The following is a 72089-nucleotide window of genomic DNA, read 5'->3' on the forward strand; positions in this document are numbered from 1 at the left end:
TCAGTCTTTGTAAATTTATCCATTCTCCTGGTAAGCTAGCCATATGCCTCTCAGTATTTGATTTGGATTGATTTTCCTTGGTTGTATTTGAATTTTCTGAGATCACTAGCATTTTAATTATATTTTTATTTACTGGGATTACAGGCATACACCTCTTTGCCAGGCAGAGTATGTCTTTTTTGTCTCTAGTAATACTCTAGTATTGTGATAATATCTGTAGTATCCTGGTATCCTTTGAAATGTTGAAAAATTTAAAAATGAAACAAATATAACATGGCTAGCACGTAGAATTCATTTAATAAGCAAAGTGTCTTTATAACACTCCTTCCTTCCCACTTGCCCAATGCTTGGCTTTGAAGGAATAGATGGGAAAGGAGCCAACAAGATGAGGCAAGCTAAGGCTTTACATCAGATGGCATCAAATAAGAATGCCAAAGGTTTAATTTAAGGATCTGAATGTTTAAGAGTCAGTTCCCATGCACAGCCTATGATTTCTCCTACCTCCCCATTTCATTACCGCTTTTAGTGACATTAGGGTCGTGAAGAAAAAGTCGTTCATTATTGATGAGAAAAAAAAGTACAAATGTTTTGGTGGGAAGTAATTATTAAAATTTAATCATGTCTACCTTTAACATAGCAATTCTGCTCCTAGTAATTTACTGTAGATACATACAAGGTGCACAAGGCTACAAGTAGAAGGGACAGATTCACACAGGTTCATAAACGTACATGTAGAAGGGTGTCCCATGAACTGACTTCATATTAGCAAGAAACTGAACTACTCAAATATCTGCTAATAAAGGAATAGATAAGTAAGCTTGTGTACTTTAACATTTATTTTATTTTTGCATCTCACTTAAACATCTATGCTTTTCCTAATAACATTATTTTTATAATTAAAATAAATATATGAATAAAAACAAGAATACTGAAGACCATCACTTTGAAATCCTACCATAGTGATACAAGAATAGTAACCCTACCTTCTCTACTTTTAGTCTATTCTTCCTTTTTCTTTATCCTTCCATTTCACATTTTTTTTCACCTTTTATTTTCTTAGTGTTCTTCCCTCTTTCCTACATTGGTGTGAAATAAATTTATAAATTATTCCTTTTGGAGGGTTGTTCATTATATTGCTACTGCTGCCCAGAGCCAGGGAGATAGAAAGCGCCACCCACTGTACTGGGTCACGTTCTTCTTCTGAGCCTTGCAGACAACTGTTCTCAGAGAGCAGCTTTTAGATAAGACTCGGCAGCCGGTATCTGGGAGGCAGACGGAAATAAAATTGGTTACCATCTGGGTTCCTCTCCACCCATCCCTGGAACCATCTTTATGATAAGAGCTATCCAATCTAGGAACAGGGAGGACTTATGCCAGAGACACTTCTTTGGTCCTTGGGGACAGATCACATTATATGTTGAATCCCTGAGCGCCTCTCTCTCTAACGTCACATATGCTGCTTTCTGCGTCTCTAACTTTTATATGTCATTTTCTGTCTCTGACCCATGCTTTTTCAACTTCCTATGATATACAAGAAGTCAGATTCTCCTTTCTTTCTGAGCTCACTGATCATTTGACTTTTCTTTTGTCTCCATTCCTTGTTTTCTCATAGCCTGCTTTAGCAGATCTTTACACACAGTGCAGCATCCACCGACTTTATATACATCCTTCTTTGTTTTTTATTTTTGGCCCGGGGAATTTTCTTTCTGTTTTTGAAAAGTAACTTTACTGAGATATAATTCATGAATTTCACACAATTCACCCATTTGCAGTATACAATCCAACAGATTTTAGTTTTGTCAGAGTAGTGTAGTCATCACCACAATCAGTTTTAGAATGTTTTCATTAACCATAAAAGATCCGCAATCTATTAGTGGCCATTCCCTACTTCTCTCTGCCCCTATTCCCACCCTTTCCTTTAAGACTCTGACTCCGAGTAATCACTTATCTACATTCTGTATCTCTCTATTTGCCTATTCCGGACAATTTTTAGTGTTCCTCCTACCTAATGCAAATTAAATGTCCTTTGACCAACAAAGAATGACCTCAAATTATATATCCTTTGACCAGAGCCTCATTTCTTCCTGTCTCTTCTTTCCCACCAACCACCATTATCCTACTCTCTTGTTCCAAGAGAAAGCAACTGTTTTTTGCGCCTACGTATGAGTGAGATCATTCAGTATTTACTTTTCTGTGGCTGACTTCTTTCACATAATGTTCTGCAGGTTCGTTTATGTGGTCATAAAACAAGGGATTTTATTTTTGTGGTTGAATGGCATTCCATAGTGTTTATATACTTTATTTCCTTTATTCAAACACCCTTAATAGATTTAGGTTGATTTCATATCTTAACTATTATGACTAATACTATTAACATGGGAATTCACTTATCTCTTTAACATACTGATTTTATTTCCTGGATACATATGCAATAGTGTGATTGTTGGACCATATCAAACTCCTATGTTTATTTTTTTGGGGAACCTCCATACTGTTTTCAATAGAGGCTCTACTAATTTATATTCTCACTAACAGTGCATCATTATTCCCTTTATTATACATTCTTAATAGAATTGATAGTCTCTTGTATTTTTGGTATTAGCTATTCTAACAAATGTGAAGTGATGTTCTAATATACTTTTGATGTGCATTTCCTGATGGTTAGTAACGTTGAACCCTTTTCATATACCTGTTGGCTTTTTATATGTCTTCTTTTAGAAATGTCTATTCAGGTATTTTGTCCATTTATTTGTTTTGAGACAAGATTTTGCTATATAGCTCAAGATGGCCTTGAACCTGCTGTGCAGCTGAAGATAGCCTCAAATTTGCAATCCTCTTGCTCTAGCTTTCCAACTGCTGGCATTACAGATGTGTGTCACCATGCTCATCTTTGTCCATTTAAAAAATACAACTATTTCTTTTCTTGATATTGAGTTGAGTTCCTTATAAATTTTGAAAACGCATCCCTTATCTTAATCTGTTTTCTATTGCTCCAGCTGAATTCCACAAACTGGATAATTTATAAAGAGCAGAGATTTATTTAGCTCCTAGGTCTATGGATTGTGAAATCCAAACACAAGGCACTATCATCTGTTTGGCTTTCTTGTGGCATCAACATGGAAGAGGATATCACACAGCGATATAAAGCCAATGTGGCTTCTGTTACAAGGACCTCTCTTGAGATAACCCATTAATCCATTAATGATGGCACAGCACTCTTGACCTCACCTTTTAAGATTCCCACCTGGTACCACTCACCTCTTAATACTTTCTGGGTCTGTGTTCTCTAAATTCAAATAGGGATAATTTTGGCTCTTCCTATATCAACATATTTCTTCCTCATTGACACGTCTAGCCTATTATGTTGTCTTTCTCTGAGTTATGTTCTAGCAGAAAAAAAATTTTTTATACAAGTTGTTTTTTTTTTTGTTTTTGTTTTTTTTTTTTTGTACGAGGAATTGAACTCAGGAGCTTGCTCTTGCCAGGCAGACCCTTATGCCCCTGAGCTATATCCCCAACCCTAGTAGTAAGTTGTTAATGAATCAGTTTGATTTTGTGGAATCTTAGTTTTATGCTTTGTCAGAACTAATTTGTTTAAGATTTGCCTGGAGTTCCAGGGCATAACTCTTGGTCTGGGCACAAGGTGTTCATCCCTTTCTGTGGCCCATCTGGAGTTCTCGTAGAAACCCACAGTACTTATCATTTCTCCCTGAAGTAAGTGGCGTTGAATCCTAAACCTTTTCTCCCCAGAACTAACCCAGAAGTTGAAATCTATGTTCAACTCATTTAGCTTCTCAGATCTCGTTTTCCACTAGATTTTTTCTTGCTCAGTACTCATCCAAAGATTAAGAGGATGTAGGTATGGGAAATTTTCCCTTTGTGGTTACCTTTATTCTTAGATTTCCTCTCTCAATTTCTAAATATTCTGGCAATGAAGTACTCCTACTTCTGGTTTGTTAAACCAGTAAGACTGCTGACTTCTGTGTGAACCCTGTCCACATGGTCAAACAAATTGTCTCCAAGAGAAAACTGGTTAAGTGTGTACTTTGCTTCGGTTTCCTACCTTTTCTCTTCTAGTTTCTGCCTTTGTCACAGTCCAGTGTATTTAAGAATTTTGTTTTCTATTGTGTCCAGAGTTATAATTGTTATCAAAAGGATTAGTTGATTGAACAACTTCACCGTTAATACTATTGGATTTGTCATATGGTTAAATGAATGATATATCTAGGGATCACCTCTTCCAAAAATAATATTATAAAAAATGAATTGTAATTAAAAATTTTCTATAGATTTAATGTTTTAAAATGCAAGTACAAAGCTATTTGGATGGCAGTCAACAGTGTGTACAGGGGGCTGGGGATTTAGCTCAGCGGCAAAGCGCCTGCCTGGCAAGTGCAAAGTCGTGAGTTCAATTCCCACTACAGAAACAAAAACAAAAACAAAACAAAACAAAACAAAAAACAGTTGTACATAAACAGTAATTTACTTGTGTAGAGACTATATCAACCACCCTTAAAAATGAGCTGCTTTCTACTTTTATCTCTTCCCCCTTTGAATGTAATCTCACAGTGCTGTAGCTAAAAGAATGGGGTAAAAACAGGGTAATATTTTCTTCAATTTTCAGAACAAATTTCTATCTATTGCAGAACAACGATTATTCTGGCATTTCAAGATAATATCATCTGCTTATATTACCTTCACTTCTTTTTTGTTTCTTGTGGCAGTATTAGGGACTGAACCTAAGGCTTTGAGCATGCTGGGAAAGTGCTCTATTACCTATTTACATCCTCAGCCCACCCTCATTTCCTAGAACTGTGTTCCCATACCCAGATAACTGAGCACCTAGCTCACATACTTCCTTACCTTGCAATCTTAAGACAAATCTCCAATGATGTCATTGTCACAAGATGTCCCGCCAGCGACAAGTGGCAAAAGTTCCTCATTCTCTTGGGCCCAAGTATTGTCTGTTTCTACTTTTTAAATTTAGGATCAGTAGTGACTAAATCCGTATTTTCCCACATTTACAACATCTTTCTTGTCTAATGCCTTTACTCCCTCACAGCGTTAAACAATGTTCACCATACCATCTTCATGAGGTCACTCTAGCTGCCTTGCTATGTTTGATGCTTTTTATATCTTTGATGTACCTTAGTTTTGCCTCTTCTTACACTTCACCAATTTCTAGACTTCAGTCCACTTTTTGTTTTCCTGCATTCAGTAGATAGAAAAGGCTAAAGAGCAAATACACACAAAAAGAAACTAAATTCCTTTGGAGCTAGATTTGCTCTCCTTCTATCTGATCTTGGAAGAGCCAAGTATCCATAGGTACAATCCCTAGCATCTTTCCATTTCCTTTTAAGTAGGCAGTGTAAAGGAGCAGTCTGAGAACTTGGCTTTTCTTCTACGCAGCTCTGCCATTCATCAACACAAAACTTTGAATTATTCACTTGACGTTTCATCTTCCTGTCTGTAAAATGAAAATATTTGAGGACTTGAAACTGACCACAGTCTTCTCTTTGTTTCACCAGCCCTGTTTGAAACCACAGAGAAACAAATCACAGGCTAGCAGGGGTAACTGGCCATATGGGAGAAGGGACCAACTGGCAAGCTAGAAACTGGCCTGCATGGATTTTGAAGCTCCTCTGTGTCAAGATTTAGGCGCTATGAGACTTAGAATGTAACAGACCAGACATGGATTGTAGTATAGCTACAAGGGATCAGACTAGGTAGAGAACTGTACTATTAGTTTTTCTCTCCAGGATTGCACCAAGGCTGTCTACTCAGGGATTCAAGCTCTTTCTTTCCTTTTGTCTGAGGTCACCACACTTCCTTACTTACCTTATAAAACATCATCTAATTTTCATTCTTAGCAGGTCCTGGTTACAAAACTGAGATCTCTCTTTTTTTTTTTTTTTTTTTTGGTTTTTCTCCGGTACCGGGAACCGAACTCATGACCTTGCGCTTGCCAGGCAGGCGCTTTGCCGCTGAGCTAAATCCCCAGCCCAAGAGATCTCTCTACATTATTATTTAAACTTATTCAATAAATTTTTAAGCTCTGTAATTTAAAAACCAAATGATTCTATCGCTCAACTATCTTTAATAAAATTGATTCCTAGCAAACTCATCACTGTTAAAACTCCTTTCAAGTAAAATTAGATGAAAATGATTTTCAAGTCCTTTGACATATACTTTCCCTTTCCCTTGCCCTTGATGGAAAAAGGAGTCTAGACTTTTATTTAACCAAAGAAAAGAACATGATGGTCATATCTAAAGATCTTTCTCTCCCCTTGACCCCTTCTTTGGTAGAAATTGAATAAAACTATACTGTCTGTATACTTATTAAAATAAGCTCAGACCCTTGTCTTTCATTCTTAAAGCCTTATGAGAATGAGAACCATTTTCATTCCATCATCTTCAGGGTAATAACTTGGAAAACTGCTTTGATGCGAGTAGAAACTTATAAACAGTAAATTCAATAAAGCTTTGTTACAAAACTAGTGTGAAGGGACAAGGATAATAACCACATCTTAAGGTTGCCTCTTACTCTTAAAAAAGGTCTCTTTGAGCATTAGTGGTGAGATTTGATCTGTAGTACATTTAACCAAGTGACAAGAGATAAAAAATTTTACAATCAGGGCTCCCTATAAAAATGCAGCTTGATCATTCGTCATAAACAAGCAACCTGTTCTGCACAGATAAGGACAAATGAAAAATTAATCAAAGTAACTAAACAATTGCTTCATTCAGACAGTTATACTGCATAATTCAAAATCTAACCCCCTTTCTTCTACTTGGAGCAATTTTTCCACTTCAATAAAATAAGCTTCTCTTGACCCTGATTCAATTTTGTTCTTTTGCTTTTGCCTTTAAAGACATGACCTTGAAGAATAATTTTTATTATTTTTTCATAACTGTCTGTTTTGTAATTTCTCCTCCAAAAGTATCGTACATAAAACTATGATCCATATTGTACAAAAATCCAATACACTTTAATACAATTTGATGTTCATTTCAATTTATTGCTATGTTTTTGCAAAGTGTGAAGGCCAGGGGTCTTAAAACTAAGAAGGAAGGTACTCCTTACACGTGTTCAGAGTAATTTTGTCCCATTCTCTTTCTCGACCACTCTTTTTCTTGTTTAAAATATAATGTGTTACAGCTATAGCAAGACAAATGACTCCTATCAAACTCGCTGCTGTTAAAACTCCTTTCAGTATAAGATGATCTCTGCCAGGTACAGAAGAAGAGTTTGGAGCACTAGACAGAGACACCTGAGCAATGTTAGATGTAGCAGACTTTAAAGAGTTTCTATCCATTGCTCTGAGGGCCACATAAATTCTGTGGTTTTCTTGTGTTTCTCTTTCAGGTTGATGTTCAGGTTCATTTGTAAAAAATCTGGGTAAGAATGTAAATATTTCTCTGGTGCCAGCCGGCTGAGGATTTAGCTTTGACGTATTCACCAAAATGGCATTGTTAAAGTCATCTTGAATACTCTGTAGGCTTTTGCTTATTCTTATTTCATAACTTGTAGCTGAAATTAAAAACATAAATGGGGAGGTTAAGTCACTTTAAGTAACTTTTCTAGTTTGTTAGTAATCACTGATGAGAATAGCAACAAAAAAGCTAAAATATCTAGGAATAAGCACAGCAAGAAAAATAAATGAGTCAAATTTTAAAACTACATAAAGAGTCACACTAAAAGCTTAGCAAGAGGACTTACATTATTTGAAAGCAAGATACAGCATAAAATGTTTTTATTATTATGTAAATTTCATGTGATATTTATGAAAAGTGTTTCAGTTCTTGCTTTGACTAGTGAAGTTTTTTATAAGGTTTATATGGAAAATAAATAATAAAAATAGCCATATAAAGTTGAAAATATAGCAATGCAAAGAAACTAATCCTACTGGGTATAAAAATAGTATAATGCCTCAATAACTAAAATACCATGGACTAGTACATGAGTGGACTTATATGTTCAAAATTAGGCCAAGTTCAGGAATGCAGTATAAAATAGAAGTGGAATTTAAATTAATAGGAGGAAATAAAAATTTCTTGATGAAAGATGTTGTGACAGTTGGGTAAAAATCTAGACAAGAATTATGTAGATGGAAGCTCAAAAGTCAGCACAGGCCTTAGAGAAGGGAAAGTGGGAGTAAGCTCCCATCAATGTCCACCCAAGAAAGGGCAAGAAAGTCCTGGATTAGGCAACTCCTCTCAGCCTTTATCACAAAAATCATGACTAGAGCCAGAGCAGATAGTACACCAAGGCTTGTATTAGCCGTGGGAAATATTTCTCTAAATCTCACTTGTAAATATATGAACATTTGCTAGTGAATTTTCAGAAAATTAGTCAGTTTAAGTATTTAGAAATATAGACTCTATAATAACAGACTTTGTTCTGGCTGATTAGATCACCAAATTGTGTGGAGTGCGTGTCTCCAATCAAGGTTTCTGTGTGACTGGCGTGAGCCTACCCTGGCCCCTCTACTCCTGGGGCAGCTGACTCACTCTCATTCCTGGGCTCCAGGATTTAAAGCATTATGAGCAACTCAGAGTTTTTTTTTTTTTTTAATGACAGTCCTCTGCAGCTTTTCCAGCTGTAAATACCAAAGCTCTTTTCACTCCATTAACTCCTCACATTTTTAGGAATGTTGTCTGATGGAAAAATAGATAATGAAGGCAGCAAACCTACCCTGGCCCTGATCAAAGTCTTCTCCAGGTGCTGTCCAAGATAGAGTCACTTTCTCTTCCACTTTTACAGCTTTCAGATCAATAATTTTGCATGGTGGGAAGATGTCAGGATGGGAGCCATCTGGAACTCCTTGCACTGAAAAGGAGCCTCCTGAGCTTATTCTGCTAAACCCCCACTTTTGCTCTTCCTCAATTATGTGTGCTGATTTCCTTGGAGCATTCATCTGAATGTTGCCTGGGCACAAGAGAAAGTATAGGCAAACAACAAATTACAAATCTCTTAAATAGCTAGTTCCTGAGAGATTATCAAGAGACTCTTGAAAACTTTTTCTTAAAAAACTACCTGTTTAGAAAACCCAAGTTCATTTAATAATTCATTCATTCATCCATTCATTCATTCTGTAAGTACTTATTAAGTGCTTATGCTATGCCCACAGACAAAACAAGCCAATTCCTCATGGAATTTAATACTAATGTTAATTGTATCAGTAATATACATTGACAAATTGTGGTATTACAAAAGAAAATAGCTCAAATACCTAATTTAGAGTAATATCAAGGAAGTCACACTTAAGGGTTTCCTAAAGGTCTAGAAATCAGCAAACAGTGGAGGGAAGACTATCACAGGCAATGGGAACAGTTTGTATGAAAACTTTGAGGTGCTGAACATTTTTTTGCCAGTTTACTTTGGTCTTTGTCTTGGTTACTTTTCTCTCATTGCTGAGATAAAATATCTGACACCCACATTAAGGAAGGAAAGGTTTATTTAGCTCACAATCTGTGGAGATTTCAGTCCATACATTGTTGGCTCCAAGGCAGGGTGGCACATGGCAGAGGGTAACTGTTCATGGCAGCAGAAGATAGCAAAAGCAAGCAGAGATAGAGGACCAGCAGAGGCAAACAGCCTTTTTCCTTCCCTTACACTATATGCAAACTACTTGCTCTGGGGCAGTTGTAGCATTCACATCTATAATTCCAACATTGGACCATGAATCAATCATAAATTCTAAAAGCCCACCCATGACTGCATAAAGCTTTGAGGGGACATCCAGACACAAACCATAACAGTCTTATTTTTATGAGAATGCATTTGTAATACATAGTGATTACATCCTTTATGGGTAGCTTGTACATGTACATGACACATCTTAATTCTTTTTATGTCCCCCTCTTCTTGGTCCCCTCCCTATTTGAGAAAGCTCTATCTCTACCTCCTTGTTTCTATTCTGATATTTAAGCTTGTGCATCTGATTTGTGTTCAGAGTGCTTGCTTAGCACACCTGAGGTCCTAGATTTCATCCCCCGTACACACACACACACACACACACACACACAAAGAAAACAAGCAAGAACACAAGAAAGGAAGAGGTGGAAAAGAAGAGAGAAAAGGAGAGGAGAGAAGAGGGGAGGGAAGGAGAGGAGAGTAGTTTGAGATGAGACAGGAGAGAGAAGTTTGTGAAGAACCTCAATATGCAAGGGGGTATTTTAGAGAGCCACCCAATTGTCCAGGTGGGAGAAGAAAGCAGCTTGGGATAGGTGATAGCATTGAAAGGTGGTCAGATGCATTTTGGAGAAAAAGTCAGCAAAAGTTGATGAAGAATTCGAATGTGGAGTTTACAGACATATAAATATTATTAAAGCCATGTAGGTTAATGAGATTACCTAATAGTATTTTAAATTATAATGATAGGTAGTATTTATTAAGTGCTTATGTGCCATGCACTTTGTAAAGGACCTTATGTATATCAAATATTTCATTTTTCTCAGCAAAGCTCTGACTAGGGTATTACCTCCATTTTTATAGGTGACGAAACTGAGACACAGAAGCTGAGTGACTTGATCAAAGTCACACAGTTCAATCGCAAGTAGTTTTGCTTCAGCCAGTAGAGTGAGAAAATCAGGACTGAGCTCTGAGAATTTCCAATATTTAGAGGTCTGGTAGAAAAGAAGGAGCTGGAAAAAGAGGCTGACAAAATATTTCTGAGAAGAAGAGATAACCAGGGGACTGCAGTGTCATAGAAACTAAGAAATACTGCTGAGGTCAGAAAAAATGAAGACTGAGATGTTTCCTTGCGATTTAGTGGCCAGGTGGCGATTGGCAATTAGAGCAGGAGAAATTCCAGTGGAACAGTCTGGTTGGAAGTCAGCTTACAGTGAGTGGAATAGCAAACAGGAGGTGAAAAAGTACAGTTGTCAGGTTTTGGCTAGTTTCAGGGGACTATGATAGAAATAGAGAGGTGGAAGCTGGAAGGTGACCAAGTTTTGACATGGGAACATGCTTGGATGTTGCTCAGAGAAGACAGTAGAGAGAATGTGTAAGAACTCTCAAACTCTCTCTAGGATCCAGAACACATCCAGCAGAGACAGAGGCCTTTGGGGAGGAGAGGAAGGCACAGATGCAGCCCTGTCTGGAGTGTTCTGTCTGGAGGTTTGATAGTGTGAGAACAGAGCAGCTCCTGTATTTTCTAGAGAAGTGTGTGCTCAAGGCCATCACCTCAAAATGGGCTAACAAAGTGAAAGTTATGAACAGTGGGCATTTCAAAGGAACCCTAACTTTTTCTTTTCTGTGCTGTGAGGGCTTACATGAAATACACACATAAAACCGCAGTTGAACATTTTTAATCTTACTGCATGCTAGGTACTGATATTTGCATCCTTTAAAGTTCTGGGCTTTAGCAAGGTACTTAGGTGAGTCAGTAGCTTGTGGGCCCCTTGTTAAGAATCAGGTCTTCTACTTGGTATGCCAAGTTCCTAACTTGTCACCTAGTAGGCCTTCAAAAATATTATGTGTAGATAAAAAGAGATACCTATTTAGAAACAAAGTATTTCATCTAGATATAATATCATACCTATGCAATAAAACCATGTTATCTTGCAAACTGATTTACGCTGATTTTTAAGCAATCCAAATTACTGTAAATATAAGTGATAGTGAATTGTCTCCTGGGTAACACAAAAAACAGCAGAAAATTCAAATCTGTTGTAGCTTCCAGGCAGAAGTATGAATAGAACACAAAAATATTGAATCATGCTATGGAATAGTACAGACAACCGACTGTAACTCTTCAAATACATGACTAATACTCATCATCATTAAAATGCTTATAAATGTTTTTTGAGACTTTTTAGAGAGACTACATCCTGATACATTGTCTGTGATTTTCTAGCTACTGCTCTTTATGAGGAACTAAAATAATAGTGTTTAAATTTAAAGACGTATATCTTCTATTCATCTGGCACTTTTTTATCTTTATCTAGGAAAGCAGAACCTCTTCAGGAATCACACAGTTGTCTGTAACATCCAAGCCCACATTTATTTAGGAGCTCACTTCCTGTGTAGATTATTTGAGTCATTTGCTTCCTTCAACTGTTAGTAAACTTTTGCATCTTTCTCTGGCCTAAAGCTCTATAGAGGAGAATAGGAGCTGGAACTTAAAAATGTCAGCAATATATCCAGTAGGAATTCCTGGAACAGTCACAAAAAAGAGCTCAAAATAACTACTAAAATGAGGGTAAGAGTTATCTAAGGGAATTACCTATTGTTTGTAATAAATGAGGGCTGACAAGGCGGTCAATGAATTGTGGATTATATTTACAGTTTTGAAAGTCCATCTCTGTCACACCTTTTATCCTATCTCTTCCTAGTACACACATACACACACAAACACAGAAATACATGCAATGATATTACAAGATGATAGTGCTGACAGTTCTTACCATTTGCTATGTAACCTGGTACATACATAGCATGACTTCCTGCGACGGAGTGGGCTAGGGTGCTTATGCTGGGAGAGCGACTGACATGCACTTTCAAGCTATATCTACCATTTACAGCAAAGGAGAAAAAATACCTCGAGTAAATTCCATCATTTTTAATAACATCTGCACCTGCGAATGCAGACAAAAACTCAGTGTCAACACTTGTTATCATAGTTGATTGCTAATATTTGTAAAGCTATTAAAATAATATTCAGCCACCCCTTATTCTTTGCATGTTTGTATTATGTTACCGCAGTTGTAACTGATGATTTAAAATACAATAGCTCCATAATTTCCTCCTGTGATTCTTTAACCTCTGAAAAATTATTCTCTAAAGGTGAATATATTGTAATATAACACTTAAAATCATCTTTAAGTCTCTCATTTCTTTCACTGAAAATATTACTAACTTTTCAAAGAAACCAAGCCCATTCTTAAGCTTGTATATTATGGTCATATACTTTTTAAGTAAAAGTTTTATCCTCAAAATATAAGTATATATGCACATATTCACATTTTTCATACAATTTCAAGGGTTTATGAATGTCCTGAAGCCATTTGATGAAAAGCCTCTGCCAAAAAAGTTCACTAGTTAATAAAATAGTACAGAATTAATTTCCTCATTAGAGAGAACACAGAACTGTTTTTCTTGATTCTAAGGGGCTTGGAGCCTCAGAGTTGGACGTGGTTTGGTTGGACTTGCTACAAGAGGTATTCTGAGGGCCTGGCAAGTGCCCTACTTTTTGGATTGATCCTCAGAGAGTTCGATTCCAAGCCAAGTCCATGACTAAGTGACAGGAAGACCTAGACCCCAGGGTGGCTGGAACATCGAGCTCAGCTCAAGTGCCAGTCACATCCACTCTTCAAGCGCAGGTAGCTTCTCTGGAGAAGCAACTTGCCCTATCCCAAAGGGTTAAATCAGTTCTCACACTACACATCCAGCCCCTTTCCCAGCACTGTATCATCATTTTCAAAGTGTACTAGAATCCCTTTTCCCCATTACAATAGCAAGCTCCTTAACACAAGAAAAGTAGGAGCATATTTTTAAAAATGCTAAATATCCCATCATGGTAGATTTAGAAAACATGTGTTTTTTGGCAGGAAATCAAATATTAGTGTTTGGTGATTTAATGACTAATAAGTCAGTCTATCTTTGGGAAAAGGAAACACTATACCAGAGTCATCACTGCCACCTCTCTTAATCACTGAGGCAGAAAGAAATGAGGAAACAACACTGGCTTGATAGTTGGGAAACTTAGCTTTATGGTCTGAATTTCCCACTTAGTGACCTTGAAGCTAAATGTCTCTGAGCCTCAGCTTTATCATCCCTAAAATGAGGATAACTTATCTTATTGGGTTGTTTTGGTGACCGAAATTGTGCATGAGAAAGTAAATTATAAAACATTTTGTGTGTATAAATTTTATTATTGTTTCTTAATTTTTCTTAGCAGGTAAATATCGCTTCCATTATGTACACATGTGTTAAGTGTTAAGGGGAGAAACTAAATTTACACTTCGATGATTCAGAAATATTTTTCACCATTTCTTTTACTGTGCTGTAAATTTAGATAACAAACAAATGAGTGTTTCGGGGAATAAATATAAGAGCCTATTGAATTCAATCAGTTGATTTTCCTGAGAGCAGGATCTGTTCTCCAGGCCAGCTCACAGGCTGAAGCAAGGGAGAAACATTTTGCAAAGTGCATTTTTGGACCATATAAAAAAAGAAAGGTAGAGTCATGCATAAGCAATCAGAACGTGAGAGTCCATTTGGATTTACTTCAGTAGGTAAACAAGACTTCTCTGGTATCCCTCTGTGGCACTGAGCTGAAGTCCACTGAATAGACTTGTGTTCGTAAATGTCGTATATGATTGCCATGGTAGACTGCCAAGCCCAAGAATCTTAAAAAAAAACTTTGAAATAACAGAGCAAAGATATGTAATTTGATGATGCCCACAGAGACTTTAAGGATCATTATCATTCTGAGAATTTAGTTCAGGAACTGGAAAACTAGAATGACAAATGAGTTTGTTTTTAAAAGTCAAAAAATGTTAATCAGAAAGAGTCCAGGGGGCTGGGGATTTAGCTCAGCGGCACAGCGCCTGCCTGGCAAGCGCAAGGTTGTGAGTTCCATTTCCAGTACCGGAAAAAAACCAAACAAAAAGAAAAAAAGAAAAAGAAAAAGAAAAAGTCTAATAGCTACTGTCTGCCGAGCCTGATACCATGCTCTTCATACTGCATACCAAAGGGACTTTGAACACTGCTGTGCAGAATGGTGGGAAATCTTCCTCCAAATTCCACTAGCTTGCTGGCCAGGTCTCTTTGGGACCAAGTCACACACGTCCCAGGCACTGGCTCTGGGCTAGAGATGGGTTGTGTCCTCTCACCAGCCTGGCTACGTGGTGGTCAAAGAATAATCTAGGGCAGTGACGGTGCACCTTTTAGACAAAGTGCCCAAGCTGCAACCTAAAACCCACTTATTCATCACAAAGTGCCAACACTGCAATTAATCCCGAATGTTGAGGGTTTAGTTTAGGAAAAAACACCTCACCCACTAACATCCTTTGTCTTAAAAGAAAAACACAATGACACATGTGCCATAGGTTTGCCACCACTGACCTAGGGTCATCTCGTGAGGCACAAGTTCAGTTTCCCATTTTTTTTAACAACTGGGTCCTAAAGGAAAATATGGGTTCACCACCACTGCATTTCCCTCAGTGGTTTGCATTTGCTCTTTTTAGCTGTCAGGTATGATTGCTGCAGTGAATAAAGCTGGTCACTCTGAAGATAATGGGCATATGAAAAGGATGTATGAATCTGTTTCTGTGTGACTGCATGAAGCGACAGTGGCCAGTTTCACTGACCATGTGGAAAGCAATACCTGGGCGTCAAGTAGCTTCCTCCCACACTTTTGCTCTGCTCCAGCCACTCTGAGGAGCCTCCATGGTACTGTCTTTCCCCAAGTTAGCCTGTACCTACTCAGCTGTCAGTAATTTCATGAGAATTTGAGAGTATGATTTGACTGAATAAGAAAAAGAACTGAAAGAATTTTGCAGATAAGCTTAACCTTGATGCAACCTCATCATGCCATCACAGCTCTTAAGAACATGGAAACACACCATTCCTTTTTCGTTACCTGCTCCGTCATCGAAAAGTTTCAGTGTAACAGGATCTGCAGTCTCTGGCTCGATGACAGCAGTGACAGTCGCATTAAGAATGGGATACAACCCCTTCCTCACATTTGCATAAATTGTCACAGGATCAGGAAAACGGGTGCTGTCTTTTTCCACAAAGACTTCCACAGTGGTTGGGGGCACAGCAGAGCGAGAGGCGCGGGAGGCCACTGTCACCGTCAGGACTTGAGGAGAATGGTGGGTATTGTTCAGGGAATAAACCCAGTGCCCAGGCTGAAAAACGAACACTTTTTGTTTTGTAAAGAGTGAAGACAGAAAATGAGCACTTAATTTCAAAGCATATATCTAAGAGCTTAGTGTTTTTGTTTTGGACTTTTGTTGATGGATTTTTCAAAATATTGTAAAAGGATGTCAGGAAAAGTAATCTTGGTGAAAGGATGGCTAACAAATCACTGTTACTGTTAAGTAACTTCAGGGAATCATAACATGGGTCTATTTTGAGGAAGGAGGACACATCCTGATTCATATTTTTTAGCACATAATAATAACAGCAACCCCATCAAAGTTCTTTGCAAATACTAATCTGGGCCTCATTACCTGAAAAGAGGATAAATGCTTTTAGTCCTATTCAGAACTGAGAAAACGATAGCAAATTAAGTAGACTGCTATAATTTGTGGGGATATTCTGAATGAAGTACAATAATATTCTTTCCCCTTCCCTCCTCCCAAACCCCCAGTCCAGGAAATCTCAAACAACCAAAACGACAAACTGTTAAGGATCAAGAAAAGATCTACTATTTTCAGTAGGTCAGGATTATACAATGTCTGTGTGCAATAATTTATAGAAATACTGATCTCAATAAAAGGAACTGCAGACAGGGAGTCCATGAATATTTAACTTTCAAATATTCCTTATCCCTTCAGAGTAGTTATCTATCCTCTCTCTCCCTCATCCTCTTTTCCCTCACCTTCAAATAAGTCATCGTCTTTCATAAAAAAAATAAATACTGCTACATACCACTCTCTTGCCTTCCTAGAATACCTGGAATAAATCTATAAAAGAAAGTGTGAAAAAAGGACGGCTGAGATTTCAATGCATAAAAACATATCCTTGTAAATGTTATATATAGATTTATTTTTTTCCTGATTCCTGCTCTTTATTAAATCCCAGCAGAATAGCAGTGATCGTTACAGAGGAAAGCAAGGCATCAAGGTGAGACTCAGGATGGGGAGTTCAGATGCTATCACACCCAGTCCAGCCTCTTTCAGTGGGATTTGTGTGCTTCCTCATTTTCCAGTGATGTCTGATTTAAGCATTGAGATATTCTCTCTACCTAATCTTGTTTTGGAATTGTAACATTAGTAACAGCCATATGACAGGAACCTCCACATTAAAAAAGGTACTCAAAAGCATATGTATTACATTGCTTGTCTAATAAACTCTAGATACAGAATTTTTCCTAAGCACATAGAAATGTATGAACTATGTAAAGAAAAATGTAAGCTACAGATGTTATTTGCAGGACTACTGAAAATATTAATGTCTATTGTTGATGTGAGCTTTTTCCAAACAATATTTAAAGTTTTGTATATAGTCTATTTGCCCCCCCTTAAAATTTTAGCACTCACAAAATGTTTTCATAAATTCAAAGCTTTCATATGAAGAACAAAATTTTCTGTCCACCATGCATTTAGTTGTGTTCAGCTGAAAGTTATATACTTGGGCAAATGTTGTCATAATAAACAAGCTCATAACACCTACCTTGGCAGTTCCTGGAATATAAAGACTAGCTGTCCGAGATGCGAGACTGGTGGTAAAATTAGTTGTGCAGTATTTTCTTCCAGTCGGATCCAATAAGACAATCTCAGGAGGACCACTGCTCTGCCATGTGACTAGGAAAGTAGTGTCATTTCCCACACTGTTGTCCACGGTAACGGTGTTTTTCAGTAGATGGTGCGGTTTAACATTTTCACTCATACTTTCAAGCTGTTAAAGAGAATATATATGTGAAATGTTCTAGTCATTCCCTCTTTTTCTTTGATCACAAAAATAAATTGACAAAAACAGAAATCATTTCATTCTAACGTACTATACTTATGTAAATTATTATTTATACTATATATTATCTAAGTAGTTATATAAATATTTTGTTATAGTTAATGCAAGTGTCATGTCATTATTTTTTATGAAGAATAATTTAGCTGTTTGCATACTATCTCTCATCCAAATTAAAGGTAATTATATTTTTTAACAGTTTTGTTTTGTACATGTGTTTAAATTATTTTAATTCATATATAATATACCCAAATACTTTTACAAATTTTAATAAAAAATACAAAATTAAGTTTTAGAATATTTAAATAAATTATTAGCCATTCACAATGTATATGAGTTTGTGTGCACGTATGTGCACATGTATGTGTGTGATATGTACAGAGTGTGCACATATTAAATGCTTCACTTGAACTTCATGCAAACTTTCTGAAATAAATACTATTGCTATTCACCACTTACGGATGAAAAGATGAACTTAGAGAACTAATGTGCCCCAGGTCACACACCAAAAAGCTGGAACTAAGATATAACCTAGCTGGCGGAACGAGGATAAAACTTAGCTAATATAAAACCTAGCTGGGCTGACCAGAGACCTGGCATTTAATCACTGTGTATTTACAATGGATATAATTCTGTAAATAACTTTAAATTTTATATTTGGTAAACACATTAGGAACACTCTGTGCAATTGCCGAAACGTAGACACCATATAAAATTATAATGGCAGATGGCACCAAAGGTATTGTGGATTATTTGTTCAAACCAATTTAACACGTGTTTATTGGCTCCAAACTACTTGCCGCACTCCATACTGGGCCCTGAGCTACCAAGGGGGCTTTAGAGATAGCTCCTGCGCTCAGTTTCATGGGACTGATGATGTCTAAGTGACTAGAGAGAGGTAACCAACACTGGGAATGTGAAGGGTTATTTGAGAGCATATTAAGTATATTATATGTTAAATTTATTGTTTGACATTTCTTTTTTTCCATGTTAAAAGGAAATAATAAGCTATAAAGATTACTGAGAACTATCAGCAAGAAAGCCAATTACAATATATCCTATTACATATATTGTCACTCATACTTCACTTTTACTTTCTTTTTAATTTAAATGTACTTTTAACTCATAGATTAAAACATAAAAATCATACATATTCATGGGCTACCATGTGATATTTCAATGCAGGTATGCATTATGTAATGTTTAAATCCAATTAAGCATATCTATCTCCTAATTTAGCATTTCATGGTGAAAACATTGCAGATTCTTTCTTCTAGCTGTTTGAAATATGCAGCGCATTATTATTATAATCCATTGTCATCCTACTGTGCAGTAGCACACTAGAACTTATTATTTCTATCTAACTAACACTTAGTACACATTAGCCAACTTTTCTCCATTTCTCAACCCCCACTTATTCTCCCCGGCCTCTGGTAATCATCATTCTACTCTCAACTTCTAGCAAATCCATTCCTATATTCCACACATGAGGGAAATCAAGTGGTACTCCTTTTTCTGTGCCGGGCTTCTTTCACTTAATGTCATGATGTCTAGTTCTATCCAGTTGTCACGAATGACAGACTTTTTATGATAATCATATTTCAGGGTGTATACATATTATGTTTTCATATATGTTGTCAGTTTATAGACACTGAGATGGTTTCCATTTCTTGGCTGTTGTGAATAATCTGCAATAAACAAGAGTATAGATGTCTCTTTGACAAACATCACTTCATTTCCTTTGAATACACACCTAAAAGTGGAATTGCTGGACCATGTGGTAATTCTGTTTTTAATTTATTTATTTTCAATTTTTTTATATAGATACCCTTAATGGCTTTACTAGTCTACATTCCCATCAACAAATGCAAGGGTACCCTTTATTCCACATCCTTGCTGAAACATGATCTTTCATCTTTTTAATAACAGCATTCTTAATGAATAGTTTGTTGAGCACTTTTTAGTGCTTGTTGGTTATTTGTGTGTCTTGCTTTGATTAATGTCTATTTGGATCTATTGCCCAGTTTAAATTTTTTGAGGGGTTTTATTCTATCAAGTTTTTGGAGCTCCTTATATATTCTGGTTATCAAACCTTTGTCAAAAAATATAGTTTGAAAATATTTTCTCCAATTAAGTTGTCTCTCCATTTTGTTGAAAAATTCTTTGGTAAGCAGGAGCTTTTTAGTTTAATGTAACCTTGTTTGTTTATTTTTGTTTTGTTTGTGTTTTGGGGCTTTTGTCCAAAAAATCCTCCCCCATTCCAAAGTCCTGAACTATTTCCCCTAAATTTTCTTCTAGTAGTTTAATAGTTTCAGGTTTTGCATTTAAAGTCTTCAATCCATTTTGAGTTAATTTTTGTAACAGAGAAATGGGTGAGAAGTGTCTAGTTTTTTTTTTTCTGCATGTGGATATCCATTTTTTTTTAGCACATTTATTAAAAGACTTCTTTTCCCAATGTATATTCTTAGCACCTTTATCAAAAGTCATTGACTATGGATATGAAATTTATTTCTTGGCTATCTATTCTGTTCCACTATTTTTTATGTCTTTGTTAATGTTAACATCAGCTTGTTTTGATTACCATGCTTTTGTAGTATAGTTTGAAGTTAGGTAGTATAATGCCTTCTGCTTTGTTCTTTTTACTCAAGATAGCTTTGGATATTTGGGGTTTTTGTGGTTTTTAAACAAAGTTTAGTCTCTTTTATTTACTTATGAAAAGAACTCTACTGATATTTGGGTATAGATGGCATCAAATTTGTAAATTGCTCTGGGTAGTAAGGACATTTGACAGTATTGATTCTTCTAATCCAGGAACACAGAATGTCTTTCCATATTTTCCTGACTTTTTCTGTTTCTGTCATCAACATTTTTGTTTTCATTACAGAAATCATTCCCCTATAGTAAATTTATTCCTATGTATTTTATTTTATTTATAGCTATTGTAAATGAGATTGCTTTCTTGATTTCTAGTTCAAAAATTCACTTGTAGCATATACCAATGATACTGATTTTTGTATGTTCTTTTTTCTATCCTGTAACTTTGCTAAATTCACTCATTAATTCTAGTAGTTTTTTGTGGTTTTTGGAGTTTTCTACATATAAGATCATTCTCTCCAGTGACACGTTGACTTCTTTTCCAATTTAAATGCCCTTGGTATCTTTCTCTTGCCTGATTGCTTCACCTGAAGCCTCTAGTACAATGTTGAATAAAAGTGGTAAAAGTGAGCAATTTTGTCTTGTTCCACACCTCAGAGGGAAGAAAGTCAGCTCTCCCTTATTATGTGTGATGTTTGCTATTGCTATTACTATATACAACCTTTATTATTTTCAGGTATGTTCCTCCTATATCTAATTTGATAAAAGTTTTTATCATGAAAGGTTAAATTTTATAAAGTGCCTTTTCTGCATCTATTCATATGGGCACCAGGTTTGTTCTTTGTTCTGTCGGTGTGTTATATTATGCTTATTGATTTGTGCATGTTGAACTGTCCTTTATATCTCTGAGATGAATCCCACTTTATCATGGTGAATAATCTTTTTAATATGATGTTGGTTTGCTAGCATTTTTTTGAGGAATTTGGGGTTTATGTTCATCAAGGGTGTTGACCCATAACTCTATTTTCTTCACTGTGCCCTTATCTGCCCTTATACTGGGATGATGCTGGCTTCATAGAATGTTCTTGGAAGAGGTCCCTCCTCTTCAAGTTCTTTTTGGAATTATCAAAGAAGAATTTGCTAGTAGCTCTTGGTAAGTGTTTGGTAGATCTCAGTAGTGAAGTAATGAAGCCATCTAGTCCTGCACTATTCTTTTTTGGGAGAATATTTTTCGTTTTCTTTTTTTTAACTTCTAATGACAGAACTCTGGTTATTGCCTTTACTGTGTACATATAACCTTCATGGTAAATATTTCCTAAGAATAATGAGTTCATTGTTTACACCAAGTTATTAACTTGGCAAGTTCACTCACCATCTGTGAGGAAACCACAGATGAAAAATTCTTGAAACATTATTCAGTTTTGTCCAAAATAGCTTTAAAGTACTTAGCAAAAAAATGTCCCTTGCAGAAATGACTTGATTAGAGGAAGATTTTTTGTGACAAAAATCATGACAGTTGTGGGTAAAAAGATATTATAAACTTTTAGAATTCAATGAATTAGTTAATAACCTTTATACAAGTGAGTAGCTTCAAAAACACTAAAGAAGCTAGAGTAAAATATAGTCTGATTGATGGAAAGTTATTATGGAACCAAATACACAGTTTCTTATTTTTCTTCTGGATCTGCCTCCAACATCCTTCCTTCATTTACATGCATTTACAGCCTTAAGGAAAAAGTAAGTTCGTCATTTACCTTGAAAAACTGAACTAGTACTATAACTACAGAAAATGCCTCCTAGAACTCAAAAGTAAAGGCATCAAGTAGAAATAAAGCCTAGCATTCAAGTCACCAAGAACTCAGACTTTTACATATTAAAATAAAATTAATAAAGCAGTCAGCACAATACCTCAATGTCCCTTGCTTCCTATCCTCTTTCCCTGCCAAACTGTAAATATACCACTGAGGAAATACTGACCTGAATGCTTTGCTGAAAGATGTCTCCAGTACCTGAAGAAATTCTACTGAAAGCATCAACCATACTATTAGAATTTGATTTATCTGGTACATAGAACTTTAAACCACCTGAAATACATGATTGGAGCATTAATTACTAAAAATGGATAAATTAAAGCAAAAAATAAAGTGTTTTGCCTTTTCCAATAAACATTCTCTGCATTAGAGTGTGAATTTTAGAGAAGTACGAGTGATGTTCAGCTTTCTTTGCCTGACATCTTATCCAGTCGCATGGTAACTAGCCTGTTTTCTGCCTACCAGGTAAGAACTCAGTAAATGTTTATTTAATAGCTTTGGGATCAAGCTAATTTTCACATAATTTGGGCTAATTGCTATCTGCTTATATTGTTCTATATTTACCTTTATATTATGAAATCACTGTTTTAAAATATAATTTAATACATTCTAACTTTCAATGATAAAATCAACCTATCCATTTTTATTGAATACAGTATAATAAAATTGAATGAGTGATTTTAGTAATGATTTTAGTAATTTAGTAATTTTAGCCATGATTTCAGTCATGATTGTGTGTTTTTAAGAAAAAGGGGCCTTTAAATAAAAAGGCCCTTATCTGCCCTTATACTGGGATTATCCTGGGATTATCCCAGTATAAGGGCAGAATAAGGGCCTTTTCTATTTAAATAAAGCCGTATAATCTGAGTTTCCTGGTTGCACTTTTGAATATGAAACATTAAAGAACTGCTCTCCATGGTAAGTTTTTAGAAATTGTTACCTGTACGATGTGATAATTCCTCCACTTTTTCAGCCTCAGAGGACCCCAGGGCAATGGAATGAACAGTTGCACCGCTGCTGAGCACAGTGGGCAGGCAGTCACTGACATGGTCATCACCCCCGCTGGTCACTAAAATCATCACAGAGCCAGAAGCTTTTCCGTTCAGCTTTTCAACCACCTGAACAGAAGTATCAGTCATTGGGGAGGAAATGTAGCTCAAATTTTTTTATTAAGCACAAGAATTCACTGTCATTGTGAATCCCCTAGAATGCCCCTTTGAGGTCCTCTGTAGCTCCTTACACTCCAAACCCTCCCCCATTCAGTCTTCATCTCTCCCCATCACAGCACTTGTCACCCACCCCATGCCATTGCCAGTTAGCTTGTGGTTGGGGACTTTTCCTGCTTCAGCCACCTTGACCTGCTCAGAGTGTTCATAAGTGTCCATGACAGAGGAAAAGGAGTACATTATGGTATGACAGCCTAGCCTCTGAAATCTAGTAAGTAATAGTAAGAGAGCTTAGATCAGTTTTCAACCATGGCTACACATTGGAATGAGAGGGGGAGATCTTTTTTTTTCTTGGACCAGGAATTGAACTCAGGACCTTGTGCTTGCCAGGCAGGTGCTTGTGCTGCTGAGCTATATTCCCAACCCAAGAGGGGGAGATCTGAGATTGATGAAATCAGGATATCTGGGCATGACACACAGGCATCAATTTTGCTGATGTTTTGGTGCTGGAGGTTGAATCCAGAGCCTCAAGCATGCTACGTGTGTGCTCTCCCACTTCTACACATCCCCATCCTCTAAGTATTTTATTAAATGGTTCCAGCGATGGTCTAGGAGAACCACCTGACCATATACAGAGACAACCACAACTCATGACTTTCTTGCTATCAGATACCATTGACACAGGGCTGCATCGCAGATGCTTATTTAAACAAACTGTCATTCCTAAAATATGCCCCGACCTTAATTGATTCCCATGTACTTGAGGTCTAGTATGACTATAGGCAGGAAATGGACATACTAATTTTGACTAGAAAACCCCAGGTCAACAATGGTCACAACTGAGATGTCCCAGAATAAACAGAGAGAGTTAAGAAATTGTTTAGATGGCATTTAAGTCCCTTGGTGTTGGCTATTGTGTTCATTTATATACTAATTTCTTCAATAAGCATTTATTAAGCAACTGTTACATGCCAAGTACTTTGCTAAGTAGAAAGAGTACAGTGCTGACTATGATACGGATCCTGACTTTAAAGATGATGCATCATTGCTCTCCGTACTCAAGCTATGCTCACACTGCAGCAGATAGTCCCCCATCAGAAGGAAACTCAGCTACAGGGAAAGTGAAGGAAATGATGCTAATGGTGATCAAGGTTTAGGATGTTTTACTGTACCTCAAATCCTTTTTTAAGGCCTGAACAGATGCTGGTTTCTGCTTCAGCTGATGCAGTAATAGGCAGATACGAAACTAGCAACTTTCGGTCATCATTGCTGTTAATTTGATGTAACTGCGCTCTGATCTGTCCTTTGCTATCGAAACTGACAATGCCCACAAAAGTATGAATTTCAACAATCTGCATCAAGTAGAATTCAGCTGCTTGTTGCAGTCGAAGAAGTCTGTCAGCCTATGCCCCAAAAAGGAAAAAAGAAAAGTGAGAATATTTTTTGGTAGACAAAAGTATGACTAAGTAGCTCAATTATCAAATACTTCTGATTCTTTGGGGACATTGCATAATAGTTTTGAGCTGTAAAGAGTGACATAATGCTCGGATATTGTCTGATTAATTTCAGGTCCCCAAAAAGGCATGCTTTTGCAGGAAAAGTCTCTGGTTTGAAACAAGCTATATATAATTAAAAACATGCATCTTCACTATTTCTCCCCAGCTCAGAATTCAACAATACATGGAACCACCTGAGATTAGGTTTGTAACTGCTTCTTTTAAAACTTCAGTCCAGGTAAGAGTAGACCTTATAAAGAGACCAGGTGGTGGAGAGGAGCAGCAGTCAGAGGATCTGATATCTATCCTGCTGCCACTCTCTATTCTGGTGGTTATTTTAGGCTGGACCCTGAAGCTGTAAGGTGGGAATAATAATATCTTTCTTGATTATTGAATTAGAATTGCTAAAAAGATCAACTGAGATATGTCCATGACAATTACATATGATTGCGAGCTACTAATCAACTATAAATTAATATTAGTGCCACGGTTTGGGCAGGCAGTGCTACTGGCTAATTCATTAGGGCCTCTTATTTTGAAGGTTATGGAGGAAGAGAAAGAAGCAGCATAGTGTACTTCATTCAGGGATGGCTGTGATCTCTGTTTCCAACATAGGCGTCTCCTTTAATATCCACACTTGCACTTTATGCTTCTTAGGACACACCAATTTAATATTCCATAGATGCCTCAAATTCTACACATGGTTGATTCATTCCTCCCTTACCAAATATTGGTTCTCTTACAATATTGGGAAATAATTTAGTAGCATAAGTAAAACAAGGACTTTGAAGCCTGCCCTTATCATTTAATAATTATGTAACCACAGAAAAATTACCTCTCTTTCTGTAGCTTCAGTTTCCTCATTGCAAAATGAATGCTGAACAAGCACTCAGAATATTACAATTATCTCCATCAGGGTGCCATCAAATTATCTCTCCCAGTCCCAACCTCTACTCCCAACTAGATAAACCAGAAATATAGGGCTCTCTTCTGCTACTCCTCTTACCGGCCCTATGTCCTTGATCAGTTCCAACCGATTCACTAACTTCATTTGTCTCAAATCACTATCATGTCGCCATTCCACTTGCCACTTCCTAGATCCACCCAACCCAGTGTTTGTCATAGCCAGACCGAGCAATACCCTTCCCCTGAACAAGACTCTTGGGCTTTGCACATCCTCCTTCCCACCCCGGGAACGTCCTCTCTTCTCTTCCTTCACTTGCAGCTTACCAAGTGCCTCCTTATCCCTCAAGATTCAATTCCGAGTTTGCCCTCTCAGTGTAGCCTTCTACCATTCTCTCCTACAGCACCAGAAGCACCCTGTCCATCATCCCATAGCAACTCACACCTCAGTGAAGCCCTGTCACCCTACTATGTATGTATTCATGTGCTTGCTTTGTCTCCCTTGTTAGATTGCGAATGTTCTGAGGCAGACAGCCTCTTCCTGTCATCTGTTGTCAGACCATCATAATGTAGGAACCTGATAAATGAATGAGCGATCAGAATAGTTCAGTGACAGTTTTACTAGGAAAAGGGAAGGAAGGTTGGTTGACCGTGAGTTTTTTACTTTGGGTTAATTTCTCTTCCACTTATTTCAGGTCTTCTCTTGAATACAATTATCCTTCTCTTTCTATTTGTTCTTGCTCAGCAGAGGCAGATAGCCGATACTGTGTAAATTACATAAAGAACACGTTTGAGAAAATCATGTCCTTGCAAACTGTAGCTAGGCAACATGACAGTATTATCCAGATTCTGACTCATATCGATGGAGACAAGCAAAAAAAGGCAAATATCCCATGACCATTGATCCAGAGAGTAAAACAAGATAAAATATCTCCCCTAACAAATACTTCTTTATTGACTATTAACCTCAGATTTTATATTTATTGTCTCATCTATTCTTCCTCAATGATGCTATAACATAGGTAGTGGATATGCTGATAAATATTTAATAACTGGCTTTCTGGTTTAAAAAAAGAGTCTCGATTTGTAACAATTGCCTATTTCTATCAGTTCAATGTTACTAGCATGGCTGGTTTCAGGTTGTGGATGTTGTATCACTAAATGCAGAAGTGGGAAGGGACACACACAGGTACAACAGGAAAGAAAAAACCTGAACAATATAGATCAGGGATCAGCAGACATGTTTTATAAAGGACCAGATAGCAAATATTTTCGGTTTTGTGCACCGTAAGTTCTCTGTTCCACATATTCAACTCTGGTATTATAGCTCTGAAGTAGCCATAGATATTATCTAATGAATGAGTTATGGTGTTCTGATAAAACTCTACTTATGGACACTGAAATTTAATACAATTTTCGTGTGCCTCAAAATAATCCCTTGACTTTCTTTTGTAAACATTTAAGGTGTAAAACCACTCTTAGCTTGTGGGCCACGTAAAAATAGACAGTTGGGGAAGCGGTAGCCTCTAGAAATAGTTTTTCAGCCCTGAGCATAGATAATAGTAATAAATAGTAGGAAAAATTAATGTGATAAGTTTTGAGCATTTAGCACTTTTACTTTAATATATTTTATTTATTATAAGATTACATTGCTTAATTTTATGGGTTCTGAGGCATCACTTGCATCAGAAGCCCCTTGTGTGCTAAGTGTACTCTCAAAACTAAGCTACACCCTAACCCCATCGTTTGATTTCAAATAATGGCTGTGCTTAGCAACTGGCTTGCAAGTTTCCTGAAAATTTAACAGCTAACTCTCATTAAATTAGGTGTTGTTGTCTCTACTTTACAGATGAGAAAACTGCTTCAAACAGGTCATCTTACTTATATGGAAAGCAAGAGAAGGAACCAAGACTTAACGCACATCTGCCTAATTCCAGAAAATAAGCCTTTAATCACTGAGGGCTCGACTTTTCTAGCCTGGAGTTTTAGGAGGCTGACAGGTTGCCAGATGACTGTACACAATGCTGTAAAAATGTGTAGTGGACGCAAATGCTCCATACAAATTCACTCTACTATCTCAAGCAAGAATGTTCACCAGTAAGTGAAATGTGACCGAACAGGAGATGACTTTACATGTCATAGTTTCAGAGAAGGTTATAGACCTTAAGTAGTTAAGAAAGAAAATTAAGAGATTATTTTATGGCATATGAAAATTATGTTAAATTTTAGTGTCTTGGTCTTGGTTGGGAAATGTACAGTCAGTTACAAAAATGATGGTTAGAAATGCTCTCTGGATTTTATTTCTGATTATCTCAGTTTCTGGGCCACATTCTAAATTTGTTCCTCCTACCCTCCATCAAATAAAATATTTTTAAGTGCTTCACATCATTTGTCTCCCCCACCTTCATTCTTATCCCTGAAAATGAAGAGGATAAAACATGGTGAAAGATTTATAGTACTTTTTTTTTCAAAAGTTACCTCTGCCATCTTGCTAGACACATCCAGCACTAAACAGACCACTTTGTCACCAGCCTGGACAACAGAGAATGTGGGAGGAGGTGGAAGCTCAGTCCCGTTCATGGGAAGACTGTGACTAAAGTCAGATGAATCCGTGAGTATGTCCCATGCACTTCTCAGGTTGCACATTTGGTTCTGTAGGTTTGGAGCTTCTTGGTTGTGGGTACTTGCATTACAGAATTCAACTACCTGCAAAAAGAGTAGAGTTCATCAGAAAGTAGAAGCACTTTTCCCAAACCAGACACATTTTTCATTCTCTATAGGTTAAACAAAGGGTGAGCCAAAAGAAAGTAAAAAATGCAACATTCATATACTTCTTTCCTTCCAAAAGGAATTAAGCTTACAGATAAACCTTGGCACCCTTTGCTGGAAACACTAGCACCCTTGTGCTACTGAGGGCAAACTCTATTTAAGTTTATTTGTACTGAGATAACAGAGAGCAGACTATGTATATTTATCTTGGTCTTAAAAAAATAAAACAATCTCCCTCCCTTCTTAGTGTGATATTGTATTAAGGAAACACCCCAAGAGATGTTATCTTGGCCAATCTATTCTTTGGAGTCATATTAAATGATCCCTGCCCTTTTACTTATGCATGTTTATTTAATGACCTATTTCAAATATTGATCCCTGTAAGAAAAGGACAAAAGGAAAAGTAACTTAAATCTACTTCCTGAAAACTTTCATTTAGAAATATAGGCTATAAATCATTTAATAATTATAAACCAATGGCAGCCTCCCACTTAAAGATATGGTTTGTGTTACAAATTAATGTATCAGCACCTAGTCACCGTAGTTCTTTTGCTTCACACATCTGTATTTGCTGCTAACAGTCATGGGAACTTAGAGCTAGAAGAATCCTTATAGACTCTAGTCCTACCTCTAATTCATAGAAGAGGAAGTTGAAGCTTGGGAAAGTTAACACCTGCTTGAGACATGGGTTTCTTGGGGTATGAGACAGGAGCAGAACCTGTTGGGTCCTATTTAGCTCTTTTCCCCTACATTTCATGACGGTGGCTACATTGTGAAATTTTTGTGACTGGATTTTTTAAAGTAGGTCTTTTAAAGGATTACAAGGATTGTACCTAGTCACAAAGTAATATGGATCAAATACTTGAAATTAGATTGGCTTCAGATATGAGAACTATACATTAAAAACATAATAGCATGAGAAATATGAAAAATCACCTAAAGTTACAAATGAGTGCTAGCCGTGACTAAAACACGGCTGAGAGGAAAAGAAATCTTAAAAAGAAAAAAGGTATTTTGATTCAAGTGGCACCGGTCAGCTGTGGAAACAAAGAGGAAACTTCGCTCAGTACATTGAGCCCCTCAAAGAGATGACCTACAGATGAGACTTTCAGGTCTTTGGGAAGCTGGGTAGCTATATTAGGCCACGAAGGTTCATTTCTCTAAATCTCTGAATTACCCCATTCCCTCCTTTCTGGCTCTGTCCTTTCAGCAAGATTCTGGTGAGAATTTGACTATTCTGTCTGAAGCACACAGAGAGAAAATGAGCTGGCCAGAGGGTGCAAGTGATACCTTACATTTCATTTCAAAAGCTAGGCTATGCAAAGAAAAAAGAATTGGCCAACGCAATTAGAATGCAAAGTGATTTGCTACCTCAAATCAGGAAAACACAATCATTTATTTTCTCATTCTCATTAACTAAAACTTTGAAAGAGTACAGGGACTCTACTATGTGAATAATTTATCTTATGACTTCTAGAGTCTTGTAAAATCACCTTCTCTGGAAAGCAAATTATTACTTTTCCAAAGAAATTTAAATTTAGTGATCATCTTGGAGGGCCTCCACTTTTCATTTTTGATTTTTTTTTGAACCCGGAATCGAACTCTGGACCTTGCTTTTACCAGGCAGGCACTGCACCACTGAGCTATGTCCCCCTCTGCTTTTTAATATGAAGAATAAAAACTAAGTGAGTCCTGAGGTCCCACAAGCTGTAGTAATGAATCTTTTTTTCATTTATGAAGTTTATTGGTACTACATATATATATAGAGAGATAGATAGATAGATAGATAGATAGATAGATAGTGTTCATCATAGGGAATTTGTACTTGTACGTGATATCTCTTGATCTTCTTTTTTTCCCATTCTCCTCCCCTTCCTTCAACTCCTCTTTCCCTCCTTATTTACAGAGCTCTGTTTCCATTTTATCCTTCTTTTCTCATTTTTCCTTATCCCTTCCTTCCTTTCCCCCTGCCCCAATCTAGTTCACAATCTTAACTGTCTTATATTTTAAATATTGAAAACATGTCAGTTTATGTTGGCAAAAGATGAAATCTGATAAGAGTTTGTCATTCTAAGGATGTACTTACAGAGGATAAGCTTTGCATGAACATTATTGATGCAGTTGCATTTTGGGTGCTATCATAGAGGAACATGCATCCTTCTTTGAAAAGCTTACTGATAATACAGTTTTCCTGTGGGCACGGGCCTTTTTCACATACAAAAGTGCCTGTGATGTCTGATGAACATCTAGAAAAGAAAAGGAAACTGGAAACTGATTGTTTTAGAAATACTTATATTTCTTGCTGACTTACCTTAGATAATAATTTGTTCCAAGAATTGGAGCTTGCTAAATGTGCATAAAACTTTTCAAAAACTGCTGTTAATAAAGTTCAATAATTTACAAATGCAAGCCACTTTATTATAAAGCATTTTATATCAATGAAAGCGTTGTACGTTGCCAAAGACTGTACTAACCAGAACAAAATCAAAAGATACTAAGACACCTAAAGGAACTTTGGGAAGCCCAAAGGCACAAGCAGCAATATCTTGAGTCAATGCTCCTATGGGCTCATGTCCCTGGATATTAAGAAAAGAAGAACATACAGTGATAAAATTTTAAAAATTTCTTTCTCAATAAGCAATCTCAAATGTCATTGATGTGGGGGCTGGGGATTTAGCTCAGCGGCAAAAAGCGCCTGCCTGGCAAGCGCAAGGTAGTGAGTTCGGTTCCTGGTACCGGAGAAAAACCAAAAAAAAAAAAAAAAAAAAAAAAAAAAAAAAAAAAGAAACAAATGTCATTGATGTGAGTGATGTGTCACTTTTAAGAGAGGAATCAGTCAATATCTACCAAAATTCCAGCTGAGGGTATCTTCCAACCCAGTAAATCTTGGAAGAAGAATTCAACAGATATATAGATCTGCCTGTGTAATAAGAAATGCCATATGTATAACATTATGACTTGCAGTGTTATTGGTAATAACAAAAGACTGGATTTAATCTATTGAACAAATTATGGTATATCTACACAATGAAAGCGATATTTAAAAAATAATAAATAATTAGATAGAGGTGAAGAAATATATATTCACATTTATTTGAATTTTTCTGATGAAATACTAAAATATAAAGAAGGTAGTAATCAAAATGGCTATTTAGAGAAGATAAAAGGAAACAAAATGCAGTGGAAGAAACAAGACAGCTACAACTATAACTTTTTATATTGTTTTGATATTTAATCCTATAGTTACTCATTTTTCTTAAAAATGCTATGTTTTTTTAAAATGAAAGAATCTTTTCCTTATTAATTTTTAGTTGCCATTATAAATTTAAGTTTCAGTAATTTTTTACATCACGTGACATTTAAATCAGTAAAAACATCTACCTCCTCAAATGTTTATCATTTCTTTATAGTAAGAACACTCAAAATCCTTTCTTCTATCTTTTTGAAATATATAATACATTCATTAATTTTAGAGTCAGATATGTAATAAATTTAAATATAAAAGTACTAACCTTGTTGTTTTAATTTTATTTTGGCCATCTAAGTAGAAAGGTTGGTCGTTGTTATATTCATCAAACATGCCCCAACGGAGATGGGCCCATTCATGAACAAACACCCTGCCTGTGGAAGAGAGACCATGTCTTAAAATCTCAGCAAAGGGCCTTGCTGGTGTGATGTGGCATCACTTGATTATACAGTATATCTCATTCCAAATAATTGCAATACAATTCCATCTCCCACTTCCCTCTCCCATTTCCTCTTACTCTACTCTATACATGATATGAAAATATACATAGTCCTGTAAATGCAAAGCAGAGATTTACTTCTACATCTATTAGAAGGCAGTAAAGTGTTCCACGTCATCTCATTCCCCATGGAAGTTGTCTAACAGGTTGCTATTTAGCTTCAGAAGGGCCCGTAAATTTAGGGTATAGGGGAGAGGAAGAAGTATATCCAGAAAAGCAAATAAAGCTTTTCCCATCCCCAGTCTGTGCTATTCAAACATGCCTATCTTTTTTTTTTTCTTGCAAATAATTCTCTTATGCATAACAATGATTGAAACCTAGGGGTGGGGGGTGGAATGGAAAAAACAACAACAAAAAAAGAAGGTAGAATTCCCTCTCCAGCTTTCACTGTCTTGTCTGTCTTACTTATTATTCATGTTTATGTTTATTCGCAACTCTTATTCCAAGGAAGAACTCCATCCTAGGAATCAAATCTTTTATAATTTTACTTTTATAAATCCTATATTTCCTCCAAAGTTAAGATCAGAACTTACTTCCTCATAGAAGCTTTCCACATGAACTATTCTCACCAAGCACATATTTCTTTGTTTTTCTGAGTTATTTTAAGTACTGGGAATCCAGGGAGCATTTGCTTAATTGCCTCAGGTCGGGGCACATTGTGCGATTTAGGGATCTTGGGACAAGGGAAAGGAGGAGAACTGCCCCAACTGAGAGTATTAAGGGGCTTTTGTGCCTACTCATGGAATTTAGAAGTGTTGATTTTGTCATGTGTTGGTGCAGGAATATCAGCACCTTTCAGTTTCCAGGGGGGTAAATGCACCTACAGAGTTTTATAACGGTATGATAATGTTTTACAAAGTGTTTTAAAAAGTATAGTTTATAAACTGAGTTGCTGTATTTCCTGCTAACTATGCAGAGGATAACAAAATCATTAAGATTTAAATAGGGCAAAAAACTAAAACATTACTTGAAAGGCACTACTAAGTTAAAAACAGAAAACATAAGATCGAGAGAGTTATCCCTTGACCACCTGACCTTTTCTCACTAGCTCCTTACTCAGATCCCTGCCCACCCACCCAGGGTCTGCAGACCTGTGACCCAGACCTCGCTCCTGGGTTCTCACTACTGATATCTAACTAGAGGCTGAACCTTTCAGCAGGACAACCCAGTGTTCCTGCCACCCAGGGAGTCCTTATGGCTCATCTTAGTGTCTTTCCTGTCCTATTGAGTATGATAGCCTCATACTCGAACTTCTCCCAGTGTTCCTCCTGATATCCAGTTTCTCCCACATTGATTTCAGTGGGCCAGATTATCACACAGTCAGATTAATCTGCTGAAAACAATGGCGTGATGGTATCACTACAGTGCTTGTGAACCGTCAGTGGTGACTTGATCATGTGTATATTTTAGGCCTCCATCACGTTACCTGGATCCCCTAGCACTTTCATCACTCTCTCCTGTGACCAGCTTCAGCATCTACTGATCTGCACCTTTGAAACATGCTTGGATTCCTCTGCAGCCACAGTTTTGTTCATATTCTCTCCACTAATCTCTTGTCCTTTCCATTAATAAATGATATTAACTTTGAAGTGCCTGTCCTTTGTGAGACCTGTTCTGACCACCCTTTTCTCAAAACTCCTTCACTGAATTCCTAGAGCAGTCCTGTCTTGGGCCACTGATCTGGCACTTAACTTCCTGGCGTGCTCTCTCTCATCTTTGCACGTCCATGTAGCTTCCAAGTGGTAAGACATTGACAAATTTCAGGTTCTCTGAGTCCTTTTCAGCACACAGTATTGTGAGTGGTACTGTCCAGGGTCTATTTTTTATTAGTTGCACTTACCCCGTGATCCATAGCCAGTTGTCAAGTCATCATTCAGTAGGAAATTAGATGTGAAATGAATGTATTTTCCCTCTCTCCCACATCCTCTGTATTGTAGGGTATATGGATCATCTCCACTTACTCCATTCCAATCAGTCACTATGACATTAGCCTAAATTGGAAGAAATACATCCTCATACTCTGTATCTCCCCTGAGGTGTTGGTGACAGAAATGTGTACATCTATTAAAGCACTTTGAACTGTACACCTAAGGTTTGTACATTTTACTATAAGTAATTATACCCCAATTTAGAAACAAGTTAAAAAAGAAAGGAAAGTAATAACTTTTAGGTTGAGTTTAGAATGCACACAGTGAAATATCAACTAAATCATTTGGCATTGTGAAAACTATTTCGAATTCTTGGCAAATGTCTATGGGACGTCATAACCTCCTTTGACCTTCCTGGTTTCCAGATTGAAATATTCTCAAAAATCAACACTATAAAAAATCAGATATTATAAAGGACTATAAAATGTAAGAAAATACTTAAAGAAAATTTAAGAGCATTCATGCACACTATTTAAATTTGGGCTGTAAAGTGTTATAGCCTTTTACAAACAACTGTGGGTTATTTCATCAGTGAAGGCAAGAGGACATGTTTTTTTTTTAGCCTTGTCCTTTCATTTCTATAACCAATTTGATGAGGAAAACAACCACTGTAATAAAATTATATTTCATTTTATGCCATGACCATTTACACTCCTATTGCTAAAACCTGATATTTTAAGTCCAAAAATGAAATATCTCTCCCAGTACCTATCAAGACAGCAGAATTTTACGTATATCACTATTTTTCATTATTTTTAAGAAGAAGGATAACATGTTGTCTCAGACCAACCCTTGTAACTTAAGTTAATAAGGGAGGCTTGTTGGGGAATAATTAAATCCCATAAGTACATATCATTATATGTAATATATGTGTATATGTGTAAGACACTGACTAGTATAGAAAGATAATATTTTCATTTTTATTTGCCATATTTCTATATATTTTGATTTTTCCCAATTATTATAATTATTAAATTATTAAAAATTTATTTTTAGAAGCCAAGGACATTACAAGGTAACCCTTACTAAAGGCCAGTGAGGTCATGCCCTAGGCTGGTCCTCACCTGGACACTACCTCACTCCTACATTGGAAACTTTGTCCTGAAGCAAAACAGGAAAAACTGCTGTGTATGCAATAAGATATTCAGAGGCTATTCAGGGTTATGTTGTACCTTATAGACAGTAATAATTCAGGTTTTATCTACTTTTCCTAGTCTTCCCCCTTTTCTCCTGATTCCCACTTACATCTCACTGTAGATTAACAAGATCAAGAAATACCTTGCTTGCCCTTATGCCCTCTGCAATGCTTCACAGGGTTCCTCCACATATGACTATTCATTAAGTGTTTGCCCCGACTGACATTATGAAGTTAAAGGAAATGGCATCCATGAGACACAAAAGCAGAATTCAGTGACTATTCTTTCCTCTGACCCTTCAGTCTAGTCACAATCTTATGTATGGATGACTTACTTATTTCTCTCCTTGCCATTAATATCAGGAGCCCTACCTTTGACAAGTATCTAGCTTTGATGCTGGGTATCTCAAATACTTCCCAGTTTTACTGAAGGCCAAGTTGATTAATGTCCTTTCTGTACATAGCAAGAGATAACATAGTTTACCTTAGAGGTAACAGCATGGGTTTTGAAGTTGAACAGACTTTCAAATTGTAGCTCTGTAATTTATTAGCTCTTTCACTTGGAACAATGTCCTTATCTTATGTGAGACACAGTTTTCTCAGATGTGATTGCAGCAACTAGTTTCAGGCTCCATAATATTTCAGTAATATATGTAAAATACCTGGCACTTAGTTGAAGCTCTTTTACCATTTTATCCCAATTCCCCTATCTTATCTCCATGGCAAGCATTGCTAGGTGCTTTCATCGGTCATAAAATACATCATTTGAAGGGCTTCTTTAACTTCTTTAGGATTTTAGGGTTCCTGTCAACATTGCTATACCATCCAATGCCTGAGAGGAACTTCAAAGGAGAGCTAAGAATAAAGACAGTCTTAAGATATTTCATACCAAAAGACGCAAGTAAGGAAAACAGAAAGTTGTGCCACATGCTTTAACTGGACTGATAGAGCTGGAGTTACAGACCTCAAGTGTTCCACTGCTGAATCCTCGAGCTAAGTTCTCAGTGTCCTTGCCCTGGGCCCTTCTGGTAGCTGTGTTTGGCTCTTGTTCACATGAATTTCCAAGTTACTTACAAAACTTATTTAGTATTTATTTATAGTGTACATACTAGTACTTGCCAGGCATTCTTATGGGCGCTTACCCATAATCTGCAGTTTATGGTAATCTTTAAAGGTTAAGTTCTTTTGCAATTGCAAAAGAAAAAATAGCCTCTTCCCCACTTACTCTCAATCTCTAGCCTTCCTTCCTATTTTCTTACTCCTCTAATTAGAATTCTGGACTTGATTTAAGGTGAAATTCTGATGATTTTCACCATGTAAAAGCAGGCATATGTTTTATATGCGTGGGTGACTTATGTTTCTGTCTAGACATGCATGCTACTGCCCCTAATGGAATAGTCATAGAATTGTTCCCTTCACTGCTCATCCTTAGCAGGATACAACTGATTCTTGGTCCTTAATCAAAAATTTCTACAAAGATCCTCCAAGTTATAAAGAGGTCTTCTGAGAAGCTACTTGGGCAGTGGCATTTTACTTAATATTTTACTCCATGATTTGCATTCATTTATTTTATTTACACATATTTTCCTTTTATCTATTAATTTTTTATTTTAACTGACATAATTTTATATGTTTGTGGGATACAGTCATGTATTTCATTGATAACACTGCCTGGAAATATTGTTTATATATAAACCTCAATAACACAATATATTTTGGTATTTCTCCCTTCCAGTGTAGTTAAGCTTATTTAATGAACTCTTGGATTCTTACCTTTTCATATGATTCTTGTCTTATTTTGCTGTAATTATTCGCTTTCCATGTGGCAGGTATTAAAATCAGTATATTTCTGAAAAACAATCTTCTCTTGGTAGCATTGAACAGGTAAAAAGAAGCCTCAGTTACCATTTCCTGTACACAGACCAAAGGAAAACTTATCATTTGTGAATCATTTATACTTTGACTTCTGGTTGTGTGAAAATATAGGCGCAAAATTTGTAGAAAAAAAATTAATAGTTATGTGAAAGAGAGGAAGCTGTGTGTCTAGGCTTGCCCTCGTGATTATCCTAAAATTCTGAAAGAGTTTTAAGCTTTCACAAAACAAGTCTTTTCCATTTCACACCTGTAGGCATGTTCAAGACCACACCTTATGATGAAACAGTTTTCACTCAGGCAATACCAAAGAGAAGCTCTTGAGTAATGATCCTCTCTTGCTGTCTTAAAGTGAAAACACTGATTTACAGAACATTAGGTGAAAAGATAGTTTTGTTCTCTGGCACTTGATACATATTTTGACCCTTTCTGTCTGAGAATTTTCAGCCTCGGGATGAGATCCAACAAGATGATTCTAACAAGTACTGTCAAGGTTATTGATCAAGTACCCAGTCTTATTTTGCTGTAATGGGTTGTTACTTTTGTAAGCTGTTATCCCTAAGACAATCATGTAGGAATACAACAACAAAATGAAAATTAACAGTAACAAAAACAACAAAAAGAAGACTACAGGACTATAGTGACAGATGAGGAAAAAGAGCGCTAGAAGACTACTCTCTGAACTGGATTACACACAATTAGGTGAACAAACTGGCTTGGTCACAATCATAATTTTTGCTGCTCTCTTTAAGAAGTACTGTTCTCTCTATAGTTCAAATGTAAACCAGGTACAGTTGTCAGCTTTTCAATGAAGTCTACAAGTCTGATCTAATGAGATCATAACATTGATTCATAATTGCTTCTCACCTTAATGTTTGGGATGAGATTCTGATTCTCAGGTACATGTGGATTAATTGCAACGAGTAATCCATCATATCCATTGTCTTGAAGCTGTACTCCGGCTTCCAGGAATACGAGTTCTGGGCTTAGAGCAACTAGAAGAGTCACAAACTTCAGTCTGCAGAGAAGAAGACTTACATTGTCTCTGTGAATCATGTTGTAAAGAAGTCTTCTGTTCATTCACGGGGCACCTCCTCGGCACATGGTATCAGGTGTTGAATGGAGAAGCAGATGGTTTCTTCCTATACTTGGAAGGTCTGAGAAAGTTTCATGAAGGAATTCCTTCTCTCAAAAATCTTGGGTGGATCTACCTGGGACCTGTCTCTACAAGTTCTTTTCCTCTAAGGCAATGCCACACTTGACTCCTCTGTGGTTGAGCTTCCTTCTGATTCACAGTTGTGCAAGAACCCTTCCATTCCTTATTCATTTTGTATCTTTCCAGAAGAAAGAGGAAAAGAATCCAAAAGGAACTCAAAAGCAAGCAGCCTGCCTTGCTGGGCTAAGAATCAGTGTATTCAGACCGATGAAGCCACTTGCAGTAGAAACACAGAATTCTCTAGTGATTTTCCTCTGCTCATCCTTGGCTGCCTCCTGTCAGTCAGTACAACTACTTCCACATTGTCCTCAGGTCATTGTGTCTGTTGGTTGTAAGATTTCTTTGCCTGCTTGTTTTGAAGGTTTAGAGATCCATCTTGCAGCCCTGTCCCTAGAGCTCTGGGTCAGGCAGTCTGGCAGGCTCTCAACTGATGGCTGGGTTAGGTATCAGATATCCCCTAGGGAGGGCAAGTGCCAGGAACTTAGATGCTCTGCAGGTTATAAGGCCTTTCTCTGACCTTGCTGCCTTTCTCCCTCTGGACCAAGGAGAAGAATGGATTTTTCTCCCTGCAACTCTTTCCTGAGGACAAGGCCCTGCCTCAGTAGATGTATTTCACCAGTACCTATCACTGGATTTAGTATGCAGTAGGCTTTACAGTTTACAAATTAGCCCATTTAAATGTCAATTTCCTGACATAGGTATAACTTTCATTCTCATTTTTCCAATAAGATACTGAGTGTCAGAAAGATTATGATAATTAGCCAATGGGGGAAGGAACTAATATTTATTGAGTGATGGATTTTATTATACCATTTTATGAGTGACAAAACTCAGAAGGTCTAAAAAATTTGTTCATAGTTGGTTTTATTATCATAGTGCTAAAATGAGACCAACTGACTCTAAATGTTATTGTTTGTCATTATTTCATTATCAAATTATCCTATGAACATGCTGTCTTCTTTTTTATATAATAATGCCAAACTACTGAAGTAGTTTGGAAACTACTGAAAAACTGTCTAATACTAGGGGGAAGTTTTATTTGTTGGAGTCCAGAGTCAGTAAATGTAGAGATTTTTGGTCACCTGCACACTTTTCTCACTATAGCTCCTTCTCTGAATGTTGCTGGGGTTGTGGGGAGTAGCAGGCAGGGAAGGATCTATCTACTCCTGCTCTGAGCATGGATGTCTCACAAAGACTCTGCTCTACCAGCCATCTTCAGGGTCAGGCTGATCTTATTCTTCGCTCCCTAAAAACTTCAGTCTTCTGGTGTCTTTGGCAAGGCAGCTAATCCTAGCAACAGACCGAATTTAACTAGAATTTATCATGCAGGCATTTTGCTTATTGAGTATAATCTCCCTTCTACAAAGTAAGTAATATTATGATCTTCATTTTGCAGATGAAGACCTGGGACTTAGTAGGTTTCACAAAACAGAGAAAATAATATCCACCTCATTGTCTGGTTGAACAGTACCTAGCAGAGAGTGACATATAAATATCAGCTATCATTGTTATTCCTACCATCACTTGACTTATATAAACCTTTATCCCCTCCTCTCACAGATATTTATTGTTCATTAACTCAGTGTACTGTGGGAGGCACTGGTGATATCAGTGAACAAATCTCAGCACCTTTCCCCCAAAGAACTCACAATCTAACAGGGACAATGATAAATTATGGAAAGGCAGCATTGGCGATAACCATAACCCATTGGGGAACATCCAAACTGGCTTGAGATAGGGTGCCAGAAAGATTCTCTAAACACAGGCCTATCGAAACTGAGCCAAAAAGAATGAGCAGGACTTAACCAAGATGGAGTGAGTGAGGCTGGGGAGGAGCCTTCGTAGCATAAACCTTGCGGTAAACGGCTGAGTGGGGAGAATTCCAAAACCTGGAAATGAAGTGTCAGAGCTGCACCAGGGAGGAATATTGAGAAGAATGTTTTCCTTCCAGCTCCACTGTGCAAAATTCTCTCTTGCTTCTTTCACCAGGTTTTCCTTCCAGTTCCAATTCTGTCCTACAAACCTGACCTGAGCTCCCTAACTGGGTCAAATCACTTCTTTTATACTTTCCTAGCACCAGATACGTGTCCTTTGAAGCGGGAGCATGGTTACACTTTCACATTTATGTGATTGTCAAGCTGTATGATAGAAGGACCATGTCTGTTTTGTTCATTGCTTCCCCAGCATCTACTTGAGTTAACTCTCAATAAATGTTTGAATGAATGAATGGAGTTAGGAGAAGTAAATAAAAGCCAGATTGCAAAGGAGCCCTGAATTTCAATGCAAAAATGCTGCCCCCACTTTGATTTCCTAGAAGGTTATCATCTCTGTTCTGAGAACATTCATCTTGCTCTCTCCTGACCTGATGGACAGCTGTTGGGTCTGGAGCTCCCTGGGTGTGCTGGGAATGGAATGTCGCTGGTCACCACTGGCTGCCACACTTGTTCACCCTACAGTTCAGCCTTGTCCTATGATGTTGATTTCCAGTGAGGGTTATTTCTCACTGGCTGGTAATTCCAAAAGTCTGCCTATAAGGGACTCATTCAGCAGAATGAAACAATTCATTTCAACTTTTTGTGGCAGTTTATTTTTTATGCCAGTCTCTCATGCTTTTAAGAAGAATTATACCCAGCAGTAAAACAATATGTTCAAAATCTAAACCTCAGAAGCAGACTATAAGAATAGTTGGTCCGCCCCCTCAGAAGTCAGGGAAGTGTTTCTTGCCACCACGTACACTTGTGTAAACTGTCCACTGGATGAGGAGACAAGTGAAGACCGTCATTCAATGTTCTCTGTATTTGTTTCTATTATCAGTTAAAATGACCCTGTTAGACTGTGAGTATGGAGGATAGTAGCTAAAGTGTGCATGCGGCTTTATAAAGGGCAACCAGAAGCCAGCAGTCTTGTCCAACTTCGCCGGGGTTAAAACCTGAATCCCTTGGGATTTGCTTTGCCTGGGCTAAGAGTCCAGATTGTCATCTACTCATGTTCACCTTCATTTTGGCTTCTTGGTTCTAGTCAGGCCGCTTTACAGTACTCTACTTTTGCCTCCTGTTTCTTTCAAGGTTCCCAGTCACTGACTCATTTTTAGGCCATGTCTTGTGAATCATATTCGCTTCTAAAAGTCTTTCCCATCACCTCTGCTCTGTCCTGCTCTTTCAACCTCCTTATGCTGTCAGCAAGCAGGAATGCAGCCAGAGGAATGGAAGATTTCTTCTTACTGCCTTCTCCTCTCAGCAGGCTGACTCTACAGGAGACAAAGCTGAAAAGCTAGAGAAAACAGACTTGACTCAATGATTAAAAGTTACACCTGAGCATAGGGTTCCCTGGTAAAGTATGACTTTCAAAAAATAATTTCTCTTTTTATGCAGAAGGTGTTTACTAGTCATGTCCATGGATGTTTTGGTATCTGAGAAATGAAATATACCCAAAGTGAGGAAAAATGGGAATACAATTTTCAAGAATTTATTTCAGTGTTATGTAAACTCTAGGAATCTCTTCTCTGCTTTTATCTGCTTTCAGAAAATAAGAGTTATTCAATTTCAGTAACTGAAGAATCTAAAGGACATCTTTGTTCATTGTCTGAATCTGCGGGTCAGCCTGGCCTCAGATAGGCCTGTCTATTTCTTTTCATGGAGCCTGCTTGTATAGAGCCCCAGGAAAGGTGAATAAACCATCCAGCTGGTGTCTGAGAAGTGCGATTTGACATCTTGAGGAGTCAGAAAAAGTTTTGAATCTTTTCTTTTCATTTTTTTGTTCCAACAATCCTATTTAGAAGAGGAAAGTTTAGACACTATGTGGTTGGTCTATAAAGCTGATGGGCTACTTTGGTTTATGCAACATTTTTGAAATGAACCAAAATAGAAGTGCGATACATTGTAAAACCCAAGATATAAACAGAATTTAAAAGAATTCGCCAAGGGCCCCAGTGGCACATCTTGTACCACCTTTTCTCATTCCCTTGAAATTTATACCAGTTTTCAGGGCAACAGAATGAAGAAGACGGTCCACACAAGGCCTGAGAAACCATTTGTATCTGCTGAGTCACTATCACGCCAAAGCACGGAGATCAAGAACAAAAGGTGAGACCCAATAGAACATAAACACAGGCTTGAGCATGTGAATAAACCAAGCAGCACCTGGAGACAGCTGCTCGAGGGCCTGGTAATGAAAAGATTCTGAAATTGAACAAAACACCTTACAGGGCAGAAGGAAGCATTGAATTTGTATACTGTATGTAGGATAAAGACTTGGGAACCCCAGACATTATTACAAACAACCCCTCATGTTTCTGTGGTGCTTTATAATTTTCAAAGCACCTCAATACGTACTTTATCTCATGTATCACAAGAACTTATGAATCCTTTTGTGCGAATTAAAAAATAGTAAAGGCAGTTATACTTTTTGAAGATCATTTAAATGAGGTCTGTCTTAGACACAAAGCTAAGGTTTAGTTCATGGTTTCTCTAAAATTCATTCTGTGCATATCACTAGAGCATACCATAAAAAGAACAAGAGATACTGGTTGCACACACCACTTAAACACTTGAGACTTGATTTGAGACTCTAAAATAAGCAGGTTAAGCTATTAATGGTACATTCTGTATGTACTTCAATGTGGCAATAACTTAGCAGATTACTTTAGTGTGTGTGTACACACACACACACACACACACACAACTACACCCCAAATTTTGCTGAAATGAATGGAAAGTAAGAACAACTATTAATGACAACTCAATAAAGAAAATGGGAGCAAGGGTATTAAAAAAAATCCCCATTTGCAAAGTGAGCATAAAAGTGCCTTCTACAAAATACTGTTATAATTATCATGTATGAGATGGAATACAGCATCATTTAAAGTGATGAAAAACAACCAGAGAGATGGCAAGAACAGCACCCAGAAGTAGCACAAGCTCTCAACTCTGTTTTTCCCCTAGTCTCCTCCTCTGTTTTATTTCTGCTCTGACTGTGGTCTCAATACATCTCTGAGACCCCAAGGCTTTGCCAGATTCTCCCGCTGCCTCCAATCCTACTCACAAGGAGTGGCAATTCTTGTTTTCCTTCCTCTGCTTCTGCTGTTCTTAAAACTCAGCCATCCCTGTGAACAGACCGACCCTTTGAAAGCTGACAGCTAGAGAATTAGGGCTCCCCCTTCTGTTTGTGGAGTGCAGCTATCTGGAGGTCTGAATTTCCAGAAGAAACTGGCAGCAAATGGAATGAACTACCATTGCAGAGTGCACCAAAAGCTATTGAGAGCGGTCTTTTAAACATTTTATCGTACTTAAGAATCATCATATGTTTAAATGAAAATTCTGATTCTATAGCTTGAGGTGAGATCAATATTCAACAAAGCTTCTATAAATTTCTGATATAGATATAAATGTGTGACTGATAGAGTCTTTATTTTATAACTAGTATCTGCTGTGTTTGGATCTGGAATGTCTCCCCGAAACTCATGTGTTGAAGAGTTGCCCCAGTGCAGCAGCGCTGAGAGATGGGTCTTTTGGGAAATGATCTGATCATGAGGGCACTTATCTCACCATGGATTAATTCATTCATGTCTTCATAAATTATGGAATATGGGAGGTGCTGGAAACTGTAGAAGATGTGGCCTAGTTAGGAAATTAGGTCACTGGAGGCATGTTCTTGAAGGATATATTTTATACTTGGTCCCTTCCTCTGTTACTCTCTCTCTCCTTCCTGGCTGCGACGAAATGAGCATTTTGGTGCACCACACATTCCTGCCATGATGTTCTATCTCAGCAAAGTTCCAGAAACAATAGAGCCATGTGATAATGGACTGATACTTCTGAAACTGTAAGCCAAAATAAATACTCCCTCCTTTAAAATGATTTTCTCAAGTATTCTGTCAGAAAGCTAACACACTACCTAAACATGAATTCCAAATTAAGAGAAAGTTAATTTTACCTCAGTCAGTAGCAGCTTGAATCAGCAAGGATTGGCTATAAAGAATCAGTGAATCATTATGGTAAATATTAATAACTTATACTAAGCTCAGTATGACCAACACATGGGATATATATTAGGAATACATTTATGTGGTTGAGGTCTTTGGGCCACACTTCGCATAGTTTCTCTAACAGAAGAGCATTTAGAGAATGTGCAGTGCTATAATGCCTGAGTACATCCCTTATACTAGAAAGAGGCACTCTATGTAGACTTTATGCATATCTTTACTTTCTAAAGAAAAGATTTTTTTTCTGTGTTTTCTTTGGTACTCAGGGAAGAAACATTGCATTAATTATGTATATATTTTATTAATCAAATGTTATTTATAAGAAATGTAAAACATCAAGTTAAAAGTACCACACAGATGTAGATTTTAGATTCCTAAAACTTTCTGTTTCAAACCATTTCTCTTATTCCAGCCCTGTCTCAAATTCAGTCCATTTACTTTCTTTTTGATCATTATGTGAGCAGTGGCAAGATAGTTTAATGGCACATTTTTCTTTTGTCCCCTGTTCTTCTTCAGCAATCCCCAACATGTAGCCTCTGGCTAGTAATTCTCAAGATATACCTTATTTGTGCAGGGGACAGCTCCTTTAACTTTTACTTCTTGCTTCATTCATTCAAAATAAAATATTGTCAGTGATATCTCAATAAGATGTGAAGCCATGTTCCTTCCCGATGCCAAGACTTGTTCTAAATGTGGATATGGGTGAACAAAACCAACTAGCGTACAACCTTGTCCTGATAGAATTTACATTCTAATGAAGATATACAGAGAGAGAGAGAGACAGAGACAGAGACAGAGGAAGAAATAGAACTATGATACCTAATGAAGGTGTTATGGAGACTTAATCAGGTGGCGGAATGAGAGGGTAGAGGTGGGGCTTTGCTATTCTGCCAGGTGGTCCAGGAAATCCTCACAGGTAAGATTATCAGGAATGAGGGAAAGAGTCCTATAATTCTCAGAAAAAGAGAAAGAGAGAGAGTGTGAGGTTGGTGGGCGCTAGGGAGTGAGCAGAGTAAGGGTGAGGAGGAGAAATCCTGAGGTCCGAGGGTGCTGTGGCATGGAGGTGCCTTGGAGCATGGATCATATGAAGCTTGCAGCTCATAAAGTTCACTCTGAGAAATGGGAAAACACCAGTGGCTTTGAGAGATGCAATTTTACTTTCAGACATTATTTTGTAAGGACCCCCCAGCTGCTGTGTTGGATGGGTAGGCAACTGCCATGGGAGGAGCCAAAGGTCACCTGGGGGTTATTGGTGGGATGCGACTGAGGCAGTGAAGGCAGACGGACCTCAGACCCCAGTTTTGAGCCCAGTTTTCTTGTTTTTATACGTCTCCCTCCAGCTTTCTAGGAGCTTCCTTTCCCCTCACCAGTGAATATTTTCTTGTTATTGTTATTTGTGTGAGATAACAGCCCCTCCATCTTGTAGGCTTTTATTTTTTTTTATTTTAAAAAATAAAAGAAGGAAAACATATTAACAAAAAGACATCCATTTACAAAATAGCATAAGAACAATACAAACAAAACAGTTACAGACAAAGTGGTAGGAAATTAACCATGGTTGTTGTATTACTTACTGATATCTCCAAAGTGATTCTCAGGAAAACAAATAGAGACATGCAAGATTGATCACACAAGTGATCATTAACTGTTCCTATTCTGTGGAGCAATAGAAGACAGTAGTACAACTATGTCAGCTGTCCTGTATATATGTACTTATTTTCCCCTTCTTTCCCTTCTTGTTTCCCACACCTTGTAGGCTTTTTAGAGGGAAGGAATCAAGTTAAGCTTCTTTGCTTGCTTTGAAGTGCCTAACATAAGGGTGAGTGACAAGAGATAAAACGAGACATTGTGATATGAAAATTATCTGAGACTCATAGTCCTCTGTAGTCAAATGACAGTATACCCCAAGTTCAAATTTATAGCATAAGGCTTCATTCATAAGGGCTCAATAAACAGCAGCTATTGCGATCAATATTAATATAACTATCAGTATTGTCCGTGGGGGTTCCGTTGCTCAGCAGAGATCTAAGAATAATTGGCTTTTATCACTATCAGTTTTGCAGCCTGTGGCAGACCAAGCCTTCTCCTAGATGTCTGCGACCACTCAGACACTTGACTTTCTGAAAGTAGATCCACCCGTGCTGCTCCGGTGCTCTATCACATTGCCTCCAGTGTAGTGACTCGAGTTTTCTAAGAAATCCATACATGTTTGTGTGCAATTTAGACTTCATTGAAGAGTTCATAGGGAGGTTAGTGATATTTATGTCATAGAAAATATAAATATTTTACCAGCCACTGAAAATATTGACATTCTTTAAATAATTCTTCATAAATGTGGGGCTCCTTTGGCTCCTAATTTATTTTTGCTTCCTTCTGAGTCAAGTGATTGCTCTCTCTTGTCATTTTTCTCTTTTCCTTTTTTGAAGAGCAAACTAACCAGCTAAGCACTATGACTAAAATCCCCGCCTGGCCTCTGTGGGAGCCAGTGTCTTCCCTTTATCCCTGGGTGCCCCTCTAAAGCCAGGCAGGACTGGGGTTGGGGTGGCATTCTAGCAATTGACAGGTGTAAATGTTCCCTTCAAGGAGGGTTCTTTAATATCAGGTTTAGAAGACTATTGCAGTTCAGTCTTTCTGAGTATTTCAAAGGGCACTCCAGCTCATTTTTATTGCTTATCCTCTGAATTCAAAGTCAAAATACATTGTTTTTCTTGTGACATGTACATTTGAGTCTCTTAAATTGCTATTTTCCCTTTAACTAGCTGGGCATAACCAAGACCCCTGAGCTCTTTTCATATCCCACAGAGCATAGCAGTTACCTTAATCCCAGCTTTCTGACTCCTACTGTGGTTATTTAAAGAATTTTCCTGTGGCTTGCTTGCAAATTCCAGTGAAGAGGTCCTGCTTACACTAAGACTCTTTTTGATCTTCTTTCTTTATTCTTTATTACTATTCTGCTTCTTGTGTCTCCCATGTGAGTACTTTTGTCTTTTTTTTTCTATTTTCCCAAAAGGATAGGTGGGAATTGAAAAATTTATTAGCATGTATACTTATGACATAGTTTTCATTTTTACTGTATTAAAAGTACTATAACAGGATGTGCTCTGAGTAAGACTTATTCAGTCACATAACTAAGAAAAAATGAAAATCAATTCTTTAATATAATGCTATAACTGTTTACTAAAATATAGTAATGTAAAAAAGTGCACAGTGGGTGATACATTTTACTCAAGACTAAATATTATATTATAAAATTTTAAACAGTGTTTTAAAAGCAATAGTTATGGATTACTGACATATTTCTGGAAAATATTTTTTTCAAAGAGCATTTTATCTTTTTTAGTCCAAGAATAAAATAATGGATTCAGTGTCATAATTTATTATGTCATTATAGAACATTTATATCTTAATTGTTCTCAGATAAATTATTACAGATTATAGCAGTGAGCCACACATTTTAATTAGTTGTTAGGCAGGGAATAAAGTCAAAATATGTATTAAAATTCCAGAGTCTAAGAATGCATTAACACTGCTCTTGCTTTCAGTGACATAGATCTCTATTCACATTTGCCTGCTAGTCCTGGATTTCCATAATTGTGTAGTAGCAGTGGTTAAATGGTTAAGCAATTGGGCTTTGTAGTTTAGACCACTTGCATTGAAATATCAGTTTGGTCTTTTATAGGCTGCATGGCCTTAGGTAAGTTATTAAACGTCTTTGAGTGGCTATACCTGTAAAATTGGTATAACTAAGCAGTAAGCATAGTGATTTAAACTATACTTAGGTCAGCGCAAGAGTTTAGTAAATATTAATCCATAATCGTTTATGGCCTTTTCCTGGTATGGGAGGCACTTTTACCATTAGCTGCTACCCAACAGTCATTACCATTTTTTCTTTCTTACTGGCAGAATCCATCTTTGACAGCAGAGGTCAAAATATCTAATGCCCATTGTTCCAAGCCTCTCTCAAACTGCAGCATGAGTACGTGACCTGACCCCAGACAATCAAACCGAGGAGTCTGCTTACAGGGGGGAGGTGAAGGAGGAGGTAGTGACATTAAGCTCATATATAGAAAAAAAATTCTCTCTGAACAAAATATCTAGGGAAACCCCACCTTGCTTTTCTATAATGGTGCCAAAGCCTGATGAAAACTCTGTAACCATCACCGGAAGGTAAGGAGGGTAATCAAAAACCAAAGGATGCTACAGCTGAAAGACAGACAAAGGCGAAGTCCCAGGTGACATGGATGACTGTTGAGGCACCCTCATGGCACCTAACTGTAGTTGTTCCTTTGTGAAGCACTGAGAGCTCCTACGGTACAGTATTTGAGAAGACCAGTTTTAGTTGAGTATTGGTTGCTTCCAGCAGAAACTGTTACAACGGACAAAAGTCACTTCAGAAAAATAGCACTGACATTTCTAAAAGTGCCAAGTGTGGAAACCTGTATATAAAGTACTTTACTCTGTAAACTATACAATAATTTGAAGAATATTACTGTATTTGCAGCCCATAGCAACATTTTGATCAAGTGATTATCTCTTCCATGCTAAAGTATCTTGCTAACTTAATAAGGAAGGATGGGCAGAGTCCTATTCAAAGATGCCTATCCAAAATAACCAAGTCAATATTAAAAAAAGGAAAAAGCAAAGATAATCCTTTATGTTTTGAAAGCTTTTCTTAAAGTATATACAGGACTATAACTGTGCTCTGATGGTTTCATATTTGTATTACTTAGTTATTCAGCTTCTGTTTCCAAAGAGCTACATTTTGTCTTACCCTCAATATTTTTCCTTGTATTTAGCACTCGAGAGTCCATCATTTTCTGAGGGTCCTTTAAATAGGTCAATAAATCTCAAATTAGTTGCTGGTTATATTATTGGCTCTTCAGACAATACAAGAATAATAAAATAGTGTCTATTCTCTTTACAGTCACATGGCATAGAGATAATGTAAGACTAAACATACATCCTTACAGTCTTCAATAGCCAAGTCTGAGACAAATAATAATATATTTCAAAGAGGAAATTTTACCCGGGTGTGGTGGTGTACGGCTGTAATCCCAGCACTTGGGAGGCTGAGGTAGGAGGATTGTTGCAACTTTGAGAACAGCCTGGGCTATAAAGTGAGCTCAAGGGCAGCCTGAACTGCATAGCGAGACTCTGTCTCAAAAAGACAAAAAACAAAAAAACAAAAAAAACAGAGAGGAAATTTTATACTCATGCATCACTTTCCCTGGGAAAGCCAAAAAAATTGTAATGTCCCAGAGGATACAATATTGAGTTAAAATATAAGAACAATTAGTGTTATTTTCTCCATGGCATTAAAATAAACATAAAATTATGTAGCATAATTTATGAAATGTTCCATACATGAGCTAATTTCCTTGAACGTAGACACTGAACAGACACTACAATGTGGGCTAAATTTGACATTGTTTATTTAACGGGTAAAACATTCTTGATTTTTGCAGGTTTCAGTAATTCCTTAAATTATTAATAGTTTAGAGGGAAAAGTAGATTCACATATGCTATTATGCATTTTTTTTTACAAAAGGTCATTCTGAAGACACTGTCTCTGGAAAATACCTGGATGAAAAGAGATAATTGTTCTCTATGTTTGTATCATGTAGTTTGCACCTTAAAGCAATCATTGTTTACACCCACGTGCATCATAATGAAATGCCACCTCACAGTCCTAGAACAGTGAAAATAAAAAAAGGTGCCTCCAACAAATGCTGTTGAGAAGGTAAAGTGATTGAAACCCTCATACAATGCTGGTGTAGCACTTTTAGGGTGGGTACAGAATTTTCTTATAAAGTTAAGTACATGTATGGCTTATGACCAGCAATTCCATTCTTAAGAAAGAAAAATAAAACAGTTTATAAAATGCCTTTTGCAAGAATTTCATGAACAGCAGCCTTAATTTACAGTAAAGGGTGCAAGAAACCCAGTTGCCTAGCAACAGAAATTACTAATACCTACCATTTGCTTACAGGATATTTAAGATATCCAAAGACTGTGTTCCAGAAAAATGAGTTGAAATAAATGATCCTACTAGATGTCTACAATTCTTTTTTAAAAAGGAGAAGCAAGGTTCAAAGAAATAATTTGTCTAAGACTTACTGTTAGAAAACCTAAGTTCAGACTGATCTGATTTCAAAGTCTTTGCTGCTCTCCAACGTGTTATGATAGCAACTCCTTTCAATCCCAGCCCTGCCCACACCGAGGAAGGACCTTTTTTCAGTAACAGGTAGCATGTAGCTCAATGACATGGAGTGAATGTTTGCAAAATTTACATTTTGAAATCCTAACCTCCAATGTGATGAAATTTGAAGGTTGGGTAATTAGTTTATGAGACCAGAGCCCTCATAATAAGAGGCATGATGGAGCTTGCTTTTCTTTCTCTCTGCCATGTGAAGATACAACCAAAAAGACAGCCATCTGCAAACACCAAGATGACAGTCCTCACCAGGAACCAAACTGGCTGGCTCTTAACCTGGTACCTTCCAGACTTATACTGTAAGAGATAAATTTCTGCTAAGCTGGTAGTATTTTTGTTACAGCAGCCTGAACTAGGACACCTATGGATAGTCCATCTAGTAAAAATGATGTTGGTTTGTTCCACTAAACTGGTCAGTTCTTGTCTGACTTATCCTTTGGTCCACCATCCTTGTAGCGAGTAATGTCTACCCAATTTTTTTCACACTTATATAAAGCCAAAGTAACCAGAAGAATGTGATATTGGCATAGTATGATTATGATTAGAATAGAATAGAAAGTCCAGAAATAGGCCTCCCATACATATATTGTTTAATTGTTATCAAAAAAGCATTAAGTTAATTTAACAAGGGAAGAGAAATTCTTAAATAAATGATGGTGGAACAAATGGGTATATGCATAGAACAAAGTGAACCTTAAACCCTACTTTATTTCTTACATAAAATATTAATTCATGATGAATCATACAGTTAAATATAACAATTTAAGAATCATAAAACTTCTAGAGGAGATTATCTAATATCTTCAAAAATGTGCATTTGTAAAGCACTAAACTATAAAAGAAAAATACTATCAAATTACATTTTTCTTCTTGTCAAAAGATACCTTTAAGAAAATACTCAAGATGTAAACTGGGAGAAAATATTAATTATATACCACAAAATACACTGTAGGAATATATAAAGAATTCTTAAAATCAATTTAATAAAAAGATAAGCATGGATGTAATGTAGCTCGGGCTGCAGTACCTGCCCAGCAAGCAAGAGGCTCCATCCCTGAAGGTTGGGGGTGGGGACGTGTGCCAACATATGGCTTCAAGGCCAGCCAGAACTACATAGACCCTGTCACCCCAAAAAACAACCAAAAGGATAATAAAGACAAGTGATACAAAATTGGGCAAAAGGCCTGAATAACATTTCATAAAAGATACGCAAATGACCAATAATTATTTTTTTCTTTTAAAAATAAAAGGAGGAAAACATTAACGGACAGACAACATTTTACAAAATAGCAAAAGAACAGTACAGACAATACAGAGTTACAAACAAAGTGGTAGGAAATTAACAATGCTTGTTGTATGCCATATTGATATCTTCAAAGTGGTTTCTCATGAAAACAAATAGAGACATGCAATATGGATCAATCAAGGACTCATGGACAGTTTCTTTCAGCAAAGGAATAACAGACAGTAGAACAACTATGTTAAGTATCCTGTGTATACATACATACAAAATTTCTCCTTCTTTCCCTTCTCTTTTCCCCCATCTCAATTGCCCTTTACCTTTGAGTGTTTTCCTCTCATTTCACAATGTCTATCATACCTCCGAGTTTAAATTAACTCTTTCAGGTTTTACACTAGTGAGGCAATGCGGTGCTTGCACATGCAGGTCTGATTTATTTCACTTATGAGTATGTTCTCTAGTTGTGACCATTTACCTATAAAGGCCTTGAGTTTATCTTTCTTTATAGCTGAGTAATATTCCATTATATAAAAGTACCACAATTTTCCTATCCAATCATCTGTGGATGGACATTTGTGTTGCTTTCACAATTTAGCAGTTACAAATTGTGCTGCTATGAACATAGGTGCACACATAGCACTGTGATATGATGTTTTTAGATCTTCTGGGAAAATACCCAGAAAAGGAATAGCTGGGTTGAATGGGACCTCTAGACTTAGTTTGCTGAGGAATCTCCAAACTGATTTCCACAGTGGTTTCACCAGTCTGCATTCCCACCAGCAGTGGAGAAGGGTTCCTATTTCTCCACAGCCTCGCCAGCATTTGTTATTGGCTGATTTCTTAATGCTAGCCATTCTTACTGGGGTAAGGTGGAATCTCAGTGTTGTTTTAATTTGCATTTCTCAAATGACTAATGATGTTGAACATTTTCTCATGTATTTACTTGCCATTTGTATTTCATTATCTGAGAAGTGTGTATTCATCTCCGCTGTCCATTTTTGGATTGGGTCTTTGAATTTTAGGGGGCTGATATTTTTTAATTCTTTACATGTTCTAGATAGAAGCCCTTTGTCTGAGGGACAATCAGCTAAAATTTTTTCCAAGTTTGTGGGTTTTCTTTTGACTCTGCTGGTGATTTCTTTAGATGTGCAGAAACTTTTCAGTAGGATGAGATCCCAGTTGTTGATTCTTTCAAATGTTTCATGTGCAATTTGGTTTTTAGTCATGAACTCTCTGCCTACTTCTATGTCTTCAAGGTTTTTACCTACTTTCTCTTCCAATAGATTTAGTGTTTCTGTTTTAATGTTGAGATCTGTGAACCATTTTGACTTGAGTTTGGTGCATGGTGATAGACTTGGGTCTAGCTGTACAGATTCAATGCAATTCCCATTAAACTACCATCAGCATACCTCACAGATCTCAAGAAAACATGCCTTAAATTCATCTGGAACCAGAGGTGACCCAGAAGAGCAAAAGCAATCCTGGGCAGCAAGGACAAGTCAGGTGGAATCACAATCTCTAAACTGAAATTATACTACAAAGCTATTGTAATAAAATCAACCTGGTACTGGCTAAAAACAGACCTGAGGATCAATGGAACAGACTGGAACAAACAGCCACAACCAAAAACACACTCAACCACCTAATCTTTGATAAAGGGGCCAAACAAACTCACTGGAAGAATGATACCCTCTTTAATAAATGGTGCTGGACCAATAATTATTAATCTGTGCTGAACACTATTAGCTACCAGGGAAATGAAAATGTGCATCATAATGAAATGCCAACTCATAGTCCTAGACCACTGAAAATAAAAATGATGCCTCCCATAAATGTTCTCAAGAAGGTAAAGCAACTGAAACCCTCATACAATGCTGGTGCAGCACATTTAAGATGGGCACAGTATTTTCTTATAAAATTAAGTACATGTAATGCTCATGACTAGCAATTCCATTCTTAGGAAAGAAAAATAAAAACATGCATTTATAAAATGCCTTTTACAAGAATGTCATGAACAGCAGCCTTAATTTACAATGATTAAAGGCTGCAAGAAACCTAATTGTCTATCAATGGAAAATTAATAATAAATTGTGTTATACAATGGAATACTATGCCGCAATAAAAAGGAACACACTATTAAAATATGCAACCTTATGCATCTTTAGTAGAGCTTCAGCTTCTTTTTCTGTATTTTGGGACATTCATTCTTGCTATAAGTTGCCATGAGAAGCAGCTTATACTGGCCACATGGAGAGGATGGGGAGAGGTTTTCAGCTATTGACCAATTTCACCAAGTTACCAGAGATAGCCTCAGGTGAAATCTGGCTGCAATTTCATATCTTCCTGGCAATCACTGCACAAGAAATTTTTTAAAAAATCAGCCCATTTGTCATTCATACATATTTGTTGCTATGAGGGAGGCAATCACATTTCCCATCCAACAGGTGGTAGTGTGTGTTACACTCAAATATGTAACTAATGAGTTGATTGTTTACTAGGTACTTGGTATTTTCCATGCTTTATATCAGGAATCTGTGCATAATGTTCTGTGGGTTAAATCTAGCCCATTATGTATTTTTGTAAAGCAAGTATTTTTGTAAAGAAAGTCTTATTGGAACACAGCCAAGAGCATATGTTTATGTATTCTCCATGGTTTCTTTTGTGCATGTACAGTTAAATGTAGTATTTACTATTCAGGCCTAGGAGTAACCATGCTGGTCTATACTTTCATTATGTGGCAATCTTGATTTTTTTTTTTTTGTAAGTAATTGAGTGTCTTAAATAATTTTGGGGGAAACGACAGTTCTGGGATAGTCTAGAATGAACTCTGTTTTCCAATTAGAATAATAATAAAGTTCTTTCTATCCAAAAATTCATTATCTAAACAGATTTTAGGAACAGATTAGATGACTTTACTTGGACAATCCAGTTAAATTAGTCAATTTGAGAATTTTATATCCTCACTGACAAGTCTGACTTCAGATTTGGTGAATGTTTTTCTTTGAATGTCATAAAGTTAGTGATACTGCATGCCAACACAATTTAAATATTTTTAAACGGAGCCTAACTACTGTGAGCAGTTATTTTTAAACTTATGTTAGCAAAGTTAGCTACAAGCCTAGCTAGCACTCACTAGGCCAGAATTGTTCATGTTCTTTACCTGAACTCTGCTCGTCCCACTTTTTTTTTTTTTTTTTTTCTGAGAAAACTGTCTAGAGGTTAGTTTTGACGTGCCAAACGTCCATCAGTGGTAGTTAAATGACAATCCCCAGCACCTTTTATCATTTGCAAAGAAGGAACAATTATGCCTGAGGAACTTTTTCTTCTTTAAATCTCATGAACTCTCTTCTAGACCATCACTGTGCTGGGGAAAAAGATGTTGCTGGAATCATCGATAGGAAATAAGAATAAAATCAGTAGGTAAAATCAGGTATGGTTAAAATGCTGCTGATTATTGCTCTATATATGAACTAAGTACAGAATTAATATACAGCCTAAAAGGCACAAGGCATAGAGGCACCGAATGATTTTTCCAAATAAAATCTCTTTTTACTTGTTCAGGAGTTTATAAATTTTACGTGTGATACTATGTGAAATTTTGGAGAACACCAAAGGGCTCCCTCATTTAACAGAAAAAAAAAAAAAACAAACCCTAGGGCCCAAAGGCGGTCTTAGATTTCAAAAAAAGGCCACACACATTGAAAACGAGGTTTCTTTCAGTGCAATGGCCTTAGCTTTTTCAAATCCCCGTTTTAGAAAAACTAAAAGCAGAGCACTTCCAGACCTAGACAAAATTCGAAATTGGCCTTATTTCCCTTTCTGGTTAAGCTCAGTTAAGATTTTCAGCAACTACGCACAAGCGTTGCCCTTTTCATAAAACAAAAGCTTTGAGAAGCTCACCAAGGCAACAGGAGGGGCAGAGACAAAGCGCCCCTCCGGCACCGCCCCTTCACTCCGGCCAATAGCAGCGGAGGCGGCGCCGGCCCGCCGGAACTCGGGCCAATCGGCAGCGCCAGCTACGGACCGACGGAAGGGGCGGGGCGGCCGTTGCCACCGAAGCCACTAGCCGGTTACCAGTCCTCTGCTGGGCGCTACGCCTTCGTGGGCACTCGTCCATCGAGAGCAGTTCTAAGAATTTTCCTGCTTCTCACCTGGCGTGCCTTGCCTCCTTTCCTAGCCTTCCTCCCAACTCTAGAGCCCCCTGCGGCCCGCTCCTTCCTAGTTGACCCAGGGCTGGAGAGCACAGGTACGCTGGCCGGGCCGCCCGTTACTACAGCAGAACGCCAGCCGCGGACGCTCGTTCTCCTTGCGCCCAGCCGCGGCTGGCCAACGGCACGGTGACGCGATGACGTCATGGCGACGTGCTGATGTCATGGCGACGTGCTGATGCTGTAGAGGAGGTGGCTTGCGGCTTGGGGAGCTGAGTTCCAAATGGGGAAGGTTGGCTGCTGCGGGGCGGGTGCTGAGGGCTCGGCCTGAGAACTGAAAGTCTTCGGGCCCACCCTGGCTGGTCCCAGCACCTTTCAGCCTCGCGCTTTCCCCAGGGCAAAGAAGGCAGGACTTTTAACCCTGGGGAGAGTGTGGTCCCCGAGACCTTAGGGTAAATCTTATCGCGAGGTGGGCCTGTCCAGAACAAGAGACAGAGTATTCGTAATTCTTTCAGAACTTGTACTTTTTAAATTGTTCTGCTGGTTTTTACTCGCCCACCGAACTACCTGATCGTTGTCTAAGTGAGGTATATTCCGGGTAGCGCTGGGTCCTTCTCCAGAATTGTCAGTGGTGTCGAACCTGTGGCACGCGTGCCGAAGCGGGCACGCAGAGCCCCCTGTGCAGGCTCAGGAGCGTTGCTCCAGCATCGGAGCACCGGGAAACAGCGCACAGAGCGGGGGCATTGGCACTTTGCCATAAATAAATGGGGTTTGGGTTGGAATTTGGGCACTTGGAATCTAAAAGGTTCGCCGTCACTCTCTGGGTTCTTACTGAAGTCTCCCTTTTGGCACAGTGTCTTAGAAAGCTCTAGAGGCCGGCTTGCTTTCGCTCCCAGCTCTGTCATTGAGTCTTAGGTCACTTAAACTTCCTGGTTTTAGTTTCCTCATGTATAAAATGGGGACACTAATGGTCATTTTGGGGTTGTTGTAGTAAAGGAGATTAAGGAAACAGTGTCACATAGATGACACCAAATACAGAATACAAGGTGGTTAGTGTATGGTGCCTGTGGTTTATTGCAAATAACTATAACCAGGCTGGCTGTATTCATAAAGTCTATTTCATGGCGCACACCTGTAATCCCAACACTCGGGAAGCTGAGGCAGGAGGTTCGTTGCGAGTTCGAGACCAGCTTGGGCTACAAAGTGAGCTCAAGGCCAGCTTGAACTGCATAGTGAGACCCTGTCTCAAAAAAAGTCTGTTTCAAAGACAGTTCTGTATCATCGCATGGTCTGTGTGGTTTCAAATGTTTGAGGGTCTCGGAGTAGGTTTTTGTTAATTATGGTTAAAAGAACCAGTACAGAAGGCACTCTCCCTCAGTGGTTCTGGGGATTGAGCTCAGCCCGCCACCCCTCCCTCCTTCCCTCTCTCCCTCTCTTCTTCCCTTCATTCCCTTCTTTCTTCCTTTTGTCTTACCTTTCTTTTTGTAACTTGCATTCTGAGACAAAGTCCTGCTGCCCAGCCGCGCTCCATCTTTCTACTGGGTATCGCAGTGCCCCTACATCCAGCCTGTCTGCTTCTGCATTAAATTAGTATGATACTTTTCTGCTTGCAGTAAGAATATGATTGCGTTTATAATTTGTAACAGTTATTAATATCTTGCTTGTCTTTTTCTTCTGCTACTCCCACAGTTGATGTGTACTAAAGTTGAGGTTCCTGTATCTCAAGCGTCCCAAGATGTGAAAAAAAAGCTTTGTTTATATTATTTAGTATGCTTGCCTATAGAAATGAATGAGAATCAAAGAGATGAGCATAGTAAAAAGGTTAAAATGGCATCTGTCCATTGGGTGGGATTAATGATGCTTTTCCCCTGGGCTCTGTGTTAGTAGTTTTCAACTTACGGCAACCTTAATATGAGTTGCAAAAATTCTGCAAGTAATTAGGTTTTGAGCAATTCTCAGCACCTACAAGCAGGGTAAAAGCAATAAATAGAGGAGAGAACATAGGTTCAGAGCCCTTAATGGATATGATGACTATACTGCTTTTTTTTTTTTTTTTACTTATTCATCCCTTGATTCATCTTGGGGATTAAAAGAAAAATGGTTTTTATTTTAGAGTAAAAGCACAGCTGGTAGGTGCTGAGGATTTGACTATAAATCAGACATTCTTTCTTGAGAAGTACTTAAACGAATGGATGAAAGACAAATACTCTACCAGGTTGTCTCTTAGGGTGGTAACGATTGGAACTGAACAAACCCTTGATGAAGGCATAGTGATTTCTGTCACTTTTTAGCCTTTATGTTTGGCTATTCCTTTTTAGCCTTTATGTTTGGCTATTTATTTGATTTTTGTATATCAGTGTATTTTTAATTCTTTTAGAGATAAATAGCTGAAAATACTGTTATGCCCTAATAATAGATGTGACATATTTTCAGCATCCAAAGGATCATCTTGGGTTCTGTGTAAGTTATTTAGCTGTTCACTTTGGATTTCAGTTGCTGATATTGAAAAAACAGGAGTATTAGTTGGCCTGTGTATTAAATATTTGTCTCAGCAGGGTATAGAGCCATCAGACAAAAATAAATGCATTTTTACATATATTTTGGATCAGGTTTTTTTTTTTTTTTTTGTCAGACAGAAGAGTTTAGGTAGGCATTGAACTAACTTTGTAGCCCAGGCTGGCCTCAAATTTGCAGCAGTCCTCCTGCCTCAGCCTCCCAAGTGCTGAGACAACAGGTGTACGCCACCATACTCGGACTTGGGTTAGAATTGTTAATTCAATATTGTGAATAATTTTTCACCTATAATTTCATATCTACCTAATACTGAAAATCTTGAACTTAATGCATTTTAATACAGAAATACAAAATAAATTGTAACTGTAAAAATACCAAATACTTTAAACACAGCCTTTGATTTTTGTATAAACATAAAAGGAAATTAGGGAGACACATTTCCATATATTATTAGAATTCTGGAAACACAGCCTTAATGGTTACAAAAGGTCCAACTTACCATTTAAATGTGGAAAATTTTGAAGAAATTCATGAACATTTGTATTTTAAGAGTAACATCTCCAAGTTTGAATGAAAACAATTAGATTAGTAAAATTTGGAAGTACTGTCACTGTCTATTCATTATCACCACAAAGTATCCTACATTGAGCAGGAAATAGAAATAAATAAAAGTAATTTTGAAAGACACTTTCAAAAGAATATCCTATATTTGTAACTTTTATTGTCAAATACTTTGAAAAGTATGTGGAATTTCTGTGATTATAGGCATAAATAACATACACTGTAGGGTAAAACTTTGGACTGTGAGCATAATTCATTCCAGAAATATGCTTGTGATCCAAAGCACATGTCTATCAAAGTGAATTTCCCCAGAAGAATTAATGGAACCTCAGATGATTCATTCCACAACCCCCAAATACTCGTATAAAATTGATTACAATACTGTAATATGCTAGAAAGTAATAAAGAAAACACAAAATATAAAGAAAAATAAATTAACCCACACTTATCTTTAAAGACCTTAGTGGTTGGTGTAACAGAGTCGAGAGGAGGGTTATTGTGTCGGATGACTTTCACTAACAGAAGATTTGTTATCTATTGGTTCAATGGAATCTTTTTCTTTTCATGCAGCTTTAACAAGGATTTCATGGACATGTGACATTGTCATTAAACAGATTCATTGCTTGCACTACTACAGCTTCGTTTGGATGGTACTTTTCTACAGAATTTTGCACTGTTTCCCACATTGTACACATGTCCCTAATCTCATTTGAAGTGAGAGATTTCTCTGCCTTTTCCTCCTCTTCCTCTACAAATGAGATCACCATAACCTCTTACTTTTCCGGGCTGATCTCCCACAGTCCTGCAGGGAGAAAGGAGGTGAGGGAGGGAGGAGAACCACTGTCTCAGTTGTGACCATGTGAGGTTTGGCACATTGTTAATATTACAAAACATCTCTTGCTTATGAAGTTAAAATGTATTAGAAATGTTTGCTTGTTTTGCAGGACACTCACGGAACAAGTTACTCAAATCCAAACTTTTACTGTATTTCTTATTGGATGGTCCTAGTGGGACTGAGGACCATAGTTGGCCTATGGTTTATTTGTCTGTTTTCTAGTCCTACTGGTTGTGAATTTTACTGTAGTACTCTAAGACCTAGACTAGTAAAGACTTCTACACACTTATGTAGAAAATGGTGGGTCTTTTGGAAATTGGCGATCAGTGAGTGATAGTACTATGCAATTTTGATACTATTTTGAGTTAGTGTAACAATGAGTAGGAGCTATAATTTTTGTCTTTGAAATCTTTACATCACGTGAGGATCTTTATCTTATAAAGTAAAGACAGAAAAGAATCTACTGAAATAAGTTTAATAACTGAAATATTTCTTAGCTTTCAGCTTGTGTGGAGTTGTTGAAGCCACTTGTGAAGCCATTTACTGAATTTATGGAGAAACCAACAAATCATGGCAGTCAGTCTGAAGAACTCTTTGCCCATCTTAAAAGTACAACAGAGAAAGAACATTTACCACGGAGTGCCAGTGAAAATCAGCTCACCTGGTATTCTCATCATTATCGGGGGAAATCTAATCTGATTTTGGGGATTCATATATTGTCTCTAATGTACATTATGAATAAAATGTTGTATACTTTCAAAACTATTATTTTCAAATTTAAAATTCATTAAACTATTTACTGTGATACAACTGTACTGTGTTTTCCAGACATTCACTAGGTTTTTCAGTCTTAATGAAACCAATGAAAAATGATAACCAAATCCATTAAAATGTGTAAAGTAAGTCTTAACTAAGTAAATGGAAATATCAATAATATGAAATAGAGGAAATATAGGTAGTGAGTACTAATTCACTATCATTTGGTATATCGCTATATGATAAACACGTCATATTTTATTTCTTTAGAATGGGAAATACATTAGTTATTTACATACATCATTATTCCCCAAAATAACACTCTTAAAATATTTTATTTTCTGCCCATGATTTTTAATGAGGGATAGGTGTCATTTATCACCATAATCTTCTTTGGCCCTTTATGTTAAGCCAGTGAGACTCACTAACAGAATCTATGTTTGGACATAGCTGTACAATGCCATTATACTATGTTCTGTACAGAAGAGAAAAGCTGCCTACTAGAGCTACAGTGTGTTCATGTCCCTTGGAATTTTATTCATATTGAGAAAGTTCCTTTAAATATAGTTCTATAGTACATAGATTTTTCCATTCAAATAACTTACAATTACATAAAAGAAAAATAGAGTGAAACGAAGTACGGTATTTTCAAAAGTATACTCGAAAGTCAGACTCTTGAGCCCTGCCTCCTTTTTTTGCAGTGCTGGAGTTTGAACCTTGAATATTGTCAAATATTCCTCCTTCACTAACTCCTCTGATTTTTCTCTACCACTGTTTGTTCCTAGGGGTTAAAAAAGTGTTGCACCCCTGTTTCTGAGTTACTCTTCAAAGTTTTGAACCCCATTCTGTAAGTTTTGGGTGTTTGCAGATAGGTCAAGATGCCTTGTGTCTAGGGGCTTAGAGAGTCATCCTGAATCATTACACTTTCTTCCCCCAGTAGGGGAGAGGCCAGGTAAACACAAGCAAGAGTGCAGGTATTAGCACCCTTGTTTTGAGTGCTAAGGCACGTATTCCAGAGTCAAGTGTGAAGGATTTTGAGATATCTGGAAAGCCTGTAGTTTTTGTGTTCCACTTGTTTAGCTTATTCATTCTTTTGGAGGAAATTTTTGTGAAGGACAGTAGGTTTCATGCAAAGGTTTGAGAATAAGAACAAAGACATATACTTTTTAAAATTTGGAATAAGGGAAAAGGAGCAGAAGGAAAAAAAGACACATTCACATACTTAGTCTTATAAATTAGAGAGGGGATATTGAATAATTACTAAACAGCACAGTTAAGCACTACTCTTACGGCTTTTGTGGTTTACATAGCCTTACATTTTAAGAAAAATTACCTTTCCTTGTATAGAGAGTGTAAAAAAATTGTGGAAGTTAGGAAAAAGTTTGCACATTTTCTGTGATAATTCGTCATCATATTTTGTAGAGCAGCTTATAGAACTAATTGTTCCATATTAACATAAAAAGTGTAACTAATATGTAGTAGACTAAATTTAAATTTTACTTGTGCATATGTAATTAGCTTGAAGCAAGACATCCTAAAGGATGAAAAGACTGAATTGGAGGCAACACTAAAGGAAGCTGAGTTGGCGACCTGTTCTGTAGAATTACTTTTGCCATTATTTAAGAACACCATTGAAGAGACTGATTTTGCAAATGTGAGTATTTGATTCATGACATCTAATAAAATGAAAAGATAGAATGCACAGAATACATTAACTGAGATCTCATAAGTAGGTATGCTTACATGTGGGTATTCGATGCTTAAAAATGGTAATTCATCAGTGTTTTATTTATTCCTGTGTCATTAACTCCAGTTCTTTCCCTAAAGATACAGTAATCTCAGGCCTGCGCTAGGTGAGAAGCTCCACTGGACACTGTATGTTTGGCTTCTTGATTTCCCTGAGCTTTAACTAGAGTATCAGCTCTTCTCAAGGGTGAATTTACAAGTAAATCTTCTAAGAGATAAGATATTTTTCTTTTCTATCGTGCTATTTGGAAATAAAACTATTTTAAAGTTTTAACATGTTAAAGTTTCAGTTAGGGACAAAAAATAGTATCTTATAACTTTTATTAGAATAAATACTGTAATACTTTTGGAGTTTAAGTCCTTATTTGTGTTTTAATTTAATGCACTATGTAACAGATCCTCTCTACTATTACTGTTAAGTTTGGCACAGTTTACTATTATTATATGCAAAAGAATGGCTTTGTTGATGGGAAAAGTAATTTTTCAATGGTGATATTTAATTTAATTTTTTTAGAATTTTTGAGAGTTACTTATTTTCAAGGGTCTTATAAGATATTTCAGTTGGTAATATTTTAGAGCATTTTACCTAATACTGTGTTTTAAAATGTTTACCTGGCTCTTATACCTTGTCAGGCCAATGTTTCTGCATCGAATTTGAAGAGGATTTCTGAACAGAAGGAAATATTAACAAAAGAATTAAATACCTTTAAACATGTAAAATTAGCTTTGGAACGTCTTGGAAAGGCAGACTACAGACAAGTAAGGCAGCAGTGCTAAGCACTTAATTAATAACGATGTGTTTCACTTGAAGAATATATTATTTCTGTGGCTATAAAAATGAAGACAGTGATATATTTGAAATGGAAATAATTCTTTGAATTTGTGTTTGCAATGGTAGTCATGAAACTGACCCCTACTTTTAATGTTTCATAAATAGTTCTTGAAAACATGACACATTTTTATAGAAAACAGATTTTTCTTGGAAGCTAAGCAGGGCCGGGCCTGGTTAGTACTTAGATGAGAGAAAACAGATTTTTACTTCCTATCCAAAAGACTTGCGTTATTTATTATACTTCATTTAGCTACTTGCAATAAAATACATATTCTTAGAGTTTGTGGTCCTGCATAATTATATTTTATATACATATATTATTTTTAAGATTTAAAAAATTTGTTTGGTACATAAAAAATTTTACATATGACTAGGGTAGCATGTAATCTTTTGATACATGTGTACATTGTGTAATGTTTAAGCATATCTACCTCCTCAAACATTTATCTTTTTAATGAAAATTCAGAATCTTCTGGTTTTTGAAATACACAGTACATCATCACTATCTATAGTCACCCCTTGTGCCATAGCCCCCGGGAACTTACTACTGACTGTAATTTAGTACCCATTGACCAACCCTTTCCTTCTCTCTCCACTGCTCTCCCTGGCTGCTGGTAACTACTGTTCTACTCTCAGCTTCTATGAATGCAGCTATCCCTTGCTTATTTCACTTAACATCGTGGTCTTGCTGCTTCTATCAGGCTTTTATTAAGTTTTAGGGTTAGCTCATATTTCATTGTGTATATGTACCCATTTTCTTAATCCATTCGTCATTTCATGGACACAGAAAGTTTGTCTCCTTTTCTTGTGAGTAGTGCTACAGGAATCACAGGACTGCAGACTTTTCTTCAGCATGCTGATTTAATTCTCTTTGGATGTATACTGAACAGTAGGATTGCTAGGGTCACAAAAATGGTTCTGTTTTTACAATTGTGAGGAACCTCCAATATTGTTTATCAGAGTGGCTGTACTCATTCACATTCGTAGCAACAATGTACCAGATTTCCTCTTTTTCTACATCCTTGACAGCACTTGTCTTTATCTGTTTGATCATAGCCATTGTTACTGGGGTGAGGTGATATTCGTCCTGGTTTTAATTTGCATTTCCCTAGTTGGTAGTGGTATCGAGCATTTTTTCATGTACCAGTGGCCATTTGTGTATTTTCTGTAGCTCTATTTTTAAATATTTATTTATTCTTTTTTCCCCTGGATATCAGCCTCTTGCCAGAGCTATAGTTTGAAAATACTTTCTCTCTGTGGTCTTGTTTATTTCCTTCACTGTGTAGAAGCATTATATTTTTATATAATCTCACTTGTCTATTTTTGTTTCCTGTGATTTTGGGATCTTGTCTAAAAAAATCCTTCTTAATAGCAGTGTCCTAAGGTGTTATATATATCTCTATCTATCTATATAGATAGAGATACAGGTATATATTCCCTTTTTTTTCTTTTTGGGTAAAGGCTTTATGAAGATAAAATTCACATATCATATATTTCCCCCACTTTAAATATTAAATTATTGTTTTTTAGTATGTCACAGAGTTGTGCAGTTGTCACCACAATCAATTTTGGAGCATTTTCATCACTTTAAAATGAAATTCTGTATCTTCACCCCTAAAGGATCTCTAGGCAATCACTGTCTATTTCTGGCTCTGTATTTGCCTCTTCTGGATATTTTATATTAATTGAATCATGATACGTGGTTTTTCATGACGATATTCTTTCAGTTAGAATATTTTGAAGGTTCTTCCATGTTACAGCCTTATCTAGGACTTTATTCTTCTTTATTGCTGAATAATTTTCTACTTATGGGCATATGTACACTTTTACCTATGCACTCACCAGTTAATGGATATTGGGTTTATTGACGATAGAGTGTTAAATGCAAAAGTAATTTATTAAATATTTCTTCAACAAATAGGAATCTTAATGTTTTGGCAACTGTGAAAACAGCTGCTATGCACATTACTTTACAGCGCTGTAGTCTGGATATGTTTTCATTTCTTTGTATATTTACCCAGGAGTGGAATTGCTTGGCACACATGCTTCAGACATACTCACATATGCACACACTCATGCACACACACTTTCCCTTTAACTACCGAAGGGTTTCCTTGGGTCTGGAGCAGTGCTTCTCCACTTTGCCCTGCTCTGCACTGTGCGCACGCAGAGTCTAGTCTCAGCCCATCTTACCCAGCATAGCGCCGCAAAAGTGGAATGAGAGGATGCCACCTCACCAGTAGGAGACGCTGTTGCAGAGCCTCTCCTCCAACATACAAAAAAACTAAAGCCTGACCTCAGCGATGCAGGGATGAAGTATGGCAGTGATGGCCAACCTAGGGCACGGTGTTATTGCATTTCTCTCTTAAGACAAAAGGTGTTAACATAGAGTTGTTTGTTTTTGTTTTCTAAACTAAAACTTGGGTATTCAGGTTTAATCGCAGTGTTGACACTCTGCAATAGATAAGTGGGTTTTGGATTGCAGTTTGGCCCTAAAAGGTTCACCATCGCTGAAATGTGCTATGGTCAAGTAAGAGTATTTAAAAGAACAATTTAATACTGTTTGCTTCTTAACTATTTTTTCTCATTTGCCAAATAAAGAAATTACACAAGATCAAGATTCTTAACCTGAAGATCTTAATTTGAGGTCTATAAAACTTTTGAAATTTTATGTAAATTATAATGTAGTGATTAGAGATAATATCTCCATATCAATAATTTTTACTTCTTTTTGCTTATCACATCTTTTGAGTCTTAGTACAACTATACCTGACAAGATTAACCTGTAAGAAGCTGAAAAAAAATTTTTCTTTTGGTCTTCTTGAGACAAGGTCTCACTCTGCAGTTCAGGCTGGGCTTGAGCTCACTTGGTAGCCCAGGCTGGTCTCAAACTGGCAATGATCATCCTACCTCAGCCTCCCGAGTGCTGGGATTACAGGCAGATGCCACCACGCCCGGTTTGAAAAATGTTGAGTAACAAAATCTTGACTCCCTTTTGCCTCTTTATTATGATGGCATTTTCTCAGAATTGTAAAAATTATATAATATTAGATAACAGATTTATAATTAAAAAGTTATATGCCCATCAGAAATCTAAATAAACAAAAATGTAATAATTCTTTTGATGTCAATAGTCAGTGAAAAGTCACTATTAAGCTCTATTAAATTTATGTTGTATATACTTGTAGTCTTTTATTCTATTACTGTGTATGTGCTGTTTGTGTATATATATAATATATATTATCTTAGAAAAATGAGGTCATGCTATTCTCATTGTCTTATGACCTCACTTTTGTAGTTTACGTTGTCTTATCAGTATTTCCTTAACTACTAAATATTTCTTCAATAGAAAGGACTCTTAACTAAGCTCTGTGGACCCCATAGCCCTCTGAAATTGTGTGTAGAATTGTGCACTATGTGCATATATCTGTATTTTGGATTTAAAGGAACTTATAGTTTGATGTTCTTAAGTAGGAACCTGACCCTCAAAAATAAACAAACATTCCCCATGGTCTCATTTTAAATCGCTACATAGAATTCTGTTACTAACTTGCTGTCTTTCTTTGAGAAATTTCTTATTGCTAGAATTTAGGGTGTTTATCATTTTCGCCTATGTATAAAAGGTAGTATGTTGAAGTTCTTTTGTAATAGGGTTTTTGTGATTTTTAAATGTTGTTGGCCTACATTTTTAGTGGTTTTCTCTTGGAATTAATTCAATAAATGAACTGATTTCATAAGTCATGGCCAAGAAAGGATTTGGAACATTTAGACAAAAATATTTCTGATAGTAACTCTCTTAGGAGTCTGAACTGTATATAGTGGTCTCTATTAATTTTTTGAGTGGTGCTTATTCAACTTCCTGCTTCTTTTTTATATACAGAGGTGTAACTGTGGACACTGATTTATAACTTCCTTTCTTCACAGACAGGAGACAATTTACCCAGCATGTTGTTAAAGAATCTAACTGATAACGAAAGTGAAAACACTGTAAGTGATTCTTTACTTTCTGTCCATTCCTTCTGACTTTTTTTGCTGGTATGAAATTAGTCAATATTGTCTCAGATGGAAATTTCTTTTATGTTGTTTTCTGAAGAATCTTAAGAAGAAGGTACTTGAAAAGGAGAATTATATTCAGGAACTTTCTTGCTTGTTTCAGAATGAAAAGGTAAGCAAATTTTGAGCTTTTGAACTTAAGTCACCACATTTTCTTAATACAGACTCCCTCTTCCCTTATCCCATCCTGGTCCTATGTCCTTAGAAGTAAATGAAAGAAAGGAACAGGAAAGGCTTTTTGACAATTTAGTTTATTTGGAATATTTTATAAGCTTAATATTTCAAAGATAGCTTCATTTTTCTCAGCTTTTAAAAAGTTTTTTTTGGTTGTTTTTAGGGTTTTGTAGTTAAAAGTGTACTTGATATAAATCAGCACAATTTAAGAACACTTATAAAATTATATTGTGTTTCAATTTGGGAACAAATCAAAGAATTTTTGTGTTTGTAGGAGTATTTTAGACATACCTATAATTTTACTGAGTAGAGACTGAAAATTTTTTTTGCAAAAGATTATTATCAAGACGCATTAAATAAAATGTGGGGAGAAACGTCCTCCCTAGTTTTGTATAAAATAAGTTTGTGATAGGGCATTAGTTTGTGTAAAGTATTTTGCTTTTATAAGCCTTTGCAATTGTGATTGGAGTGTGGTAAAATTAAAAGTGTTGGTGGGAAATAGTAAATAACTTTTTTTCCCATTTTCTCTTCTCTCTTCTAGGCAAATGCTTTGAAAGCAAACCGTTTTTCTCAATCAGTAAAAGTAGTACATGAACGACTGCAACTCCAAATTAATAAAAAGGAAGCAGAAAATGATAAGTTAAAAGAATACATAAAGGTTATAAACTCTTATCCATTTTTATAGTTTTAGTGATAAAAATCCATGAAAAACTAGAAAGCTATTCCTGAATTGTGGAATATGGTGATTATAAAATAATTCAGTTTGAGCATTGCCATGGAAATCCATTTAAGGTAAACCTTAATGGTAAGAATTCTGGTCCTTCTAAAAATTTGGGCCCCAATCCAAATATAAAAATACTATCTCTTTTTAGTACCATTCTAGGAGAGATATGTAAAGATTGAATTATTTTAAACATCTCTCATGATGTCTATTGTACAAATTTGATAAAAAACAAAATATGAAGGAGAAAATAAAAACAATTTAAACCACTAAGATATCAAAACCATTGTTACCTTTTTGGTATGTATGATTCTAGTCTTTTTCCTCTATCTATCTATATATACATACATACATACATAACACAAAGCAGTCAATACATTTTTGTTAATTGTAAAAATTTAAAAATCAGATAACCTAGCTTGTAATTAGATAATTAAGTAATTCTTATGCATTTTTGTAAGTTAGTGGGATTATATACAATTACAATGTACAATGAAAGGAAAAATATACAATTAAAGTGCAACTATGGAGAAATTTTGGTTTACTATTCTCTTGGTGGGACTGTCACTTTAAGATAAGAATTTAAAGTTGCTATCATATATAACAACTGGATCTACCATTATTATTTTTGCCAAAGGAAAAGAAGCAGGGTTCTCTTCTTCAGAGAATTGTACAGATTTGCCCTATGGAGCCTAAGGACTTCTACTTAGACTTCTGTTTGTCTTTACACTCCTGAATGATAGCAGTTGGTCTGCAACCTGTAGTGTGTATTTCAGGGCTGTGCCACGGTTTATGTATTTTTTCTTTCAATGACAGAAGGCTTTTGCTCTTTACGAGGATACTAAGCAGGTTTGTGGATGGTGTAAATTTGTTCTGTATTCCCCCATATATTCTTTTTAAGTCTCTTCTCCCATCGATTCCCTGTGTCCATTACATTGTTGTCTTAGGACACTGCAGATGAAGTAGATAAGGCATTACAGTGCTCTGTATGGTAAATACAAGAGAATACAGTAACTGTGATCTAACATATGAAACAGTTATCTACCCCAAATTATCTTTTACAATTTTAATTTCCTCAAATAGCAGTTGGGAAGGTTTTAAAAATACTCATAAATTTAAAAATGAAATATTAAATGATTTTTAAAGGTAAGTGTTTAACTGTTATTTTTTATATCCCTGATAATTTAAAGAAAGGACGTCAAGCTAAAATCCAGACTTTGCCATGACATTTTCCTGTCTGATTTCTTTTTAAAAATGCAAATGTTAAGAAGTGATTAAAAGAAGTTGCCGTAGGTTGCTGAGTGTTCTACATTCCTCCTGTTCATGTACTTTTAAAACACTAATTGGGCTGGGGATAGAGCTTGGTGGTACAGTGCCTGCCTGGCAAGCGTGAGTTCCTGAGTTCAATTCCTGGAAATGGGTCTGGGGATTTAGCTCAGTGGCACAGCGCCTGCCTGGCAAGTGCAAGGCTGTAAGTTTGATTCCTGGTACCAGGAAAGGAATCCAAAAAAAAAAAAAAAACAATTCCTGGAAAAAAAAAAACACTAATCGGGGTTAGGATTTAGTTTTTTGATTTAGGTATGAGAACATTTCTTTTTTAAGAGTAAAAACAGGGAATTTAGTTTGGCAATATAAATATCAGTTTTTACTGTGTGAAGTTAGTTTGTTGTGTGTAGTCTTAAAAATTTACTTTGTAGTTCTCTGAAAACTGAACAAATTTGATTTTTACAATCTCTGTAATGTAGCAATTAGAGTTAGAATATTGTTTAACTTTAGAAAAGATAATGAATAATTTTCTCCATAATATACAGCAACCATGTAGTTCTGCAGTAGGAAAAAAGCCAATGATAGACTTAAAGTATGTCCATTCATTTGGCAAATGACTGAGGATTTTCTGTGAAACTAAGAAGATATTTTGATCGTTTCAGTACACTTCCTGATAGTTTGCTAAATTTAGGATATGATAAAAAGTGAGAAAATCCAGTTCTATGCTTGTCTTTTTTGGGAGGGGGCAGTGGTGGCTTTATGGGCCAGGTGGCTCCTTGAGGGGGATAAGGCGTGAAGAGTGGGTGGCCCGGATGCCAGGCCGGCCCTGCTTCACAGATTTGGAGGTGATGGAGAACTCGCCCAGGTAGTGGCCGATCATCTCAGGCTCCACCTGGGTGAAGGTCTTGCCATTGCAGACCTTGCCCACCATGCTGCCCACCATCTCAGGCAGGATGATCACGCCTCGAAGGTGTGTCTTCACCACTTGGGGCTTCTCCATGGGTGGTGCCTCCTTTTTGGCCTTGGGAAGGTGCTTCAGCAGCGGGTGCTGCTTCGCCGCAGGCATCGGGTCGGCTGCTGCCTCTGCCTTGCACTGTACAGCTGCGTCAGCTGTTCAGAGGACATGTCTAGCAGCTGGCCGAGGTCCACGCTGCGGTACGTAAACTTGCGGAAGGTTCGCTTTTTCTGCTCCACTTCCACCATCGTGCCAGGTCTTCGGAAAAGACCGCCCCTATAAGATTGTTTTATAAAAAAAATCTTTTTACTTAAACTATCAAACATGAAAGGATTTTTACTTACGTGTAGCATTTACTGTATTCATGGTACAATGATGACACCCGGTGGCTTGTAAGAGGAATGACAGTTATATTTTCTGTGCAGTGGTCTTTTCTCTTGTGTAGAGACTTGCTGTCCTGTTCTTGTTTTTCCCCCAGCTACTCAGTGCAATCTTTCATAAGACTTTTAGTTTACTTTAAATTTTTTTTTCAGTACTGGGGAGTGAACCTGTGCTTAGCAAGCGTTGTACCACTGAGCTACACACCCACCGCTTTTTAAATTTTTATTTTGAGACAGGTCTCACAAGCCTTCGTGGAACGTGCAGTTCTCTTGCCTCAGCCTCCTCAGCAGCTGGGATTACAGGCATGCAATATTTTAAAGACAGCTTAAGAATGTGCTTTTACTTCTATTAGTTTACCCAGTCACCTTTCAAAAAGAGATCAAAGCTAAATCCAAAAATGTGCTTTGTTAGTGACAGTTAAGACGTCTGGTTTTTGTGATACAGAATTGAAAAGCCCCGTCTTTTCTGTGACTCCTTTGAAATTTTTTTTACTAAAATGACTGTCTGGGGCATAAAAGACTAGAACCCAAATTCTGTAATAATTTCACATTCTTTTCAGTATTACATATCCTCAAAAATGTAAAAGCATTAAAATTTTGTCTTTAACATTTACATATATAATACCCAGATACTTTCAATACAAAAATCTTAAAATAATTTAAAATAAAAACATGAAAGCTGTCACACTAAGTCAGATCCATTATCCCCCTAGAGTAATAAGATTCTTTCATTATGTTACCAAGAAATACATCAGAGATGATCATGCCGGTTAACGTAATCACACTCAACTAGTAAGAGCCTGTCCTCAGTGATGTTTTTACCTTTACTGATATTATACATACAATAGTCACTGATTTACCTAAACATGTGTTTAGTGTTGGAGTCAATCATTACCTCCAAAAATGTACCACTCATTGAGTAAAATAGTGCTTTTATTGTCCTTAATGTAACTTTATTCCAGTGTCTGGGCATGCTCCTTAATTTGAGTAAATTAAAATTTGGTAAGTCTATGTTCATCTCATTTTTACCCTTCATAATTTTGATCATATCTTCCTTAAGCTTTTATCTTTCCCAATAAAAAATACTAATGTATTTGAGGATTAAGCTTTTATCATTGAAACTAAAGAGTACTAGTATATTTTGGGAGCTACCAGTTCGTTCTGAACTCTGCATGCCTCTTATTTGGATAATTTCCAGATCAATTTTTAAATTAGTTTTTAAAACTATTTCTATGTGTCATTCTAGATATGAAGTTAAAGATGTCCTAATAAATCACAGAAATTTTAAAGAAGATAGTATTTATATCATAGCCACCAATATTAGTCTATTTAATAAGGTAGCATTAGTTTTATGTAAATTTCAATATTTTAAAATTATAATTTTTATAACTGGTTACAAAGAAACATGGCTGAAATCATCTTTCTTCACATTT

The 72089-nt window shown here is 36.8% G+C and overlaps 2 protein-coding genes and 1 pseudogene across 12 annotated transcripts in view; 1 reads left to right on the forward strand and 2 right to left on the reverse strand.

Annotated features, from left to right (window-relative positions):
* Positions 1 to 6993: 6993 nt before the first annotated feature.
* On the reverse strand, positions 6994 to 38302 carry Clca2 (chloride channel accessory 2). The gene is given in 15 exon segments (XM_005385129.2): positions 6994 to 7121; positions 7123 to 7531; positions 8696 to 8929; positions 12412 to 12582; positions 15591 to 15861; positions 17351 to 17575; positions 22217 to 22323; positions 22991 to 23168; positions 24389 to 24619; positions 28094 to 28321; positions 30471 to 30630; positions 31897 to 32005; positions 33971 to 34121; positions 36967 to 37104; positions 37933 to 38302. Coding segments are annotated over 15 exon segments (2856 nt in total). The 5' UTR covers positions 38146 to 38302; the 3' UTR covers positions 6994 to 7090.
* Positions 38303 to 55752: 17450 nt separating this feature from the next.
* The window catches only part of Odf2l (outer dense fiber of sperm tails 2-like), a 41305-nt gene continuing 24968 nt past the window's right edge, over positions 55753 to 72089 (forward strand). Inside the window, exons 1-9 of one of the 11 annotated variants that reach the window (XM_013514563.1) lie at positions 56097 to 56155; positions 58243 to 58323; positions 59509 to 59588; positions 60271 to 60437; positions 62048 to 62183; positions 62909 to 63034; positions 67032 to 67094; positions 67201 to 67272; positions 67876 to 67992. In XM_013514563.1, the coding sequence (XP_013370017.1) occupies positions 59586 to 59588; positions 60271 to 60437; positions 62048 to 62183; positions 62909 to 63034; positions 67032 to 67094; positions 67201 to 67272; positions 67876 to 67992 (684 nt within the window). In that variant the 5' untranslated portion in view covers positions 56097 to 56155; positions 58243 to 58323; positions 59509 to 59585. The other 10 variants (XM_013514564.1, XM_013514565.1, XM_013514566.1 and 7 more) reach the window with 10 other exon arrangements.
* Positions 70079 to 70566, reverse strand: LOC102017996 (annotated as a pseudogene).

Source organism: Chinchilla lanigera, unplaced genomic scaffold (genome assembly GCF_000276665.1).
Source record: "Chinchilla lanigera isolate Chin_1 unplaced genomic scaffold, ChiLan1.0 scaffold00022, whole genome shotgun sequence".
In the NCBI taxonomy this organism is placed as follows: Eukaryota; Metazoa; Chordata; class Mammalia; order Rodentia; family Chinchillidae; genus Chinchilla; species Chinchilla lanigera.